The sequence below is a fragment of the Mustela nigripes genome, chromosome 6 (genome assembly GCF_022355385.1).
Source record: "Mustela nigripes isolate SB6536 chromosome 6, MUSNIG.SB6536, whole genome shotgun sequence".
In the NCBI taxonomy this organism is placed as follows: Eukaryota; Metazoa; Chordata; class Mammalia; order Carnivora; family Mustelidae; genus Mustela; species Mustela nigripes.
The window spans coordinates 49,358,013-49,429,703 of NC_081562.1; the positions used below are offsets into that span (position 1 = coordinate 49,358,013).

Here is a 71,691-nt window from a genome sequence, read left to right on the forward strand (position 1 = left end):
ACTCCCCCAACCCCAGCAAAGAGCCCGATGTGGGGCTCAACCCCAAGACCCCGAGATCACCACCTGTGAAGGCAGACACTTAATCACTGAGCCACTCAGGTGTCCCTAGAAATAAGGTTTAATGAATGGGAAATTGATTACTATATAACAGTAACTATAGACAGCATAGTTTAAAATTATATGTATTGCTTGTTGACGATTGTATAAAAAAAATCTACGCATAGGAAATTCTGGGAAAAAAATCACAATACTGTATTTTAAAGGAATGAATCATAATTTTTTTCTTTGTATTTCCAAAATTTTGATGACATTATTATATTGAGAATAAAACATTACTTTGGACATCATATGTAAGCTTGCTTCTAACCATTAAAAGACACTTCTGAAGGGTGGCTCGGTAACTCAGTTGGTTAAGTATCTGACTTTTGAGCTCAGCTCAGGTCTTAATTTCAGGGTCATGAGTTGGGTTCCATGCTGGGTGGTGGAGCCTACTTTAAAAAAAACAAAAGCAAGGAATGTGTGGGTGTCTCAGTTAGTTCATCATCTGCCTTCTGCTCTGGTCGTGATCCCAGGGTTTTGGGATCAAGTCCTGCATTGGGCTCCTTCCTCAGTGGAGCCTACTTCACCCTTTGCATGCCACTCCCCTTGCTTATGCTCACTCATTCTCCCCCTCTCTCTGACAAATAAATAAATAAAATCTTTTTAAAAATCTTTAAATAAATAAAATCTTATTTTATTTAAAAAATAAAGTATTTTTAAAAATAAAAATGAAATAAAAGGTGCTTCTGAGCATTGTGATAATAAAGATGTTTTGTTATAATAGAATATTTAACTTCATAGTGTTACCAATTGAAAATGAATTTTTATGCAACTTCTAATAAATTGTGGATGATAATTTCCAAACTCCATTTATACTTTTTAATGGAACAAACTAGGATATCACCTTCTATGGTTTCATTTCAGTTAGCTATTTTTAGCCCTATTTATCTTACAGAATCATGGAATTTTAAATCATTTCTTTTCTTGAAAGTATTTAAACGCCTTATAGTAAATATATACTTGAAGGAAAAAATTAACTTCAATAAGCAAAAACTATAGAGATCTATAAAATAAGTCTATAAGCATTCTGGAAAAGCCTTCAATTTTTCTAGATTTTGAAACATACTAATATCATGTTCTAAAATTTCTTAATCTAGAAAATACTTTATTTGACTTTTAAATATCATATATTAAATATTTTCCCATTTTTTATTACAGTATAAAAGTCCAACAGCTTAATATCACAATGGATGGCATAAACTATTTTGATATTTATTTTTAGAAAAAATTCCTTTTGATCCCCATTAATCACCTCAGTTCCTTCATAGTTAATTAGAAGTGGTTAGTGATATGTACTTATATTCCCACACCTAAGACTATTACAACAGTCATCAAAATAAAAAATGCTGACAAACTCATTTTTATAATTATTTGTCTGAAGCATTCAGAAATGTTACAGCCAATACTCAGTGAGCATCAAATACTGGTAATTCTTTTCTATCAGGGCATCAGATCTACAGAGACCAAAGAATCAAGAGGAAAATAATTTCCACCACCACCCCTCTCACCACCAAAGATATGTAATAACATTCAACTACCTCTAAAAAAAATTAATTTACTCAAAAATAGATCACAAGTCCTTTATCCTTGTTTTGGTTGTTAAGGATAGAAAAGTCACATAAAGAGCAAATCGGAGAAAGATACTGGGGAGTTGTGGTGAAGGACAGGGGGCCAGCTGGGCCAGGGGGGTGGCCCGGGGTATATTTTGGTTAGAAAGGAAAGAGCAAAATAAGAGAAAGGAAGACACAGAGGTAGTCTCCAAAAAAGAGAGCCAAAATGACAAGACAGGTCATTTGGGCACAGTATCAAAATCTCATAAACCTCTGAGGTTTTATGCTTTATTTCAAAAATAATAGGCAAAACAGATGTAACTGACTTTCACTGCATTTACTAACCTAATCCTGACTACAGGAGACTTTTTATTAAGTTCTATATTGTTTGGATATTTTTCCCATTGTAGGTGTTATTAAAATATATTTTAAAATATAAAATTATAAATATAAATTTATATTTATATAAATGTAAATATAAATAAATTATAAAATATGTATTATATATAAATTTTAAATATAAAATTATAAAATTTAAAATATTTTTAAATTATATATAATTTTTTGAAGCCCGTTACAACTGACTTAACCTGTAGGGCGATCCTAATCCTCTCTCCCAAAACACTGTCTTAAAGGAGTTTTTCAATCCCAGATATGAAACATGTTTATAACTTAGACAAATAAGGTATCTGTTAAGAATCCGAAGATTGCCTGTGCCATCTGGACTTGAGAATAAGGGGTCCTGTTTTGCTGCATATCCAGCCCCCACCTTCTCACCCTCAGGAAAGGTCAATGACAGCATAATCATGACTTAGAGGGTCTAGAGTGCAGTCTCGTGATTTTCAGATTGAAAACAATGTTTCTTTAAGCAATAACTTATTCGTAGAAATATACATTAATAATATTAAAAGAAACATAATTTACATAAAAAATTTTCTAGGCAAAAGGAAATGACAGGCAATGTGCCTTGAAACCTGGACAACAGTGCAGTAGCCTCCTGGATGTCCAGCTGGTCTGCAGCATGGCTCCCTCGTGAGGCGGCGCCCATGGGGCCAGACTGAGGATGAAGTTCATTAACAGGGAAACTGCAGAGACCACCTGACCCGTATTGATCCCCATTCACACCCTAGGAACAGTAGCTGATGATGCAGTAAGGCTAAATATATCGAACTTATAATAGGAACATTTTAATGTGGTCAAAACCAAAAAGGGAAGAAAAGAACAATTGGCTTACAAATTACTTAAAAATGTTTTTAATCACTTTATTTAAACTAAAAATAAAAAACAAGTCACCCATTTGCCTGCCTACCTATGGCAAGCACCAAGGTGTTCCCTGTATCTATCTGCTTGCCTTTTTTTCTTTTTCTTTCTTTTTAGATTCCACCTGTAATAGAGATCTCACAGTATATGTCTTTGTCTGGCTTATTTCACTGAGCATGATGCTCTTGAGAGTCATACATGGTGTTGCAAATGGCAAGATTTTATTTCTTTTTTAAGCTGAATAATATTTCAGAGTGTGTGTGTGTGTGTGTGTGTGTGTCTCGTGATTTCTTTATCCATTTATCCTTCCGTCCAACCTAAGTTACCCTATTTTGACTATTGTAAATAATGTTGCGGTGAACATGGGGTTCATATTCCCTTTTCTCTAGATAAATGCCCAGAAGTAAGAATTGATAGATCATAAGGGAGTTCTAGTTTTAATTCTTTTAGAAACTTCCAAACTGTTTTCTGTAGTGACTGTACCAATTTACATTCCCAGCAACAGTGCACAGAAGTTCCCTTTTCTCCACAGCCTCACTGACACTTGTTACTTCTAGTCTTTTGATAATAGTCATTCTAATGGGTATGAGGTTGTATCTTAATGTGGTTTGATCTGCATTTCCCTGATGACGAAAGATGTAGAGTCTTTTCATGTACCTGTTGGCCATCTGTATGTCTTCTTTGGAAAATGTCTATTCAGAGGTTCTGCCCATTTTTAAACTGGATTATTTTTCTTTTCTATTGAGTTGTACAAGTTCTTTATATAATTTGCATACTAACCCCTTATCAGATACATGATTCGAAAATATTTTCTCTCATTCAGCAAATGGCCTTTTCATTTGTTGATGCATTTCTTTGCTGTGCAAAAGTCTTTAATTTGATGTAGTCCCACTTTTGCTTATTTGCTTTTGTTGCTTTTGCTTTTGTTGTCAGATTAAAAAAAAATCACTGTCAAGATGATGTCAAGGAGCTTTCTGCCTGTTTCCTTCTAGAATGTTCTTTTTTAATTGGAGTATAGTTGACATATAATGTTGCTGGGGTTAATGTAGAACATGAACTCAGCATAATATCTGGCTTGCTAAAATGTAACACAGGGGCATTTGAGGGTAGGGAAGTTTTCCAAGAAGGGTGCAGGCCTTTGGAATGCTGCAGAGAGTTCCCCCAAAGCTTTCTTAGCCCAAACAGCCACCCTGTGATCTAAGCAAAGTATGCATTGTCCCGTAGGCTATGTTCAGCAGAACTCTTGGAACCCAGATTAGCATATCGTATCTTTCCCGTAAACAGATCCCCCCCAGTTCCCGTAAGACCCTGTGTCACACATCACGTGCTAGAGAAACAGTGATAAGGATTTGTGATTATCCTGAAGGACCCATAAAAGCAGGAGCAAAGGAGAGCAAAATGTCTTTGTCTCTGAGCATTGACCCCCTTGCCTTCTCTCTTTACAGCAAAGTTTGGAGTAATCTTTCATCCATCGGTATAGGGGTTGCTGGCCATTCCCAGCATTATGTTAGTTTCAGATGTACAGCATAGGAAGTCAACAAATACGCACATTATGAAATGTTCACCACAATTACCCAGTGTCATTGTACAAATTGATGTCAGTATTATTGGCTATATTCCCTGTGCTGTACTTTTATTTATTTTATAACTGGAAGTTTATCCTTCTTAATACCCTTTGCTTATTTCACCTGTGCCACCACACCCCTCTACTGTGAGAACCACCGTTTGCCCACTGTATTTATAAGTCTGGTTCTTCTGTGGTTCACTTGTTTGGTTTCTATTATTAAAGATTTAGTTGGGAGAGTGTGACCATGGGGGAGGGGCAGGGGAAGGGAGAGAATCTCAAGCAGACTCCCCACTGAACACAGAGCCAAATGCTTTGCTCCCATGGCCTTGTTCCCATGACCCCAATGGCGATCATGACCTAAGCCCAAATCAAGAGTCAGACACTCAATGGACTGAGGCACCCATGCGCCCCAGCTTTGCTTTTTAGATTCAAGATATAATTGAAATCATATGGCATTTGTCTTTGTCTGCCCAACTGATTTCACTTAGCCTAATACCCTCTAGGTTCATCCATGTGGTCCCAAATAACAAGATGTCCTACTTTTTTGAGGCTGAGTAATAGCCCATTTTATGTATAATGTACATGCGCATACTGTCTCTTCTTTACCCATTCATCCCTTGATAGATACTTCAGCAGCTACTTCAGTGTCTTGACTGTTGTAAATAATCCTGCAGTAAACAGGAGCGCATGTCTTTTTGAAATAGTGTTGTAATTGTCTTCTGAAAATACCCAGAGGAGGAATTACTGGGTCCTATAGTATTTCTATTTTTTTATTTTTTGAGGCACCTGCATAGCATTTTTCATAGCGGTTACACCAGCTTGCATTCCCATCAACAGTCCATAAGGGTTCCTTTTTCTCTACATCCTTGCCAACTCTTATTTCTGGAGTTTCTTATATTAGCTATTCTGATTGGTGTGAGGCGATATCTCATTGTGGTTTTTTATTTAGATTTGCATTTCGCTGATGATCAGTGACCTAGAACATCTTTCATGTGTGTGTTGACCATGTGGGTGTCATCTTTGGAAAAATTTCTATTCCAGTCCTCTGCTCATTTTTGTTTTCAGTTGAACTATTGACTATGGTGTTTATTGTGGGTTTATATGGCCTTACAGGAAAAACATTGCACTTTGCACTTTTGAGTGTGATGTAATCACTGGCATTGCCGTGGGTGGCCTTTAGTACACTGAAATACATTCCCTCTTCGCCCAATTTGTTGAGAGATTTGGTTATAACCAGATGTAGAGGTTTGCTTTCAGATGTTTTTTCTGAATCTGTTGAAAGGAACATATGATTTTTGTGCTTTGTTTTATTAATGTGGTGTATCACATATGCTGATTTATGGATGTTCAACAGTCTCTGCATCACAGGAAGAAATCCCCATGGATCATGATGTACAACTATTGTAATGTACTGTTGAATTTGCTTTGCCAGTATTTGGTTGTTTTGTTTGTTACAGCGCTGTTTGCTGGGCATATTGGTCTCTATTTTTCTCTCTAGGGGGTGCCTTGGTTTTGCTACCAGGGTGATGCTGGCCTTATAAGTTTGAAAGTTTCCTCACCTCTTCTCTGGGGACAAGTGTGAGAAGTTGTTTTCTTTGAGCACTAAGTAGAACCGCCCAGTGAAGCCACCTGTCCTGGATTTTTGTTGGGAGGCTTCTGATTACTGAGTCAGGCTGGTACTGGTACTCTGTCTATTCTAATTTTCTATTTCTAGAGGATTTGGTCTTGGGAGATTATAGGTTTCCAGGAATTCATCCATTTCCATGGTGTCCCATGTTTTCTGAAAACAATTGCTTGTAAAAGTCTCTTATGATTCCTTGCATTTCTGTGGTATCAGTTGGAATGTCTCCCCTTTCATTTCTGATGTTATTCGAGGCCCCTCTTTTTTTTTCTTGGTAAGTCTAGCTAAAGGTTGTGTCGATTTTATTTCTGTTTTCAAAGAACCAGCTTTTAGTTTCATTGATCTTTCCTCCTGCCTTGTTAAGACTCCGTTGCCTTTATTTCCATGGGGTTCTTCATTATTTCCTCCTTTGCCTGACTTTGGGGTTCATTTTTGTACTTCTCTTTCTAATTCTTTGAGGTGTTGTAAACTTTGGGTGTTTGGGATCTTCCTGGTTTCTTGTGGTAGGCACATACTGCTCAGAACTTCCTTCCTAGAACTGCCTCATCAGTACCCATCAGTTTTAGTATGATGCCAGTCCATTCTCACTTATGTCAGGGTTTGTATTGTTTTGTTTAGTTTTCCTCTTGATTTCTTCCTTGACCCATTGGTTGCTCAGGAGCACACAGTTTAATCACTACGTAGTTGTGAATTTCTTAGTTTCCTTCTTGTACTTCATTTTGAATGTCCCAGGTCCGTGGTTGGGAAACATGCTTGACATGATTTCAGTTTTCTTAAGTGTAGTGAGGATTGTGGTGTGAGCCAACATAGGGTCTGTCCTGGAGGATATTCATTGTGCTTATGAGCAAGTGTGTACTCTGCTGCTTTGGGATGAGGTGATCTACACATGTCCACGAAATCCATCTGGCCTATGTGTCATTTAAGGCTGATGTGTTTCCCTATTGATTGTCTGATGAATGACCTATCTCTTGATGTAAGTGGGGTATTAGTGTCCCCTGCTGCTGTTCTGTCATTCTGTTTCAACCTTTTGCCCTTTAAATTTGGCTTAAGATATGTAAGATATTGGGTACACAAATGTTTACAAATATCATATCTTCTTGTGGGATTGACCCCTTATTATTATATAATGCACTTTGTTGTCTCTTCTTAGAGCCTTCCCATTCAGATCTATTTTGTCTGATAGAAGTATATATCTTTCAGGTTTCTTTTGGTTTCCATTTGCATGGAATATATTTTTGCATCCATGCACATTCAGTCTGTGTCCTCACATCTGATGTGAGTCTCTCTTGGGCCACAGACAAATGAGTCTGGTTTTGCCAACCATTCAGCCACTCTGTCTTTTCATTGGAGCATTTAGTCCATTCACATTTCAAGGAATTATCAAGAGGTATGTGCGTATTGCCATTTTGTGATTAACTATTTTCTGGCTGTTTTTGTAATACCTCTCTGTTCTTTTTCTTCTGCCTTGCTCTGTTCCTTCGTGATCTGATGAATTTCTTTAGTGTTGTGCTGATACAATGAATCCTTAACACCAGTTTGAACTGTGTGGGTTTATTAATACTTGGATTTTTGTTTTTGGTAAATATGGTGCTCTGAGTGTATTTTCTCCTCCTGATGGTTTTTTTAAATTGAAGTACAATTAATGTAGAGTGTTCTAGTAGTTGCAGATGTGCAATGTGATAATCAAAAAGTCCTACGCATTTTGCTGTGCTCCTCAAGATAAGTGTACTCTTAATGTTTTTCATCTCTTTCACCCATTCGCTCTCCACCACCCTCTCCCCCTGCCATCTCCATCTGGCAACTATCAGTCCATTCTCTGTATTTAAGAATTTATGTTTTGTGTATTTGTCTCTTTTTTCTTTGTATGTTCCCATTTTGTCTTAAATGCCACATTTGAATGAAATATGGTATTTGTCTTTCTCTGGCTGACTTATTTCACTTAGCCTTATGCCCTCTAGGTCCATCCACATCATGCAGATGACAAGATTTCATTCCTTTTTGTGGCTGCACGCGATTCTATTGTCCGTAGATACCACATCTTCCCGATCCATTCATCTCTGATTGGATACTTGGGTTGCTGTCATATCTGGGCTATTGTAAATAATGCTGCAAAAAACATATAGGTGCATGTATCTCTTAGTTTTAGAATTTTCATCTCCTTTGGGTCGATACCTAGTAGTCGAATTATTGCAGCCTACAGTAATTCCACTTTTAAGTTTCTGAGAGACCTTCTGCGGTGGCTCCACAATTGAGATTGCCACCAACAGCACATGAAGGTTACTTTTTCTCCACATCCTTGCCCAACACTCATTTCCTGTGCTTTTTAAGTTTAGCCATTCTGACAGGTGTGAAGTTGACATGTCGTGGGTTTAATTGGCAGCTCCCTGATGATTAGTGATGTTCAGCATTTTCATATGTCTGTTGGCGGTTTGTATGTTGTCTTTGGAAAAATGCCTATTCAGGTCCCCTGCCCATTTTTGTTTTCACTTAAGCTATTAGGGTGTTTGGTGTTGAGTTGTATGCTTTTTTAAATCTATTTTGAATTTTAACCTCCCTGGCCTTCAGAATCAGCTAACAAATAGCATATTCTGGTCCTAGCCATAAAAACCAAGGCATCAGTTTTGTGGAAATCTTTCCCGACTCTGTTGATAGTGGCAGAACTGGACCATGAAGATGACACCACCTAAGATAAAAAAGAAACTGGCTCTTACTAGTTCCTTTGTTTTTCCTAGAGTATCTCAACAGGTCTCTGCTCCTACCAGTTATGCTTTAAGATTAGCCAATGAATCTCTTTCACATAATAATGTCTGGGGACCCTTCAAATGGCTGCTTTTGTGCTGAGCTTTAGGATGAGTAATTCATGTGTTAGCCTTTTAAAAGGCATTTCTATACTTTCTCCTTTGGATCTCATCAACATAATGTGCTATTGGTTTTTAAAGCCCGATATTGGTGGGGGGTTGGTCATCCCTCATGTGCAGGTGATAAAAGTTTGGGTGTCTGATGTTGGGTACAAATTCTTCACTCCTCAAGGAGATGCTCCTTATTTATGCTTTCCCTCCTAATTGTGGGTTGTTGCACCTGGGTTGGGGGTTATGGTGAGACCACGTGTCAGCCTCTAACACCCACCTGGATGTGGTCCCTTCTCCTTGTTGGCCACCGTGAATGAGCTGCTCAGCTAGCCTTAAGGCCTTATTCAGAGCAAATTTTTTCATATGTAGGTGTAAATCTGATGTGTGTATGGGAGGAGGTGGGTGTAGGACCTTCCTTCATTGCCATCTTGAACCACCCCCTTCTCTCTCTTTTCTAAATAGCAGCATTCGTTACCTTTTTTTGCTTTGTTTCATTTTTCTTGAACCTCTAAAACAATGATATATTATAATGCTGATGGTCTAGTACCTTGCTCTAGATCACATGTTTCATCATTTAGGATACTATTTGTTATCATTTCTGATAACTACCCATAGCGCAATAGTTTTATTATTTTAGTTTTCTAGTATCATAATTTATGCTTTAATAGTTTAAATATTGAATCATCCTAGAAATCTGAAAATCAGCTGTAAAATGTTCTCCTCAAAGTGCATCCCTCCCATCTCCTTGGGAAAAAGCTCAACTAGTTAGCAATGGGAGTAATATAAGGAAAATCTGTAAGTGGACTATTAAGCTTCTGTAAGCCATTCATTTATGAATAAATGTAATTTTCAAAATATATTTGAGTTCTAAATAGGTACTCTATGGTGTGGGTGGGCGTGTATGTGTGTGTGTTAAACCTTCTTACAATCTTTTGAGGCTGGTCTACACAATTCTATTTTACTGATGAAGAAACAGACCTAAGGACATTAGTAATTTGGCCAAAGTGTCACAACTAAGTAGTGGTAGAATCTGTAAACTCGGGTTTACAGGCTGAGCTTTCAACAACTGTTACAATGTTTCTCTTTAATGCATTAGAAAAGAACAAGAGAGAACAGTAGCTGCAAGATGGCAGACAAATGTCACATACTATTTAATCAGTTTCAAAATTCTACTGAGATGACAGCAAACATTTGTAAAATATAAATATATAAAGTATTTATTTTATAGATATTTTATATATTTATTTATATTTATAATTATATTAATATATAAGTATAATATATAAAATAAAAATATAAAATATAAAAGGAAATGTCCAAGTATTTCAGCAATTCTGGCAAATTTCTAGAAGACAATAAGCACAGGGCATCAGAATAAAAGAAGTCACAAACTAGACAAAACAGGAATCCTTTCAAGCCAGCCAACTCCAGAGAGGACTCTAGGCAGTGAGGCATTAAGTATAGAGTGGGCCTGGGATGCTGACAGTATTTGGTTTTACATAAGGTCCTAAATGCCAACAGTTGTTTCAGTCGGCTCTTCCCTTACCCTCCCCTATTCAGCAATCATAGGCACTGGCATGAAGAATAGCAATATTTTCAGTGTTAATAGGTGCTTTTTAAAGAAATTGGACGGTATTACAGGTATAATAATGGGAAGGCTCTAAACATGGGAGCTGGCCCCTAGATTATGCCCTCTTTGTCACTTGGCAGTAAGGAAAACATCCTGGAGGCCTTGACTCAGCCTACAAGACAGCATCCAGTCATATAGAGGGAAGGAAAAAAGCAAGATATTCCAGTCAAAGGCGTATTTTAAACTTGAGCAAAGCTGTGAAGGTCAGGAACAAAGTGGTTGCTCAGGAAGTATTTCTTGCCAGAGATAAAGGTGAGCCCTAGGTGTGACAGATGCTAAAGCTAGAAGGTCAGACGTAGCCAGATCTGGAGATTGGACTTGCCCTATAGGCAAAAAGGGACAACTGAAGGATGTACCCCAAGGTTGCAAAATGGTCAAGACCATTCTTTCGGCAATTGGGTAGAAAAAGGGAGTTGGGACTGAAGGCTCTCTGGGTATCTTAATATAGCTGTTTCCAAAGAAATGCAAATTACTGGGCCCCATACCTACCTGCTGGACCTGAACCTCTGGAGGTAAGGCCCAACAATCTCTTAAGAAGCCCTCCAAGTGATTGTGATGCATCCTTATTTGAAACCACTCTTCTAAGGAACACCTCTTATCTCAAGACATTCCATCTTGTACATGAACCTTTTCTGCCCCACCCACGTAGAATGGATTGTATCCTCCCTTGTCATCTCCTCTGTCTCCTACGGCTATTTATACACAGAATTTTATGGTGCTTCTTTATGTCAGTTTCGCCATGGCAACCAGCACACCCTCTACCAGCTTCTGTCTCTCACCTGCCCTTGCAGTTCAGCAGGACCTAACAAAGTACTTCGTAACTTAGCTTGCTGAGTGAATGAACACAAAAATACTTATTAGGAGGCCTTTGCAGTAATCTGGTCAGTAGATAAGGAGGAACCGGAGTCTTGAATCAGGAGCAGTTGGGATGAAACTGAGAAATATTTTGGAAATAAAATGGGCAGGATGCTAATAAGTGCTAACAATTATCTAGCACTTACTGGGTACCTAGCAGTTTTAAGGGCTTCACGAGTATTTCTAGTTAATCCTCACAATAATCCCATGAGGTAGCTACTATTTTTATCAATGAGGAAACTGAGGCTAAGTAATTTACCTGAATCAAACTAATAATCAGCTGACATTCAAACCCAGGCGACATTTGGCAGCAGAATCCTCATTCTTTGCATTATTCTGCCTCCCGACTTGTGCTGAGATGTCTCAGTGGTTGGGTAGAGGTAGTGCCTTCAGCGAAGACATAAAGACAGGAAAAGCCAGGGGAAGAAGCTGAGTCCAGCTTTAGATATGTGGTGTCTGAGATGCCTTTACAAGGTGTCTAGCAATGACTTGATGTAACAGTCTGAAATATAGGATTATGGACTGGGCTAGGTATACAGATTTTTTTTTTTAAGATTTTATTTATTTGAGAGAGAGCACAAGTGGGGGAAGGGGCAGAGGGAGGAGAACCAGACTCCCTGCTGAGCAGGGGGCTCAAATGGACACACTTGAGTCTGTGTGTGTCCCAGGACCCTGGAATCATGACCTGACCCGAAGGCAGACACTTAACCGAGCCACCATAGGGCCCCTAGGCGTGCAGATTCTAAAATCAACATGCAAACAATGAAGAATGGATGAGTTGACCTAGGACTTATTTATTGTAGGTATTCCTACTTTTTCAAAAGTTCATGTTACACAACTGTGCTTATCTGAAAGACCTACATTAGTACCTGTTCTCACTAACCAGAGAAACCCAAAGAGGACTTTTGCATTTGTGGAAAAGCGAATAATAGCCTTCAGTGGTAGTTTCACAGGAGCAGTTCTAGGGCAGTGCACACTGTCACCAACTCCCTCCCCGGTACCCATGCTCGGCACCTCTGGTCAGGCTGCCATAGCTTTGACCCATGTCCTGGGGTAACTGTGCTTTCTCTCCACTTCTTTTTTGTAACTGTTAGCAAGATGTGTCCTAAACTATTAGAAAAGCCCAAGAGGGGGCGCCTGGGTGGCTCAGTGGGTTAAAGCCTCTGCCTTCGGCTCAGGTCATGATCCCAGGGTCCTGGGATCGAGCCCTGCATCGGGCTGTCTGCTCCGTGGAGAGCCTGCTTCCTCCTCTCTCCCTCTCTGCCTACTTGTGATCTCTGTCTGTCAAATAAATAAATAAAATCTTAAAAAAAAAAGCCTAAGAGTTTATTTTTGGGTCTCGGGACACTCACAAATGTTTCCGTACAAGTTCACAAGAGTTGTGTCTTCATTTTACCCCATCGACTTAACAAAAGATTTCACATGAAGCTTGCTTTCAGATAGAATGGGAAACCGGTCTAGATGAGCCTGAGGACTGAAAGGGCAGGGGAACGGTTATTTGAGGAAACGGAGGATGCAGTGGCCTCACAGGTATAAGGAAATTCTAGGAGACCATGGAGTCCTAGAAGCCAAGGGAACAGGTAGTCTCGTGAAGGGAGTGATGAACAGTATTAGCATCAATGAATTCAAGTAAGGAAAAGACTGGAGGCCATTTTGGCATCTTAGACGTCACTAAAGTTGGTTGTTGTGATGATCACCAACAGATGGAAGAAAGCCAGATTAGAATGTTCAGTGAAAAGAAGGCAAGAAATTGGGAAAGCAAATCTCTGCCTCTACAGTTACAGGACATCTGTGGACAATGCAATAAAAACTTTTTAGATGAGACCTCAGTGTACATTGGAGTCGAGCAGATGGAACCACTGGAAGTGGCATTGAGAATAAAGGGAAGAAAAGAGGAACCAATTTAACAAAAACAAAACCTGGGAGAGGTTGGTCTTGAGCTAAGGGCAGCAACACAATCTCTGAGATAAGGACATGAGTGAAGACAAGGATGGATGTGAGTATTTTAGGTGGAGGGATGACCTTAATTTTACCGATAAAATGAGATTAATGGTAGTCCGCTGGGTATGGAGAAGAAAGCGAAGTGTAAAACTTAAAAAAGAAAGATTTAGGGAATGGAAGAGTAAGCATCCTTAAATGCCTTAAGATAAGGACAAGTAATTTTATAAACCAGGTCAATGCTAGGTGGAAAACAGAAGGCTAGGACGGACTCAGAAAAAAGTAGTGGAAAATCCTGACTGCAGGACTCCATCAAGTCAAAGATCAGTTTAGGGCCAGTGAGCACAGAATTTGAACAGGAAGTTGTAGTTAAGAGGTTACCAGAGGTTAAGTTTGAGTAGCTCTGAATCCAATTATCTTAGCCGTAGCCATCAGAGTGGTTGGTTGAAATAAAGAAGTTGATAAAAGTAAGAATCATAGGGTTGGAATATGGAATAAAAGTATCTATGTACATATGTTGGAAGACACCAACATAGCTGGCACTTTTAGAGTAGTTGTCTGGAAAAATACACTTGAAATGGCAGAGGTGGGGATAGGCACTTGAGGTAGGTGATCTATTTCTCATTGGCCTGAGTGCCAGTGTTAGAAGTGGCCAACAAAATTTGTTATTCTGGAAAGGTTGAGGGTAGCTATGGATGATAAAGAAGAGAGGAGTCAGTCACTGACACCAAGTGAAGGAAAAGCTTGAGAAAAACTTGGTGGCAGGGTGTTTGAAAACAACTTGTAATAGAGGTAGGAACATCTAATTTTGCGTTGTGGTGGACATGCAAAGTGACATACCTCCTCTACCTCCCTTGCCTCTTAAAAAAAAAAAAATCAGAACTCAGCTGAGCTTACTGTTTTCACAAATGTCTTGTGAGTGTTCAGTCGTTATATATGGCCATAACTTCATATCCACCAAAATGTGATCAGAAGTGATGTCATTGTCAGGCACAGGCAATAGGAGGGAGAGATTCATTCACTTTCCCTCTGCCACAGCAAGGGACAGCATTCCAAGTGGTATCCTGGTCCTACTGGGTCCCATTGAGATGGGAAGCCAGCCCCCCATGCTACCCACAACAGACATGTATAATAATAAACAAGTTGTCGTAAAACCTCTATTTTGGAGAACGTTCATATTGCAGTATTAATTGTATATACTTCCAATACCCAGGAAATGGCTCTCCTGTCAGTTTTTATTTCAAACATCCGGACTTCTCTCCAAACTGTACTTCTTCAGCAAAACCTTCCCTCACTGCATTACTCTGTCCCAATTCATCAACAAATGTCTTACCTCCCATTTAATCCATTCTCTAAACCACAGCTAATTTTTCAAAAATACAAATCTGATTATATGACTTCCTAGCTTTTAAGTCTTTCTATGGATTTAATTTCAGGGATGCTGGCAAGCCAAACTGTTTACAAAGCCCCCTATCATCTACCTTCCCTCGCCTCACTCTATTGCAAACCACAGCCACTCAGTTCTAAATACACCATGACCCCGTGTCTCTATGCTTTCACCAGATCTGTTCCCACTGGGGTACACAGCTTCTTTGGCTTAGGTTTGTTCTGAACCCCAGACGAAGAACCTCTCTGATACAAATCGTACAGAATGTTCTGTTTTCCCTATTACAACACTATTTCATAGTAATTATGCAGTGTGTCTTCCCCAGTATCAAGCACATAGTAGTAAAGAGTAGGAGGTACCAAGTGGAAGGAGAGGAAAAGGTAATTAGCTCTGCCTTGGATTCATTTACAGAAATGGAAGCATGGGATTAGATCAATCTTGACTGACGAACACGTGAGCAGGTACACAGATCGGCAGTGAGGCTTCTTATCTCACCAGCAGCATGTGGTCATCAGCTAAGACTTGACTACTTTAGAGGGTGATGGAGGCTGGAACTAATTTTGGAATCCTTTAAATGTAAATTTTAAGGGCTGAATGATTTTCAAAGTTATTCTGGATTTACACGGTGGGCCAATCAAGCTCATTAGTATTTCAATAACATGTAAAAGGAAAAGAAACCTTTTTTGGGTCTATGCCAGTTCTCCCAGTGGTACTGAGATGGTTAGGAAGCTTCACAGACTACTTGCTCCACTGTCTGCTTTTAAAGAAGAGGCAGTTTTGTGGTCATTCTTCAGTCACATGCCTACCATCATCAGTCTTTAAAATCCTATGTGTGGGTATCAAAATTCATACAGAAGCATTTTGTCTCCTTACATCAACTACTCCTAGAAAAACAGCAAAAATCTGCTATAGTCAGCTTGAGTTTAAGAGGGGATTTCAAAATTCAAAAGACCCCTGTTTGGCAGGACTTCACATATTGTAACTAAACAGGAAACTACCTGTACTGGAAACAAGTCGTTAGTTCAATCAAGTAAATTAATAGACTACACGCTTGAATGGAGTATGAACAATTTTGGAAATCTATGCATGAAGAACTCAGGGAAAATATACTAGTTGCACAAGGCTACTGTACCTAAACTTCATTTTACATAGCGCGTTGATCCCAAAGCACTCCCAACTGCTTCATACTCTCCTGTCCAGTAGCAGCCCCTTTATACTCCCGCCAAGTGTGCACAAAGTATTTGATAGCCAGAGAAAAACAGTGCCTCAAGGGATTTAAGACCATTCCATCAGAGGTTATAGAGCAGAAACCTATTTCCACTAAATCATATACTTAATGATTAGGAAGAAAATAGGTTCATTAGAAGTAGTATTTAAGAAAATGGACACAAGAAGGTCTGAGGTTTTACGTGTACAGTTCTGTTGGTTATAGCTGTAATAAAGAAATCTCTGAAACAGTGGTTTTTAATTGGGGGCTATTTTGCATTAACTCCCTCCCCACCAATGTCCACTGTGGGGGACATTTTGACAGTATCTAGACAATTCTGGTTGTTACACTACTACTGGTATCTAAGTGGGTAGAGATAAGGGAGTATCTTAACAATGCACAGGGCGGCCCTCCATGACACAGAATTATCTAGTCCAAAATATCAACTGTGCCAAGGGTAAGTAATCCTGATCTAAGAAGAACATGTATTTTTCCTCTGAAGTCTAAATTCCGGAGGAAAGCATGGGTTTTATATCTAGAATAAGGATCCAGGAGTTTTGTTTTTTTTCCCAGCCGTTTTAGGAAAGCCTTAGTTCATAGATCATAATGATTCCAAACAAAATACACATTTCCAAGTCTTCTAAAAATATGACACTAGGAATATAGTAAGCTACTACCATCATATTAAGGTAGTTAAGGAAGCAGTGGAGTTTATACTAAAAGCGGAGTATCTGCAGAACAAGTAAAACAGCTATGAATAAGGTAAGTACAGAGTATGTAACAGAGTAATAGGGTTAATACAGGCTATTAAAAACAGGAGGTTATTATGGTACCATACATTACCCAGTTCTGGAGTACAGTTCTTTAGATTTATGTGTGTGGGGGAGAGAGAGAGCATTCTGGAATACAATCAATGTGCATCAACCATTAGTTACTGGTAATGGCTAAATATACACTCATTTTCCTAATCTGGAAAATTTTTAGTTCACAGGATGTAAGCTTTTCCTCCAAGGCCTAAGTAAAACAATTTGCCAAAATCACGACTGATAATCATTTAAGATCAGAATAAAAAGGTATGAAGAGGTCATGGTATTAAGACTCCCTCTACTAAAAATTTTATTCTGAAACCTGACACACACTGACATCACAGGATCTAACAAAGTAAAATTACCTGCAATATTCCCTCCAGTAGTTTTAATTGAAGTTGGCTTTTATGATGTCCAATGAAAAATCACAATTTGTAAGCACACAAACACATTGCTGATAAATCTTGCTCTAACTTGCAGTAGGTATTAACGAAATCTTATTTTTCTAGTACTAAGCAGCAATTTCACTCTGTATCTCTTAAGAAAATGGCCTAATTTTTAAGCTTTTGGAAGCCTGCCACCAAATACTTCTGTGTTCCATTTTAACCAACCAAAGGTATCAAAGGAGTTTTGTATTTAATTAACTGGAATAGTCAGTTAAAACCAGAATATCCTTTTTCCAAACAGTAGTACGAAGTGGTCTTGTACTATCCATTTTTCCATTCTACAAAGGATTAAATAAGATTTTAAAAAAGACAGGACTCTGGGGTCACAGTAATTTGAAAAGTAAGATTCAATTTAAGAAGCTAGAACCCAAAATTTGCGGAAAACTTTTGAGCTCCTTAATATCAAAACATTTACTAAGCATAATATATGCAGAGAATGGCAGTTAAAATTAATTTATAATTTTTGGTAAAATTTAATGTGGGCAGAAAATGTTACTTCAAATTTTTAATTGTGAAGTATTGCCATCTTCTTTGTCATGTGGCTGAAGTTTACATGGCTCATTAACTGAATGTTTCAATGACCAGGGATTTTGAGTATTTATGAACTTCGATCATGCCTATGTATTTGCTGTCCAAGAGTGATCTATATATAAAGATACCAAAACATCCCTTAGAACTGGTTAAATTAGATATGCCCCTATTATTTACCATTTACCCAACAAAAGTGTTAGGAAAAAAACCAGATTTGGTTAATTATGGATTCATAAATTTTTTTGGTAAATATTCAAAAATTTCATGAAATCATACTCCTCTATCTTTTATTAAACATTCTAATTCCCAGTGGTTAGGAAGCTTCAGCCATCACTAATGTGAAGACCTGACCACCTTCTTAATAATTATCATTCACTGCTACTGATTTTATATGCAAATTTTTAGATATCGGCCTTGTCATACTAAATTTCCTTTCCACTTTAGTTTCATAAAATAACCTCAAAGTGCAAACTAACCTTAAAACAAAAAAAAAAAAAAAAAAAGTTCTGAATAGTTGATGTGTCCTCAAGAAAAATCAGCAAACAGCTTTTTTCTAGTAACCTGTAGCTCTCCTGAGAGACCTGCATATGGAAACCTAATCAGAAGGTCCTAATAATATGTGTATGACAGGTAATAGTGTGAGTGGCAGACTATGACCGGACTCCATACCTTGCAACCTCCATTCTAGTATTAACATGACCACTACAAGTACAGTGGTAATCAGCAGGACTCAGCATTTAAAATGAGTTTTCTTAATTTTGTCAAATTCTAATTTTGTCAAATATATATATGTAAATATATACATCTCTCTTAAAAACCACTAAAACCGTATCTACTACTAGTATTAAAAGATACTTTCAGCTATGTTAGAAAAATTTGCCAACTTCCAAGACTTAAAAACCACTCCATCTTGGAAGTTAAAAAAGAAAAAAAAAATCCAATACATGAAAAGTATCTGGATTTAACTTTAGACAATTAACTAAGACATTCACACAACATATGCATGTCAGTCTCCTATATGGTCCTAGAGCCTGCAGTATTGTAATTTATTGTGAAACCATGTAACCAAATACTTAAATATATCCACAACATCTATACCACGGTAATGCATAGTACATAATATACTGACATCTCAAAATAAATTTCTATTACAGTTTTATGCAAATTATGGTATAAGAGTATCACCTGCCACATTTTTGAAATGGCACCAACTTCATGTAACGTTCTATGTTAATGTACTAAAATCCTTACTGGTAATGATGTCTTATGCATTATCATCTGAACATTTGAAATCAAGCTGTTAATCTAATAACCACAGTATGTTATCAATTAAAATCACTGCATATTTGGATGTCAAAGCAGGAAGTTACACAGCAGGAAAGTATTTCTAATTCACAGTTTCAAAAATAAAGGGTGCAGTTTTCAAATATCTGATTGCTTAAATTGGTCAATTTAACAACTGCCTCCTTCAATACATGTAAACTATGTTTGCACAGCATTAGGAGATGTCTTTTATTTCAGAAATTAGTTCTTACTGTTACAGGAGCACCACAAATTTGAAGGAAGAGGCTACAGTGTGAAATGAGCTCACTGAAGGATATGTTAAATAAAATTTTAACTACAATATAAGGTACTGCAAAGCTTTGTTTCCCCCCAGCACAGACCCCTTAATCAGGAAAAGTAGTCAACACTTACTAAATACAATATGTAAATTAGCTCTACAAGAAGTGGGGGGGGGGGGGTCTAACTCAACTAAAAGAAAATACTATATTAGCTAACAAACCTGTGATAGTCAGCTTCAGAATTTTCCTAAAAATAAAATTCAAAAGCATACACAGTATTTGTATCCTTTGATAAGGAATGCAGGGATCCAAAGGGAATGAAAGAAAACATATGGTTTTAAAAATTTCTAAGTGGAAACACACACACACAAATGGGTAACTGAGAAAAACTGAGTACTTAAATATTCAAATTTTAAATGTGTAAGAAAATTTATAATAGAAAAAGTGGCAAATTGTTATTGTGACTTGATTTGCTGAAAACATCTGCAAATTCACACTGGCATTAAGAAAACCAAAGTTTCAAAAATTTACTCCCCCCTCTCTTTCTCTCTCCAGATATGTTTTCTGTGCAAAAATAAATATCTGAAAATTGCACTAATACAATAATACTTATTTTAACTTTTGATATTATGAATAATCTGCACATGCTGCTTTACAGACAATACATATTTGTAAACTTGTTCATGCAAAATTAGTGTGCGCAACAGGGATATCATTAATCCCCATACTTAAAAAATGATAAACCTTATTTTCTTTTTTAAACTGCCAAACCCTTTGAAATGTAACAAATCTTACACAGATATTCTTGTCTGCCAGCTAAAAATCAATTTATGTTGCCAAAACAAAAAATTATACAAGAAAAACATGGTTTTCATCTTGTAGAATTTTTGATTTTTAAAAGAAAATTTATAAAAGAAAGAAATTCATGGTCACAAAATTTTAACATTTTAATCCTAAACATTACAGGGCAAATAGATACTGGACCCTATCTCCATAAATCCTAACTTTTAGTTTCCATTTTTTAAATGTTGCCCTAACCACTAAGACATTAGTGGTTTTACAACCTCTGGAGATTGTGGAAATACATGTCTCTGAAAAAAATGCTACAAAAACAACAATGGAAGAGAGCCAAACTGTCTCCATGAAGGAAAAAAAAAAAAAAAAATGGAACATTTTGAAGCCTTAAATACTTCTTTCCATGTCTTATGATTAACCTGTCAATTCAGTGCATCATATGGTCAATATAATGGTCCCCATGTTGAACAAACATCTAACTAGTGTCCATTGATTCCAAGTTAGTAGATGATGAATCTTTTTGGATACTTTCAAAGATGGCCGCCAGCTCAGGGTTAGAACTGATCTGTGACTGGAATTCACTCATCAGTGGACTCTTCTCTGCTTCTGGAATGGTTAGCAGTGCCGCTACTGCTCTCATGGCAGATCGCTTTAGTTCATCTTGCTTTTCAAACTCCTGCTTTACTGAGTTTGCCTTCACCTGTAATATTGAGTAAATTTATACTGTGTGTTATAAAGACAACTCTTGAACAAAATTTAAGCATGTAGAAATTTCTGGTAAATAAAGCAAAACCATTGTTTTATAGGTCCAAAAGGTACATTCTTCTACTCTAAACACAGTTATTTTTTTAAACGTTTTAGCAGTAGCTGTTCTTCCTTTGAGGGAACATTTTACACCAAGCCCCTTAAAAAACAAAATCCAGAGCCATCAGGTTGAAACAAAGAGTGGGACACAGAGCCTTACCTGCTTATCAAGTCCTACTCTGGAGAAGAAAACTCTGGCTACCCTGTTTATTCATTATTCTTCATCATGTATTGACCAATCTTGTGTCTTAATATATATAATTATTTTTGTATGAAAAGTCCTGTTTTACCTTCTGAATCTAAAAATCCTGATTTTCATTTTCAAGGTCCACTTTAAATGTCATCATTCTCATAGGAAGCTTTCTATGACTCCCACCTCTACCCACCTCCACCAGAATTCACTATTTCCTCTTTCATGGTCCTATCACTCTTTATCCTGTATCAGTATTCCAACATATGTATCATACTGTTATAACATTACATAAAAGCTTTTAGAAACAGCATTTAACAGTGCTAAGTTTTCTCAAACATCCAACAGGTTAACTTTTAAAACCAACTGCTACATAGGGGGTTAGCATGGTTAAATTTGGAAAACTAGAGTACAGAATCAACTAGGAATTTTGAATATGCCCAGTCTGGCCGCAGGCGATGTCAATCAATGATTACCTTAGTTGTGCATGTGGCACGTAATGGCTCAACAAGTCGGTCCAACCTCTGCAGTACTGCACTTGGACAAAGAGTGGAGAGTCTCACCAACATTAAAAATGTTAGCATCTATTAGAAATTAAAACAAAAAGTTTAGACTTTGCACTGTTTTCTAAAGATAATATTCCAAACTCTGACAAAGTTTTTAAGAGGAATGACTAAAGTTTCAAATCTTATCTGAGGAATATTAGTTAAAAGCATTAGCCAGATCTAACCTATAATGTGGTCCTAGAGTACAGAACTAACAGTGGTTCTCAGGTTTGGCTGCACATCAGCACTGCAGAGCTTCAGAAATATGCCCAAGTCCTCAGTCCCTTTCCCAGAGATTTTTACCTGTCAGGATACGGTCATTTCTACATTATTTTTTAAGAAGCACGTGTATACCAGAATGGAAAATCATTGAACAAGACAATAACTGAATTAGGAGAAAAGCTTCAAAGTAAGTTTCTCGTGTCTTAGCAAATATCAAAAAATACTGGTTATTCAGTCAATCCAGTAACCCATAGTCTTTTTTTCTCTTTAGACTATAAACTGTAGAATGAAACAGGAGGATTCCATTACTTCTTTTGGAGATTTGTTCATTGAATTCTTAGAGGATCAGGTTATGCACATATGGAAACATAGCAGTTGGGATTCTGACAGTATGCTATTACTGTTCAGCTGCCCCCTTTGCCCGGCTTGACTAAAGGAAGGCCCCAAAGAGCAGAACAAACACAATGCACTTATTTTTAAAATCACCCTTTTATAGTTCATATTTAAAACCAACATGAACAAATAAAACAGTTATGAGCAAAGTTTATACTCTAAACCTAAGAAGCAGTGATTTCTCTCTAGTTGCTTCTACAGATTGCTTTCTGTATATGCAAACCGTCCTTCTGTGTTATCTTTTAAAAAACTCTTGATACTAAACCAACAGTATCATATTGGAAAATGAAAATCCTTCATTACAGTAAATAAAATGGTTCGTGTAGAACAGTGCTAAGAACAGTCTGAAGAATTAGCTAAGACCATGATGGAAGACTACTATCCAATATTAAGACAGGACAAAATCATCACACATTATACTCTAAAGAGCAAAACTTGTCTGGACTCTTGAGTAAGGGAAAGCTTTAGAAACTATGCACTAAAGCAAGCTGGCACAGAGTATTTCTTAGGCTTGACCTGCTCCTCCAATGAGGTTTCTGGATTTTTCCTGTATGGCAACTGGTATTACATTGCATCACTATTACGTTTGCATATTATAGTTTACAACAAACTTACTAAGTTCATGACAAGCAAACCGATTTTTTTTTAAATAAACAAGTAAATTACAAGGGTGAAAGTCATACAGCCTTCTTCTCCACTACAGAAAGTCACTATAGAAGTCTTCTTCTAAAACAATCTATAAATAGCCACAAACATCTTACCTTAATATCATAATGGTCCTTCAAACCATCTTCAACATGATTTAGAAATTCAAAGATATCTAGTCTATCAAGACAACTGTCTAAAAGTGTGTACATACACTCAAAAGCTGCCTTTCTAATATCCAGTCCATCATCAACTGTATGCTTAAATGGACCCATTTCTACCTGTTGAAACAAAAAAGAATGTGTGGGTATACTTAAAAGTAAAAGACAAGCTTAGATAAACAGTAATGTAACTAGCTTACCTCTCTTATAAGCTCCTTTCTAACTTTTGTTTCATTATAAAGATGTGGCAGAACAGTATCTAGAAGATCCCTTATTAATGATGGTTTATTATGTGCTGCTGAATTGAATGTGACCAAGGCTACTCTTCTTACATTCAAATCTGGGTCTTCCAACGTTTTTAGGAAATCACCTGAAAATCGTTAAGAAGCAATATACAGTCACTGTAGCCTTAAAACGAAATAGGTATGTTTTTTCTAAACGGATAAATTTATTGTTTATATTATTGTCATTTCTTCAATGCAGGTCACAGAAGAACGTGACGACAGAATAAGAACATGAAGATAGATTAGATTAAGTGAACCACAGAGCTGCCTTTGGCAACAGGTAAGCTACCAATTAAACACAATTACATTCAGACATGATAATCGACTCACAGCAGCATTCTATATTGCAGAGGATATGGCATGAGAGAGCCCCAAAAGTTCCCTAATTATTTCTATAGATATATGAAAAAAGATAGGTGACACAGAGAAGTGGTGGAGCCAGCAGCTATAAAAATAACATAAATGATTCTACTCAGAGTTCAAAATTAGTATTTTCACTGAAAGCAACAAAAACTGAATTAAAAACATTGAGTTCAAAAGAAGATAAACAGGATTAGGACTAGATCCATTGCTTGATAAACTGAATACAATTAACAAGTTTATAATTTATCAGATGATAAAGAGAAACGTGCCTTCAAAATTTATTTCTATCATTAATGAAGAATATATGAATTTGTAAGAGGGTTAAAAATACAAAAGGAGAAAACTGAAACCTAACACAGGACCAAAAAAAGCAGAAATAAGTCTGGTTTATCTTGCAAATGGGAACAAATTACAGTGCACAGATGTTTGGAGTCACACAGATGGTGATCCAAACTGCTTCACTCACCAACTATATGACTTTTGGCAAGTTATTTTAGGCAAGAGCCTCAGTTTCTCAGTTTACAAAATGAGAATTGTAAACCTGCTAGGCTACACGAGTAGACTAAATTGCATGTATACTACCAAATAGTATTTGGGACATCCCTAATATTCACATGGAGTTACTGTTCATCATTATAGAATCTCAACCCTACAGTCAGCAGTCCTTTGGAATACACAGGAAGAAAAGAGGTGTCAAGACTTGAATATATCAATCACAACAGCAATTTGAATGAATGGGAAGGAAATAATACTTTAGACACCATATACTGGTAAATTCAAGGCTGACCACCCAAGAAACTTCTGATTACAAGAAGTGTTCAGGAGATACCTTGTAATCAAAAAAATTTAAATATACCAGACTAAACCTTCTTACCCCTCTGTTTGCTTACAATTACTAAGACATAAATTAGAATAAAGTATTTGTTTTCAGAAAGCATCTATAATATTGCTACTATTATGGACAAATGGTGATATGCACTAGGATTACCTATCCCCAACTCTTTGGTTTAGTTATTATAATGTTTAAAAAGCCTCCTAGGTGATTCTGATGTTACTGTAGTCACAAATAATACAAAACAAGATCAGAATTCAATGAGAATGACCATCATTTGATCAAATAACTATATCAATGACTCACAAAGGTTGACCTGTCAACCTGGATCTGTCTCTGGAGATGTGGCACAGGACTCTTCACCTTTGTCCTATCTTGTACAACACAAAAAATGTCAAATACATCAAAGTGGGGCACCTGGGTGGCAGAGTTGGTTGAGAAGCTGATGCTTAGTTTTGGCTTGGGTTGTGATCTCAGGGTTGTGGGGTCAAGCCCTCTGTTGGGCTATACACTCAGGGAAGAGTCTGCTTGGGATTCATTCTCCTTCTGCCCCTCCTACTCATGATGCCTTATTCTCAAAATAAAGAAGTCAAACCAAAAACAGGTGAGGAGAATAGACGGCAAAAATCTTCCAATTCAGACCTTCTTTATTTCCAGGCCCCAACAATAGCATCCATTTATCCCTATGTGCCTCTTATTCTGAACTAATAACCCATTTCTGTAATTCTTTACAATTTTTTTTTTCCCTTTCTGGCCTACTGCAGAATGGCCCAAAACTACAAAGCCTCTTTGCCATATCCGTCTATCCACTTTGCTGGTATCTCTGTTGCTCTGTCTTTAGGAATACACCAAGGTTTTTAGTATTACCCACTCTAGGAAAACTGATTATGAAAACAACACAGTGAAGTATAAAATCATTAAAAATAACCCTAAAAACTAATTCTTGTCTTTGTAGATACAGAGACAGCTCTAGTCTCTTCTGGCTCTCTCTTAATTCTACTGTTTTTTATTCTTACATTGTCTCCACAGATCTCCTTGGGAGCTGGAGGGCTTATAGGTAAGAACAGAAAATTGGGGCTCTAACAGATCAAATCAAGATTGATTCATATCTGGCCAGACAGACCAAAAATGTAGTTCACTCTGAAGACATCCCAGTATATTTATTTGCAAAATTATCTGATAACTTCAAACTAAAGGTTGATAGAATTTAAGTATGTAAGATCAAACATTATCAATTATCGGGCCTTTACACACATTTTATTTTAGTTCCCTGGTAATATTTAGTTACTGAAATTATTACTCAGTATGTTTAACTTTGTTTCCACTTACCTATGCAGTTCTTTAACAGGGGGTCAATAGGTTGTGGATGATCAGAAATAGTAAACTTCACAGCTGTAACCACTGAGCTTCGGGCATATGATGAACCTAATTAAAAAGAAATTTTAAGTCTACTGGTATGTAAATTCACTAAAATCCATAGACAGCTTCAGCATTTTCAAACCACTTCAACTGACATCAGTGTCCTCAATTTCTTAAAATTCTCTCTGGTCGGGTGCCTGGGTGGCTCAGTGGGTTAAGCCGCTGCCTTCGGCTCGGGTCATGATCTCAGGGTCCTGGGATTGGGGCCCACATTGGGCGCTCTGCTCAGCGGGGAGCCTGCTTCCCTCTCTCTCTGCCTGCCTCTCTACTTATGATCTCTCTCTCTCTGTCAAATAAATAAATAAATTTTGAAAATCTTAAAAAAAAAAATTCTCTCTGGTCAAGAGGGGAGGTACTGGGGCACCTGGGTGGCTCAATCGGTTAGGCCTCTGCAGCTCAGGTCATGATCTCGGAGTCCTGGGATCCAGCCCGCATTGGGCTCTCTGCTCAGCAGGGAGCCTGCCTCCCCCTCCCCCTGCCTCTCCACTTATGATCCTTCCATCAAATAAATAAGTAAAACCTTTAAAAAAAAAAAGGGGGGGAGGTACTCACTGCTCTCAGGGGAGGTAAAATTTACCCATAAAATATAATCCCATTAGATTTCAAAAGAAATAATGTCTCCTGGGAAGGAAAAGACCTAGAAGAGCAACAGTGGAGATTCTAGCTCTCACAAAAGGGAAGTGTTTAAACCCATAAATAGCTTATAAGATCTTCAAATGTTTTCTTAAAAAGCAGTTTCTAAAGAAAGCACTCGCTTTTCTTACCCACTACTTGGTCTAAAGGAATTGACACTAGTAAATCCGAAGTCTTCTAGGATCCTTCATTTGAACTATGTTCACTAATTTTAGTATTAAAATTAGTACTACCAAGGCTCCTTGGTATGTATTAATTCAAGAGACATCTCTCTTTTCCACATTTCAAGATAAGAGTAACATTAAAATATAATGAACAAAAGGAACTACAACAGATTTAACCATGATCCTATTACTCTATCCTTTTTAAACAACAAAATGTCATTTGAATATGGCTCCACACTGCAACATAAGGCAAGAGGTTCTACATGTAACACAATACAAAAAGGGTTTACTTCTGCATTAGGCATCTTTCAAGGTTACCAACTGCCGATTAAATTTTAAGAAAATCTAGGTACCCACCTGATATCAAATACCCCTTAAGCCGTGGAAGGAGAGTTTCTGGATCAATTAGAGTGAGTTTCCCTAGACATTCAGCAACAACATTTCTGGTTCCTTCTTCTGCACACTCACAGTGCTTTAGCAGTAAGGCCCAGATGTTTTCAACATATGGTTTAAGGCCCACTACTGACGCAGAGCTAATAATTTCCTTCAAGGAATGAAGCAGAAGATACTGCCTTTTGGGCTGACTGGTTATTTCTTGTAAGACAAACGGTAAATACTCAGGAAGGTTGCCCACACTAATGCTGCCTAAAGCATAGGAGGCAGCTGATTTAACTTCTTCGCTAGGAGATGAGAAGGCTTCTAATATTACAGATTTTAGTTCCAGCTGCCCACTTAAGTCAATATGATGCCCAACTTCTCCGAGAGAAAGCAGAGCTAAGAGACGAATGGAATCTGTAGACCTTGAGTTTTTGACATCTTGAATAAATTGACCTACTACGGCTGGTCCTTCTTTAGGGCATGCTCGAGTAAGGGCAGCTACACATTTGGCAATAGAATAGTAAGACTGCTTGTGAGTAAGAGCAGTGCTCTGTGAATAAACTGGACCAGTTAGCATGCGCAACAAATCCATGTATCCTAGATTATTTGTTCCAGTGACAACCAGAGCTTGGAAAAAGTCTAGCATGGCGCTAAGAGCTCCCCCCTGTAACAAAGGTGATCTCACAAGTCCAATAAGTTCATTGAGAATGGATCCACTTATCTTTGAAAGGGAGGAGGGATACACTTTTGCCAGTGTGGTAAGGAAACTGATAGCCATCTGTGAAACATGCATATCACTTTCACTGATAAGAGGTGGGAGCTCATCTAGAACTGCATCAATCATGGCAGCTGTCAAGCTGTCACTATAGTTTTTAATTAGAATATCTAGGGCAGAAAGGGTACCCAGTTTCAAAGCTCTCTGGTTTTTCCTGAGAAACGATGCAAGGATAGGAACCCCTTCTCCCAGGACAGGCCTCAAATCTATCTTCAAAGGTGACCCAGCAATCAGTGTCAACGCCTTCACTGTAGTTAACCGGGTAATTTCATTCTTTAGTCTCTCCAAGAATATCTGAAGTGTATTAGGTAAATCAGAACCCAAATTGTCTCCAAGGTTGCAAATAATTTGTCCCATACAGGAAATAGCCCTTTCTTTGACCTCCTGATCAATGTCAGCTGCTTTTAACCTCTTAATAGTACAGGTAAATAGATCTTTGATATAAGGAGTTGCATCAAACGAGGAATGCTGATCTAAAGGACGAATTACTTTCACAAGTTGTTGGGTAACAAGAAGTGCTTCAGATGTAATCTTGTAAAATGGGTCTCCGACACAAGCCACGACTGGAGGGACCAAAGCCTGAACATGAGGATGGAAGACTTGAGGCGAGTGGTTACAGAGGATTACATAGAGACACGACAAAGCATCAATCTTCAAATTTGATGAGCTTGATTTATCATTCAGTGAGAAAATGATTCCTAAAAAGCCAACAGAAAAATAATTTTTATGTAGTCTTAAGAAAAATTAAAAACTAATCCCTAAAATATTAGTAAAGTTTCTACTTCATCATACTGTATCTCTAAAGTAGTAGAAATTCCACAATCTACGATAAACATTACAGGTAAGATTTTTAACTTGAAAATTTCTAACTTTATGCATTTGAAATGGGTCTATGTGTAAATTAAGTTGTCACAAATTACCTTTTGAAGGAAACAACGTTTAAACTTATTGAAGACTTAAGAAAATCTCTAATTAGTCCCCAAAGTGATTTGTTATTCTTTTATTCTTTTCATACCTGGTACGAGTACAGGAATGTGCTGTGTTAGGGCCCCAGGTAATACATTTACCAGTTCAGTTAACATGTTAAAACAACACTGTCGGGTCTTCACACTTTTTTCTTTCATCTGTTTGTGCAGAGCTTTAACAATGTTGGGAACCTGTAATTATTACACACTCATTAGCTGGTTTCAGCTAGTGGTATTTCCTCAGTACACTTAACACAAATTATCAGAGTTGGGGAGAGAGGGAAGAATTTAACAAGACTGTTTCATACAAATTTTGTTGTACCTATTACATATGGTCTCTTGGAACTATTTGTTTTATACTCGTAATAGAGAAAAGCTATCATTAGCTTTCTACAGAGCAAGAAAAGTCTTCCTTGATTATGAAATGCACAAAACTAGAAATCAAACCAAGTAATAAATTTTCAACCAAACTTTAAGGAATAAATTATAAATGGCTTTTGAACAAAAATAACACAGATACTGCATTAAAAGAAAAAGGACAAATCATGGAAAAGAAACCATTAAATGGGTCTTTGTCTTTGCTCTGACAATGAAACAGACCTCACTTCAAAATATAGCTCCAAGCAGCAAGGTTATGATTCAAAAACATCTGCTTCTAAACTTTGTAATATTTTCTTAGTTGGTAAAACCTAAACAGATTATTTACTAATCCTACAGGTAAGAGGATATATATAGACACATGCCAAATCGAACAGTGATCTGAGAGCTAGAGATAAAAGAAAACCACCTAATTCATTACATCATCAGGATTTCCCACATTTTCATCTGACTTCTATACACTTTTTCTCATTTCCTTCTGCAATTAACCTTCAGTGTTCACTTTTAGGTTCACCATGATTTTTTTGTTAATTTATACTCAGTCTCACAACTGTTTTTGTATGTTATAAAAATGAACAAATATGTATGCCATGGGGCTGCTGTAGGGATTAGATATAAGATAGGAAAATGCCTAGCATGCATTACTCAGTAAGTAGAATACAGCTCTAATCTTTAGAATCTTAGAGAAGAGGTCCTGAAGTAAAAAATATCTATACCAGTTGTTATTAGTAAATTAAGTCCTTACAATGTACTAGGCACTAGACCATTTACATAGGCCACGTCATTTCTCACTACCGTGGATAGTGCATTCTAAGTAAATAAACTTATTACAAATGAGAAAAATGAGGTTTAATAAACTGGACTAACTTGTCCAGGATCACACAGCTGAATCAGGAGCAAAGTGAGGTACGAACACAAGTAGTGTGACTCCATAACTCTAAGATTTCTCTGTTACAAGTACTTCTCAGTCACAAGTAGTATGACTCCATAACTCTAATATCATCAAAGATAATATTAAAATAATTTTAAGATTCAGTAAAATTATCTAGTAAAATCAAGAACACCTCAAATCAGAATAAACTATAAGTACCATAATATTAATGTATATAAACTACTACATAAACATATCCCAGAAGTCTGCTCACTCTTCTGAAAATGTTCTAGGACTCAGATTTCCGTATATTAAAAAAAATTTAATTTTGTATTTCCAAGGACGATTTTCAACCATACTTAAACTGACCTGACTCTGAAGCATTGTTAAAGGTGTTTCTCCCTGCTCCATTGCATCAGGGTCACAGAGCCAACTCTGAACAGGACGAGTTTGCTTTAAAAGAGAAAGGTATGCATGGAAAACATCTGCCTTTACATTCTCTTCACGCTCCTTAAATCTGGATATCAGTGCAGGAGAGACAGTCTTGTAGAATTCTGGAAGCATTTCATGCCTTGTGCTAACTACAGCATCCAAGCACTTGGCAGCTGCACGTCTCACTTTCCAACTCATGTCATCGTCATCACTATATTCATCATCGCTCCCTAAAAGAAGTTTTAATGTTAACAGGCTATTAATTATAAGAAAAGTTTATCATTTAATACAGAAAGTAAGCTGTTACTAAGTTTTATAACTTTTCACTGACATACAGCAACAGAGAAGTTTTATTTTTATTTTTTTTAAATAGAGAAGCTTTAAAAGAACAAGTACTTAACAAGATTACAAAAATTTACAAATAAATCAACCTTAAAGAATCCTGTTTTAAACTTGTTAATCATCTTCTTACTTATTGTGCGTAATGAGCAGCTTATCAATCTTTATGGTGATTCTAACATGTGAAACTTCTTTACAACATAAGTATTTGTAAAATCAGCCTTTAAAACAGTATGAAAAGAAGCTCAAAGGACTCACCTGACACTATAGGAAAATCAAACAATCAAAGAATTAATAAATAAACCAGGATATAAGATTGATGACTGTAGATGAGGTGTTAAAAAAAAAAAAAAAAAAGCATGGTTACCAATCCCAGGACATGCTGGGGAGAAAAGGAAATCTTGACATCCACTTTCTTTGTAGCTCTAAGGCTTTTCACTAAATTTGATGATGGGCTATTAGGAAAAAATATGTGTATTTCCAACGTTTCAACATATTCTTTTAAGGTAGTTTAAAGAAACTATACTTCCGCAACAAGAAAATTCTGCTAAGAACAAAGCACCATGTAAAAACTGAACACCATCTTCTCCAAATTCCTGTTAAACCTTAAAACAATGTTTCAATGCTATCAACTCCATTTCACTTATGTATACTTCATTAACTTTCATGTTGTGTGAAATCTCTGAAAATTATTTCCTTCTAACACTCTAAGGCTGAATCAATTGGATAACAAAGTCAGAAGGATGGTAAAAACACCAGCTGTTCTCAGGACAGTCTAAAATTAATCAAACAATAGCCCTGAAATGCTGATTCCTCACTGGGGGAAAAAGATGTTGCCTTTGCATTGGCTTATATTCCAATGAGCTTAGTGACAGTTAAATGTAGCCAGCTATGCCTTAGAAAACCCTAGGATTACATAACAAAATACTAACTAAACCCAAGGCATTTGACTTATTCACCAATACATATGTGAATAACAATTAGAAGGTACTGTATCAAAATGGACTATTTAAAAGCAAATTAATAAATGAAGTTTTTCCCACAACAACCCAACTATGGGAATTATTTTGCAGAAATATACTTTGTTGAAAAAAGGGTTATTAAAACATTAAATACCCAATTACTGAAATTATGTTGCTTTTATGTCACAATAACAGTATGGCAGAAAGGTAGTTATTAGGTATAATCCATGCAAACAGATAAAACAGCTGAAGGACTTGGTTAGTTATTCAACAAAAGTACTTGGCACACGAAAAACCAACAATCAAAAACAGGAAACCTATACTGCCTAATGGTGTTTCAAAGGATACTCTCTATTACAATCCCTTCAGTAATACAGCACATTTACTGAGTGTCTTCTGTGTGTCAAGCACTATCCTAAGCACTGGAATTAAGTAGTCAATAAAGGGGCTGAAAGTCTCTGACTTCAAGAAATTTACATCCTAGTGGGTAGAAAATAATTACAATATGTCAAAAGCAATTAGTTGTAAGAAAGAAAATAAAAATGTTGAGAAGGAAGAAAATAAGTAAGGGGAAAGCCCTGAGACGGGAGACTGAATGAAGAGGGTGTGAAAGTAATCACGTGTCACCCCAAAGCTTTTGGCATGAGAAACTAAAACAAGGGTACCATTCTGAGATAGAAAAGGCTAAATAAACAGGTTAGGCAGATTGGGGGGAGGAGGGGGATGTGGAGAAATTATTTTAGACACCTAACCAGTAAATCAATTAAGTAGATGTATATACAAACTTGAAATTCACAGGAAAGATCTGGAATAAAGAAAAATTTTAGTTTTCAGTATACTGATATGAAACGCAGGACACTAGTTGAGATTGACAAGAATATTAGAGTATCACAGAGAAGTCTAAGCCCTGGAACACTCCAAAGTTTGGTGATCAGGGTTATGAAGAGCAACCAGCACAAGGACTGAGAAAGAGTAATCACAAAAACAGGACTAACATCATTACAAAAATAGGACTAGTATCAGGAGAGTGTGGTATCCTGGAAATTAAATGAAATGCTGCTGGTATGAGAAATAGGCAAACATCTAAGGTCACTGGTGATCCTGTCCATCACTTAAAGACTGGATTCAAGAGAGAAGGACAAAAAGGAACTGAAGAGCATTCTTTTGAGTCCTGTTTTAAGAGAAACTAGGCAGCAGCCACCAGAGTGTAATACCAGGTTAGGAGGGATTTTTTTATAGCTGTTTCTGTTTTCTTTTTAAAAAACAAATTATTGACTTTGGAGGAATATAAATTTATTCAAAGAATCAAATTTAAAAATATGAAAAATTATCAGGAAATCCACCAACTCACATACCTCATCACTTACCCATTTAATCATCTCCACTATGATTCTTTTAATCCTAGTAGAAACAACTAAACATGAGCAACCCGTATGTCCTTGAAAGTGCTATTCCTTTCCAGAGTAAATACTACAAATCATAGCACAATGACATCAATCTCCGGAGCCTCAGAAATGTTTAGATGATTCATGAAAGTTAAATGGGGCCTCAAATAACATTTAGGAGTTTTCAAGAAAGTAACATATAAAACCAACCATAACTGCTGAATATGTGTATCTACAATACAGTTTTAAAATAACATTCATTTTCCTCCTCACAAATACCCCTTGTAGAAAATATGAATAAAGAACACAATTCTCTTGGCTAGCAATTATAAATGTACTAGTAAGGTTTTTTTCTGTGTATTTAAAAAAATAAAACTGGAACATAACTTCCATTACCCACCTTTTCACTCAACGTATTAGTAACTGCTTTAATATTCTTCTAGATTCTGAAAATACTGCACAGCAGTTAAGTACATGGATGCCCCATAATTTATTTAATCAATCTGCTCTTGTTGAATACTGAGGTCATTTTCCCTTTCACTAAGTAAGGATCATCTCCATCTATAACACTGGGTCTTAAATGAAAATTTAACAAATTCCTTCTATTTAATTTGAACTACCTTGGTCGTCATCGTCACCACCATCTGCATCCATAGCATTTTCATCTTCATCTTCATCATCATAATTATAATTTGGATCATAGGTAAGATATTTAAGACAAATATTTATAATGGTAGAAACATGAGGATATACTTCCTTAGGACATCTGAAGAAAAAAATAAAAGCTGCCTTGAATAACTGTACTCTTCTCCTTGATTCACTGACACCTTCTATTACCAGATTTTTTTCTTCCTTACAACACAGCATAGGAAAGTGGTTCCCAGTCTTTCAATACCAATGACTTTGCATATTTTAAAATATTTACTTTTCAAATTACACTTAATTTTAAGATGAACTTTTCCCATTCTAATATCTCTGAAATCAGGATGATTCTTACAAGTAACTGATATATATAATGGTTAATGTTAATGTGGTGAGTATAGAGAAAAATCTGTATATGCTCTATCTTCTCAACATAAGACTAGAAGACTAAGCCCAAGGGAATATGCTCTTCAGCAACTAGGACTGTTTGTGAAAATGCCAGTGCATATACTTCTAGGCTTGGTCTCCCAGCTATATGCTGAGAGACAGAATATAGACATGCCCCACAATAAAAGAAAAATTTATGTTTCTCAATTAAAACAACATAAACAAATCCGACAATTTCTGTCTTTAAAAATTTGGTATAACCATAAGCTACTTTTTTTAAAAAGATTTTATTTACTTGACACAGAGAGAGAGAGATCACAAGTAGGCGGAGAGGCTGGCAGAGATGGGAGAAGCAGGCTCCCTGCTCAGCAGAGAGCCCAATGCGGGGCTTGATCTCAGGACCCTGAGATCATGACCTGAGCTGAAGGCAGAGGCTTAACCCACTGAGCCACCCAGGCGCCCCCATAAGCTACTTCTTAAAAAACCATGAGTGGGCAAGGGATTACTGCAGATAACAACCAGTGAAGTCTCAAGACACTATGCTATATCCCAAACTGTCAATTCTAGCCAAAGGCAAAAAATTCTGCTCCTCAGCGAGTATGGTTTTCTAGCACATAACTGAAGATTTTAGTATTAGAACTAAAGTTTCCAAATGAAGACTCACTACCCTAGCAAAATGGATATGACAAACTTCAAAAAATGTTGGAAAGATAAAAAATTCACTACGCATTTTTGGACCGGTAATTTTTACCCTGCTGCTCTTTAAGACTACATTATTAAATTAAACCAAAAGACAACCATAAATACTTTTCCAAATTCTTTCAAGTACTAACAATAAAAAGGAAACATATCAAATATAAGGACCATATTTTGAAATATAAGATCACATCTACTTCAAATACTGCACTGGTTATCAGTTACTGTTTAATAAGAATTTATTCTAATCAAACATCTGAAACCAAAACTCATCCTGGCTGTCAGTAAAATAACCCATTTCTCCTCACCCACCTACTCTAGATCTTAATTACTCTATTCTCAATGGAAAATTTTACTTGAATATAGAGAGATCCTAAAAACTTACCTTCTCACAAATGACTCAAAGGCTTGAATGCAGTACTCTCTTAATTCATCATCATCTACATTACAAAATTTTACCACCAAAGGAATTATCTTCTCAAGGTATTCACCTAAGAAAAGCATATTCATTCTTAAAAACATTCTTTTTTTTTTTAAATTGAAGAAAATTTTGAAGTATTTAAACATTTCTTACCTATTCTATGACCAGCTTGTCTACTAATTGCAGCAATACATTGTATATAGGTTCTCGTTGTTGACATTGAATCATTTTTGGACAATTCTGACAACAGATGTTCAATAAGATCTACAAAAACTATATTTCCACAGCTCATAACCAGATGGCCAAGAGCAATAATGGTTCTTTTCCTCACTGCAAGTCTAGGGCTGGTCAACTGGGGGAGCAGACAGGTCAGAATTGAAGGATGGAAATTAACAAGAAGTCCTCCTTGCCTTAAAATAAAATAAAAAAGAAAGAAAACCATAAATAAATTCAAGAGGTCTGAGCACTACTGAAATGTCCGGCCTCTGACCTCAATGTATTCAAAGAGTAAAAACTTAGATGACGCTAATCCAAATTCAGAATTAGATTAAAACAATATTTTCTCTACCAACCCAACTGGGAAGCTGAGTTAATAAGTAAATGCAGTTTTGAAATCTGTATCCCAAAATTCAATTCCAGAATCCAGAACCATACCCCCTTCTATAAGATATCCAACCAACAAGCTTAAGAATTCACAAAAAAAATCAACAATCTTGGCACTTTTCCAAGATCTGTATAGTGTTTTCCCTATTAATAGCTTTTTCTCTAAAGCTATTCTGGGGGTTTATAATCAACATCTCAAATCTCAGAACCTCTTGACTACCCCCTCTTCCTATGGTCTTTCCTCAACGTATCTATGTACTAAGTTGCATTGATCCTACTGGTCCAACCCTCTTCCAAATCATTTCACATGTGCAGTTTAGGCAGTCAATTGTAGTTAAACACCTGTGTGCCAGGACCCTGCAACTGATCCAGTAACACACAAAACAAAAAGTCTGAGTATTTACTACCTACTACTTACGAAATTAAGTATAAATTCCTCACCTTCTTCAACATGACCACAACCTATGAAAATGATTTCCTACTACTTTTCTATTCATTCTATGTATTCTGGAAAACGAGAATACAATGTTTCCCAACTCCAAAATGACTTATGCTGATATATTCTAAACCTGAGCATGTATACACCTGTGCCCTACCCATTCTTCAAAACTAAATTCAAATGTCATTCTTGCCATAACAAACTTCTCATATTTTAAATCCTGAAACATACCAAGAGTCTCAGTATTTAGTTCCACTTTTGTTCTTCTCTCCTATAGCAAAATATAGTTCTTATGTGTACCAGGATGGTAGCGCTCACCTTCTACTGTAAATACGTACCATAGAAAGGCACTTAACTATTTCCAAGCTGCAGTGACTCGGGCACAAGTGAAGGCACAACAATGAAGACGTAATGATTTTGAGAATTAGGGATACACTATAACTGATAGGTCTTTTAAGGTATTTTCCCCCTTGGAATTGATTATATCTTCCTATCTTTCAGAGAGAAAGGAAAAGCAAACAGAGGACTTCCAGAAGAAAGCAAACAAGAAACAAATTATAAAGCCAAGCTCCATTCTCCCCAAACATACAATATCATGGTTGCTGAAATTTATGCCATTATTTTAACTGGAAAATTTGCTACTCCTAGCAGCACATCTCTTATTTAACAGAGAAATCCCTGTTATCAAGATCTAAAACATTAAATGTTTTATGTTTTATGTAAAACATAAAAACTATGCTGACATATTCAAATCACAAATTTTATTACTTTTCAAAACTACAAAAAATGCCTGCTATGCAATATGATGTGGTAAATATAATTAGCTTATTTCTCCCCTCCCACATATTTATGAACCACCACAATTTAAACATGGACAATTTCAGACCAAATTATATTTATCAAAAGGTGTTTTTAATAAATGCACATAGTTTTTGTATTACAAATAATACAAATAATAGGCATGTTTACCTGCTCAACATATCAGCCATAATATCCAAGGCTTCTAGCTGAACAGAAACATCTTCCTGCTTTGCTATTGCACTGGTAAGACGTCCAGTAATCTTTTTACATACATTAGCAGCTAATGCAGAGCCTGAATGAATAATAAACCAAGAATAATTTCAAGGCAAGTATAATGACTCTACCTTATATTCATGGTGCTTACTAGATAATCAACAACTTTAAATGATTATAATTGAGACGGACTTAAGAGATCCATGTCAGAAAAGTAAGTATTTCAAAACGGGTTGTTTTTAGCCAAGTAATTTATTAGATATAAGCAGAAATAAGAGATAATAACTGCAGAAGGAGTATATGACACAGGCAAAACAGTAACAATTCAACAGACTCTACTGGACAAGTATTCTATATACTGACATGACTGCCGACGATGGAGCCAATAGGAGCTGTAGTGTTTGCACCTCTAGACTGGAGAACAGAAATGAATTTTCTTCTATTTGAATACTCTTTACTAGCAACCTAGACTTTTTAAAATTTCAGTAAATTAAAAACCAAATATATTCGGAGCTCTAACAACATGATCTCTTAAAAAAGAGAGAGAGCTGTAAACCTGTAAGATCCTTCCTATTCCAATCCAAAGACTCCAAAACTTCATTATGATGAACTAGAAATGCTGTTCCAGAGAACTCATAAATCAAGGTTATTCTATTTTGAAGCAGATTTGTCTTATTACTGGCAGGTGGGAGAAAAAAAGAACAAGAAATTAATCTAAACGGTTAACAGAATTCGTTAGAACCAGAAATCAGCTAAAAACAAACATGTTTCAATGAAAAGAAATGAGGAAAACATCAATATAACTAATATAAGAAATATTTTACAGAAATAAGAGTAAAGTCACACTGATAAGAAACAGCTGAAAAAGCATCATCTTTCGATTAAAAGATAATGGAGGATTTGAATCTTCACCCAAATAGGTAATCACAACTTTGGGTGCATTAACCTCATCTCTCTGTGTTTCAGTTCCCTCGTCAATAAACTAGGAATATTATGACCCATATGGCTGATGTTTAGACTTACTGAAATAATACAAACCAATCTAGCATGATGGCTAGCACAGCAAAAGATTAAATATTTGTTAAGTAAATGAGTAAAAACTACATACTTAGACTACACTATTACCAGTCTACATCTCTCCATGAAGTAGATAATAATTTTACTTAACCTGTAGATAAGACCATCAACAACTTCAGCCTGATTTTAGCCAACAGCTTGGTAGTCAAGATCAATTCTAAAATTTGCATTACCTAAATATTTGTGTCAGAGGCCAAAGTCTAATTAATTAACAAATTCATTGTCATTTTAAATTTTTTAAATTACCAAAGTAGCTACAGAGTCAGCCCTAATAAAGATACTAGTAAACTGTACTATTTCACAACTGTCTTAAAACAGTATTATGTTTCACACATCACAAATTCTGATGCAAAGCAATATTAATATTGAAAATAGATAGCTAACCTTTTCCCTTAATGCACAGGTTAGCATTAACTCTGTTCTGTAGCCATGGTAAATACAACAATAAAAAATCTTGCTATTCCTACAAAATACTTAAATTCAGTCAAAATATTATTCATTTAAAAGTGAAAATTGATTTTAAGCAAAAATAAGACTCTGGACATTTTTCCTCTTACTTGTTCAAAGAGATCCTTACAAAAATCCTCTGATAGACATTACTCCCCTTCCCTGGCCAGGAGGAAAAAACAAATGAAAGGAAGAACAGCTCCAGGTAAAAAGGAACTAGGAAGAAAAAAGTGCTCTTGCTTACCACTGGAAGCTGGAGGAAGTTCTCCAATTACTGTTTTAAGGCCAATACTTGAAATATCTCGAAGTTGTTCCTTATCAGAAAGCATGTTAGTGCAGAGGGTATCTACAATTGTCTCTACTTGGTATTCTTTCACTTTACTCACTAAGGGACCAAGACTGTAATATAAAATAGAAAAAAAATTAATTTACATTAAATACAAAAACAAAAATAGACAAAAGCATTAATTTTTTCTGCCTAGCAACTATTAACACAAAGTAAAGACACTATGCCTGTATCATCCCATTGTATATGAATAAGGGTGTAAAACAAATTTGGACTGATAAGTTCCTTGCAGTTGGTTTCCAGTTTTCCCACTGATATCCACCATGGTTTCATGAAACTTAAAGATGCTTTTACCTCTCCCAATCCTTCATATATACAAAACATTTTTTACTACTAAAAAAGCTAATTAGGAGTCTGCTCCTAACAAAGATCCTATGGTTTACCGGAAACAGCAATTTCATCCAATACATCACTTTGCCAACTCTGATCCTGCCTTCCTCCTCTCATCTATCACCAACTCCACCTTGTGAACCAAAAGAATTCACATTCCTTCTATTTTCCTGTTTAAATTTTTAAAAGCATCAAACCACTGGTTACAAAAAGCGAACAAGTTAGTACTACTCTGTGTTCCCAAAGAACCTTGGATATTCTGTTCATATTAGTGTTTTATATTATTATTATTATAGGTTTGCGTGAAGGTCCACTGATTGTCGACGGAGAAAAGTTCTTCCTTAGTGCCCTTCCCAAAGAATTTAGCACACAGATGCTTGGTACATCAATTTTCATTGAAGAGCCCTTATATTTAAGACTATACTGAATAAGAAAAGTAATGTCCCTATCTCCAAATATTTACCACTGGTTGATAAGGTTAAGAAATTCACAAAGCTATTTTAGAAATGAAATGAAGACAGACACCACGCTGCACAATTTCTTTTTAAAAACTCTTAAATTCTATATTAGTATTTACAGGACAGAAGACTGCACCTAAGGACATATTTTTAGGTACTTAGTTTATAGGATATTGTTAGAAAAGAGCATTTTAAATGGAAAGATCAGGGACCAGAATGAATGGAATTCATATTAAAAAAACGAGGAGTGGGAAGCAACAGCAAAAATGAATTACTGGGTCTTCATGAAGATAAAAAGGTTTTGCACAACAAAGGAAGCAGTCGACAAAACCAAAAGACAACTCAAGGAATGGGAGAAGGTAAAAGAACTTAACATACTCAACACCCCAAAAGCCAAATAATCCTGTCAAGAACTGGGCAGAAGACATGAACAGACATTTCTGCAAAGAAGACCTACAAATGCCCAACAGACACATGAAAAAATGCTCAACATCACTTGACATCAGGGAAATACAAATCAAAACCACAATCAGATGCCATATCACACCAGTCAGAATGGCTAAAATTAACAAGTCAGGAAACAACAAATGTTGGCAAGGATGTGGAGAAAGGGGAACCCTCCTACACTGTTGGTGGGAATGCAAGCTGGTACAGCCACTATGGAAAACAGTATGGGGGTTCTTCAAGAAGTTAAAAATAGAGCTACACTACAATCCCATAATTGAACTACTAGGTATTTACCCAAAGGATACAAACATTGTGATCCAAAGGGAGACATGCACCCCAATATTTATAGCAGCAATGTCCACAACAGCCAAACTATATAAAGAGCCCAAATGTCCACCAACAGATGACTGGATAAAGATGTGTGTGTGTGTGTGTGTGTGCACGCACACACACGAATATTACTCAGCCATCAAAAAGCATGAAATGGCACCATTTACACTAATGTGAATGGAAACAGAGGGTATCATGGTAAGTGAAATAAGTCAATCAGAAACAATTATCATGGTTTTACTCATATGTGGAACTTAAGAAACAAAACAGAGGATCATAGGGGAAGGGAGGCAAAAATTAAATAAGACAAAATCAGAGAGGGAGACAAACCATAAGAGACTCTTAACTATAAGAAACAAACAGCGTTGCTAGAGGGGAAGTGGGTGGGGGAATGTTAATGAGCACTGGGTGTTATATGCAACTGATGAATTACTGAACTCTATATCTCAAACTAATGATACACTGTATGTTAACTGAATTTAAATAAAATAAGTTTAAAAAATGAGGATGAAAAGAACTGTCTGACACAAAAGGCATATAAAGGACAATAGGAAAGGTAGGCCCCTGGGACATTATGGAGAACCTTTAAAGTTAGGATGGCAAATTTAAATGTGATGTGGTAAAACTGGGAGCCAATGCATTTTGTCAAGCATAAGTGACATGATAAAAATAGTTTAACTGGATAAATGTCAGATCAATATTTATCAAATACAGATGTTCAATAAACTAACTGCTTGACTGGAGAAGCCATAGGGAGTGCAATTTGGGAAATTAAGAGAAGAAAGAAAAATAAAAAGGTTGGAGAAATCCAAGAACAATTCAATCCAAAATACAGCAGTGACAAAAGACATGGCATATGTGTAAAAACCTAACATGAAACAATGAAGAAATTGGAGTGAAAATAAAGGGGATTCTAAAAATGAATGTGAAGAGTTCTAGCTTCTGGTAATGGCAAAACAGCTCTGTTGGACCAACCCTTCTGCAGATAAAGACTGTAAACTCTCTAAAACTGTATTTTAGAAAAACAACAATTTGAATGCCAAATAATGATGTTAACTATAAACAGAAAAAGGTCTACCTAGAATTCCAAATCCAGTGAAATTATCCCTAGAAAATGAAAATAAAGGGCACCTGGGTGGTTAAACAACTGCCTTTGGCTCATGTCGTGATCCTGGAGTCCCGGGATCGAGTCCTGCATCAGGCTCCCTGCTCAGCAGGGAGTTTACTCCCCCCTCTGACTCTCCCCCTTCTCATGCTCTCTCTCTCTCTCTCTCTCTCTCAAACAAATGAATAAAATCTTAAAAAAAAAAAATAAAGACAATTCATGATAAAAACTGAAACTGTATCACTACTAAATCTATACTGCAAGAATTGCCAAAGAAAGTTCTTTCGGCTAAAGAAAAAGTAAACTAGATGGTTATTCGGATTTACAAAGATCACCAGAAACATAAATATGTGTACATAAAAGGCTTTATTTAAGAGACTACAAGGAGTGCCTGGCTGATTCAATGGCAGGGCATGCGACTCTTGATCTCACGGTTGTTAAGTTTAAGCCCCACACTGGATTTAGAGATTACTAATAAGTAAATAAGTACATTTAAAAAAATAAAAGACTATATGGGGCGCCTGGGTGGCTCAGTGGGTTAGGCCACTGCCTTCGGCTCAGGTCATGATCTCAGGGTCCTAGGATCGAGTCCCGCATCGGGTTCTCTGCTCAGCAGAGAGCCTGCTTCCCTCTCTCTCTCTGCCTGCCTCTCTGCCTACTTGTGATTTCTCTCTGTCAAATAAATAAATAAAATCTTTAAAATAAATAAATAAATAAATATACACACAAATATACAAAAAAAATGGTGCAAGGTTTATATAACTTGTATCAAGTGGTACAGTATTAGCCTTCAGTAATTTTAAGATGCAATTTATAATCCCGCCTAGAATGACAATTCAAAAAAGACTAGAAGATAGTATCTAAAAAGTCAACAGAGGATATCAAAATTAAATATAAACAGATGCACAACCTTTTGGTTTCAGGAACCCTTTTAACACTTTAAAAATCAATGAAGACCCCAAAAACTTTTCTTTGTGGGTTCTGTCACTACTTACCATATTAAAAATTAAAAGTGACAAAAATAAACCTATCACATGTTAACATAAACATTTTTTTAAAAATTAACCTTGTGAGAAAATTAAAAATTTTTTAAAAAATTAACCTAAGTGAGAAAAATAGCACCAATATCTATATGTTTGCACTTCAAAAAAAAAAAAAACTAGATTCTCATATTTGACTTTGTATTCGATCTGTTGTGATGATCACATCATGCGGCCTCTGGAAAATTTCACTGTGCACTTAGAAGAAAACGAGAGTCAAAGGGAAAATAATTATTCACATGATAAACTTTGACACTTTCAGGGTCACATGATGTTCCAGGGTCCCCCGAATCAAACTTTGAGAACTGTTGCTACAAGAGTTGATTAACCCAAAAGAAGGCAGGTGGGGGTGGGGAACACATCAAGAGCAACAGAAGCAAAATGAAAATAAGAATGACACACCTAAATCCAACCGTGCCAAATATTTGTAATAAATGCCAATGAACTATATAAGCACTCTTATTAAAGGGCAAAAATTATGAGACTGAATCAAAGCAAGAATTAACTATTCACTGTCTCTAAGAAACATCATTTAAAAATAAACACACAGACTAAACTGAAAAATAAAAAAATGTACACTATGCGAACACTAATCTTAAAAAAGTTGGGGTGACTTTTCCATATTAACAAAGAAGAAAATACATTTGAAGATAAGGTATATTTAAAGAGAAACATTTTATACTCCTAAAAAGGTCAAACATCAGGAAGACATAAATGTGTATGCATTTAGTCATTAGGTTTTAAAATACATGGAACAAAATCTGACATCATCAAAGAGAAAAACAGATAATTTGACAATCATAGTTGGAAAACTTAAACACTCCACTCTTCTGGGTATTTAATGCCAAAAACAAAAAAATCACGAAGAATATAAAATCTAAACTTTATCAACTACCTTGACTTGACATTTCTAAAATATTACGCCCCTCTACCACAGAATATACTTTCTTCCAAGTATACATGGGGCATTCATTCACCAAGATGTATCACAATGCTAAACCATAAAAAAAATCCAAGTAGACAAAACAAACCAAAACAAACATCCTGAAATTTTAAAGAATATGGTTCTCTGAACAAAATGGAATTAGATTAGACAGCAATAAAAAAAAAAACATCTAGATAACTTCCAAATATTTGAAAATTACTTCTAAATAACCCAAGGATCAAAGGAAAATCACAACAGAATTAGAACTATTTCAATCCAGGGGCACCTGGCTGGCTCACTCAGTGGGTGGAGCATGCAAATCCTGATATTGGGGTTCTAAATTCAAGCCCACACTGGGTGTAGAGATTACCTGAATGATACCAGCAGAATTTGTAGAATGTAGCTCAAGAAGCAGTTAGAAAAAAATACATACCTTTAATTGTTTAAGAATTAGAAAGGAAGAAAGTGAGCATTACAATAAAAGAGAAATCAATGAAATAAGGCAACAAACAACAGAGAAAAAACAGTTCTTTGATAAACTGGTAAATCCCTAATTAGATGACTTGAGGGGAAAAGGAAAGAAAACAGAAATTACCAAAATCAGGACTGAAAGAGGGGGATATTCACTGATGACCCCTATTTAGGTAGAAAATCCCAAGGAATCTACAAAAACTACTGTGACTAAGAAGTAAGTATGAGATACTACGGTTCACTGTTAAAAGACAATATTGTTAAGATGTTCTCTTCAAAAATCTCTATAGCTTCAACACAATCCCAATCAAAATTTGAGCAAGATTAAAAAAAAAATGAAATTGACAAACCGATTCTGAAATTTACAATGGAAATTAAAAAAACAAAAAACCCTAAAAAAACAAAATTCTCTTGGGAAAGGAAGAAGGAAGCTAGAGAACTTACAACACCTTACAACAGACTTGTATACATCTATACCAGGGGTTTTCAACAAAGGGCAATTATTAACCTCCAGTAGATAGCTGGCAATGTCTGGAAACATTCTGGGTCGACACTCCCAGGGAAAGAAGGAATGCTTCTAGCAAATAGTAGCTAAAGGCAAGATCCTACTAAATATCCTACAATACACAAAATACACAGGTAAGCTCCTCACAAGGAATTATCACCCCAAAAAGTCAACAGTGGCAAGGTTGTCTAATACACTACACTAATATAACAGTTTTGTACTGGTATAATAATACACAAAAACACCAATGAAACACGAGAGAGTGAAGAAATAAATCCACACTTTCAGTCTACTGATCTCTGGTATCAGTGCAATTCAATGGGAAAAGCAGTGCTTCAACAATGAGATGTCCCCATGAAAAAACTGAACTCAATTCCTATTTCACAAAAATTAATTCAAGACAGATCACAAGACTAAAAGTAAAAGCTGAAACTGTACGGCTTTTAGAAAAAAAAAAAAAGGGAGGAAATTGTTCCAATGTAAGATAAACAAAGGCTTCTTAGGACATGAAAGCAATTACCATAAAAGAAAAGCTGAAATTAATTTATAAGATAATCAAATGAAACTAAATTTAAAACTAAATTTAAAAACTTAAGCTCATCAAATTGGGAGAAAATATTTATAAAATGTATGTATCAAAGAGCCTATCTGGACTGTATGAAGAACTCCTACAATTTGATAATAAGAAAACCACCTCTGGGGCGCCTGGTGGCTCAATGGGTTAAAGTCTCTGCCTTCAACTTGGATCATGATCCCGGGGTCCAACTTTCTATCACATACTTCCTATTTTACTCCACTTGTCCATTAATGCCTCACTACTGCACTGCTTTGATTAGAGAAACATAATAGCCTATTTTCATACCTAGTAGGGCTAAGCAACAACTCCTAATTCCGCAACTGTTACACTTCTTCAATTTTCTTGACTATCTTGAGCAAACAAACACCTGCCCTTCTCCCTCCCACCAAAATGTACCTTAAAATCAACTTGTCTAGCTTGTGAAATAATTTTTTACAATTAAGTTAGCATTGAATTTGCTTGAAGAGAATCAATAACTTTGTTGATTTATCCAATCTAAGGACATGGAATGTATTTCCATTTGTTCCAAGTACATTTTTTTAGGGGTCAAGAATATTTTAAAGTTCTTCTTAAGTTTTGAAAAAGATAAAATTGTAACCTTACCTACACTATTCAATACCCTCACTCAAGGTCACCATTGTAACATTTCTTGTTACATTTAATTCCTAGGCATTGCTGTAACAGATGGACACTTGATTCCATGAGATCTTCCAATTGGTTATTGTTTATATGAGAACTACACGTTTTTCTTCATTACCTTCCCTGACTTCCCATTACTTCACTGACTTCTTACTGTCCACATGAAACTTTTTTCTTGACTTACTTTCATGTACCTTTTCCAATTCTTATGCATATCATTTTATTCTCCCTTGTCCTATAATGACTAAGACCTTCAAAAAGAAAGTAGTGGAGGGGCGCCTGGGTGGTTCCGTCATTAAGCATCTGCCTTCAGCTCAGGCCATAGTCCCAAGGTCCTGGGATCGAGCCCAGCATTGTTCTCCCCTGCTCGGCAGGAACCCTGCTTCTCCCTCTCCCATTCCCCCTGCTTGTGTTCCCCCTCTCGCTGTCTCAGTCTCTCTCTCTAATAAATAAAAAAATAAAATCTTAAAAAAAAAAATAAAGAATGTAGTGGAGACAGAAAACCAACTTTGATTTGTTCCTGACATTAGTGTAAAGGTATCTGGCTTTTGGGTTAAGGTATGTGTATGTATGTGTGCGCCTGATGTTAAAAAAAATCTTTTCAACTCCGTTATTAAATGTTTCCCTAGAAACAGGTAGTGAATTCTCCCAAGTGAGATAAAGCATTCCGTTCCTGATAAAGTATTCCCTGATCCGTTCTTCACTCCAGTGACATACTGAATATGATGATGGTCTTTGGAAGGTGTTTCACTCCTAATTACACTAAGTAGCCTAAGTAAGTGCTGTGTCTTGGTGTCTTTGTTTTAATCAAGCATCAATGTTGAATCTTAACAGTGCCTGGACAACTGTTTTTTCTTCCTCTTATCTACTAACATATTGAAATATATTAACAAAGCACATAATACTGAACCGCCCTCATTCCTGGAATTAATCTCACTTGGTCATGGTGTATCACACTTTCTGTATTGCTGGATTATATCTGAACATTTAAACGGTCTGTAGTTTTCTTTTTCAGTGTTATCCTCAGTCAGAATAGGTTATCAGTTTAAATAAAAGTTTGGGAAGTTTTATGTACTGGAATAGTACTAGAACTCTCTGTACTGGAACTATCTGTTCTTTGAGGTTTCAAAGACGTGTGTTAAAGACGTCTGGGCCTGAGTTTCTTTTGGGTGATGAGTTCTTTGACAATTTTCCCTATTTCCTGATAAGGCTAGTTAGTAATTTTATCTATTGTGATTTTCCCTCCTCTAAAAATCAGTTCTTGGGTTTTTATCTCCTCCTATATTACTTTTGTTTTTTACCTTCATTCTTTTTTTTTTCTTGAATATATGCCATTTCTTCCCCCCAATCTGTTACGTTTTAAGAATAAAAGGTCTTCGAAAGACCCAAAAGCTCAGGTTCCTAATGAGAAGATTCCTATGTAAGCGAGTTAAGAGCTATGTATCTCTCAACTCTCAATTTCGGACAAAGACTACCTTATATCAACCACTTTTAAAAGCTGGTATATGTTCATCATATATTTTGAACAATATTTTATTTTATTAAGCACAGGCAACAAAATTTAAAAATGAAAAATAACTAAAGTAAAATTATATTCACTGCATTATTCTCCAACTTACCTTTTTAAGACTTATTTTAAACTTGCAAATGTCCCAAGTTAAAGAAAATTGTACTGCATGTCTAGAAACTCTATGCTGACCAATGATTTCTCACATTTTTATAGCAGGTATGTAAAACGTAAGCCTAAAACAAACTTAAAACCTTTGTAATAAAATGCAATGTTGGGTGTCTGGGTGGCTCAGTCAGTTGAGTATCTGCCTTCTGCTCAGGTCAGGATCCCAGAAAACTCTCTGCTCAGTGGGGAATCTGATTCTCCCTCTCCCTCCACCCTTCCCCACTCCTCCTGGTGTGTGTGCATGCACATGCGTGCTCTCTCTCTCATAAATAAAATCTTTAAAAAAAAATTTTTGTAAGTGCAATAAAGGAGTCATAATGAGGCAATGTTTTACTTAAATTGTTGCCTAATTTTATAGGACAAACAAAATGATATAAAATTCCAGTGTGTGTTATATGAAACTAAAGGCTATACTTTCTAATAACTTACTATGTAAATTGTTAAGGTTTTCTAGTATTTGATACATATAAATGAAATAATCCATTAACATAATTTATTGAGAGCTCAAATTCTGTACCCTATTACTAAAAATAGTCTGTCAATACCATGTCTAATAATATGCTCCTACTGCACTGTACACAAAGACAACTGAATTCCCACCATTTTTAGGAAAAATTCTTTGTAACTGCTGTATCATCAGTCTGAATTTGTGCTAACTATGATCTTAAATGCTGCTGTTCTTTATAAATTCTTATTATTTCTTACTTCCCTTGATCACTGGTTCTTAAATTCTCATACAGAAATGGACAGAGGCAGGTAGGCCTTCTAAACTGGGCTAAAAAAAACCAGGTCAAACAAGTGAGATAATCACTCTGTCTGCAGTTTTCATTATGTATTTCGTATGAATCAAAACACCATAAAAGACTTGAAGAAATGTATGGGACATCTGGGTGGCTCAGATGGTGAAAGCATCTGCCTTTGGCTTAGGTCATGATCCCAGCATCCTGAGAAGTCTTGCATCAGGCTCCTTCCTCAGTGGGGAGCCTGCTTCTCCCTCTCCCTCTACTGTTCCCTTTCTCCCTCTACTATTTCACCTGCTGTGCTCTCTCGCTCCATCAGATAAATAAATAAAATCTTTAAAGAAAAAAAAAGAAACTTTAAGAAGTGCATCATATGTACCATATACAAACATTAAACATTCACCACTCATCCATAAATTGTAAAGAAAATTCCGGAAAGACATAGTACAAGACTAAAATAAGTTAGCAACTATTACATTGAGTCTTTTATGGTAGGGGTAGGAAGCAAGTAAAAAACACTTACCATTTGACAGCTAAATTCTGTACCTCTCCATTTTTATCTTCCAGTAACTTCAAAATCATTTTCACTACTTTCCTTTCACTGTCATCATCCAACTTGATGGAATCTTTCTGCAGTTCTGTCATCAAATCATTTGTAGCCATAAACCTATCAAAAAATTAAATTTGTTGATAATTTAAATTTTTTAAGCACAAAAGATCATCTCTTTCAAATCTAATGCTATCATCCTTACCTAACTATCTTAAGTCCTAACAAACTTTTTTAAATAAGGTACCATCACTTTAAATTATCTTCCCCAGTTCAGTTCTATTTTAAGTTACTGATAGGATCTACCATGAGTGCTCTTTCATTTTCATAATTTTCATTTTCATAATTAATTGTATCACTGCTTTTAAGAGGAGAAAAACTCCTCTTTACCTTTTCCTTTGCATGTGATTTGAATTTTATCTAGGAAGTCTTTAACTACAAACATAATACCTTCCTATATAGTATTCTCTATTGGATTGAAGGGCGGGGATCACATATTAAAAAATTACTGGGAAATTTCCAAAATACAAATTCTCACTTCCACTCCAACTCCCATCACAAGGTTTATCAGGTCTATTTTCAAAATGGTGAGGAGGCAATTCTAGAATGTTGTTCCATCTGACATTCAGCCCCCTCCCCTTAAGAACTACTGCCAAAGACAAGTTTCATACTGAATAAATAGCCTAACAAAAAACCCCAGAGTGAACAACTGTCTAATCTCAGCTTTAAATGAAAGGGTTGAATAGGAAACAAAAATAAAGTAAGTAGACTCTCATTTTTTTCTCATAAACCTCACTAGCTGATTCATTGTTTTAAAAGTAATTTCTCAAGAGTAACAGATAATCACACTGAAATAAAGCCCCCCAATCTGTCTGAAGGCCGACTGAATTTTTCCCCTAATTCTGGCTCTTCTCTACCTATTGAAATAACCTAACTGCAGTAACAAATACTTAAATGCCTTTTTCATGTATCTGAACCAGATCAAAGTTTGAGTAAAAGTATACTATTTATAATGTCAAAATCCATGTCTTCAATTAAATCAATCAATTAAAAATCACTAACTATTGGAACTGAAATGATAAACAGCTATGCAGATAGTCTGGCAATACAGGCAATAAACTATGTGGTAAGGATTGGCAAAACAATTTATTAACTTAGCAATTCACTATTTGTTATTTAAAGAGTTAGTATGTTCATTTAAGGTTAATTTAAAGAAGTTTTAAACTACAACGCAGGCACAATTCCTACCAAGTTTTGTGAAACAGCTTAAAAAGTCTGTGTTCAAATTGGGATTATACAAGGTAAAGTAAGCATGTACTTTTTTTAAAATGAACACAGTTGTAATTGATAGCCCCTCCCCATTTTATATGACAAATGAAATTAAAACCACACAATATTCTAGAAAAAACACAAAAAACTGAGTAATAGCATACTAATGCAGGAATTCTACATACAAAGCATTAAAAATAGCCATTTTACTTCCATAAAATCATGAAATAAAACCAGAGTAGTTAGGACCTCTAAACACCCCTGAAATGCTCATCATCTGGTTGAAGAGAACATGGCCATTAATTTAGGTAAAAAGGCAAAGAATCCCAATGCAAAAAGTTGTTTTAAGGTTCTGAAGGGAGTCTACTGGTAAACAGATTCTTTCCTTTATTTGCCACTTACTTATTCATTGCCTATTATGCTACAAAGGCTGGACTATGAGTGAGCAAAGGATAGATATAAAGTAAATAAACCGTGGCTGCTGACCTCAGAGAAGTCTACTGATTTTCAAAAATCTAGGATTAATACAAAACCACAGGATATCACCTCACACCAGTCAGATTGGCTAGTATCAAAAATACAAGAAATAACAAGCACTGGCAAGGATGCGGACAAAGGGGAAACCCTGTTCTCTGTGGGTAGGATGCAAAATGGTGCAGCCACTGTGGAAAATGGCATGGATGTTCCTCAAAAAATTAAAAATAGGAATACCATACGATGTAGTAATTCCACTGCTAAGTATCTACCAAAACCAAAACACTAATTTAAAAAGATACATGCACCCCTATGTTTACAACAGCCAACATATGGAAGCAACCCAAGTGTCCTCTAACAGATAAATGGATTAAAGAACAATGGAATATTTTATGAAATAGCCACCAAAACAAGATGAAATATTGCCACTCTCAATAACATGTATGTATGGGCCTAGAGGGTATTCAAGGGGATTAAGAGGCACAAACTTCCAGCTATAAAATAAATGGCAGGGATGAAAAGTAAAGCACAGGAATATAGCCACTAATACTGTAATAATTTTGTATGGGGACTATACTTAGCTTGGTGAGGACTGTGTAATGTAGAGAATTAGAACTGTCAAATTACTTTGTGGTACACCTGAAACTAATAGAACATTGTATATCAACTATACTTCCATGTTTTTAATTTAACAAATTGGATGACTAACAGTTAAACATTTTTGAAAGTTGAAATGAATCCCAGTAATGTCAGCAATAGGAAGTTATACTAAGAGTTAATTTTTAACGGTGACCCCCAACCAGAAAGTTCTAAGAATTTCTTCCTTCTTTAATTTGATATAAAAATTTGCATTATAAATCATCCTGTTAAGAAGTTGTTTAACCAGGGGCGCCTGAAGCCGCTGCCTTCAGCTCAGGTCATGATCTCAGAGTCCTGGGATCGAGTCCCGCATCGGGCTCTCTGCTCAGCAGAGAGCCTGCTTCCCTCTCTCTCTCTCTGCCTGCCTCCCCATCTACTTGTGATTTCTCTCTGTCAAATAAATAAATAAAATCTTAAAAAAAAAAAAAAAAAAGAAGTTGTTTAACCAGATAAAAAGCTGTTCATGGCAGATTCAAAAGCCAATTTGTAAAATGTCTCTTAAGCATGTAATAATGGTCTAGGCATGGTGTAAGACCTAAGATGATAAGGCAGACGCAGCCCCTTCCTCCTCATCTTTTCTCTAGGCATGGTGTAAGACCTAAGATGATAAGGCAGACCCAGCCCCTTCCTCCTCATCTTTTCCCTTACTGTGGCAGACAGGCAGGTACATGGACAAATCTCAACCTTACAGATTTTTAAAAATACTCAAGGACATTTGACACTGATCACACCAAAGAACTGACAGTTAGTCTGGATTTCAAAAGATTAACAGGGGTGTGCCTGGGGAAAGCTGGTTTGGAATTTTAAATTTTTATTTTTGTCTGTGTTGGGGTGGGGGTGGTGGCAGCAGCAACAGTACTGAGGGACTAACACTTTCGAGTGAAAGGCTAAGAAGCAAGTGTGGCTGCGACAGAGGCAGGTACAAAGAAATCTAACAAGAAGATGGAAATGGAGGCTGACGTCAAGATAAGAAAGATCTGATATACTCACTGACTATGTAATGAGAACCTATTATCTATGTATCAGGTACTATGCTCAACCCTGTATGAACAAGAGATGGCAAAAGCAAACAGTTCCTATTGTCTTGGAGCTTACAATACAATCACAGAGACATACTGGTTTTAAAAACTACATATATGGGTTAATGATATATGTAATTATGAACAGAGACAAATGCTAGGAAGGGAAGGAAAGGAATAGGGCACAAAGAATACTCAAAGGTTTAATAAAGTAACCTGATGTAGGTTGCACTAAGTGTCGTGCATCAGGAAAGACTGAACTCTGAAGCATAGGCAGGAATTTGCGGGAAGGGGGGGGACGACAGACATGTAAGCAGGGGCCAAGAGACTGAAGAGAGCTGGGGGTCTTATTAGGATTTGTTTTATTCTAAGAGCTATGGGAGGCTACTGAAAGGCATCTAGGTCAGAGATGGGCAGGATACTGAAATGATCAAATGTGTATTTCAGAAACATTACTCCAGCTACACGATCCTCAGAATGTAGAAGGAACCAATCCTCATTTACTCAAAATGAATGGAGAAAGTTAAGAGAATTACTGTAGCAGTCTAAGTGAGAAATGATGGCAGCTACAATTAGGATTATGACAATCTATGGAGGGAGAAATATGGACATACAATCAATTCTTACATTACTAGCAGAGTAAATGCCTTCTTGTTTCAGCTCATATACCATAAAAAGTACCCTCTACCTAGTGCCACATCTTTCGCCTTTGTGCTTTTTTGTTGCTGGTTAATTTTGCTGTTTAAAATGAGCCCCAAGCATAGTGTAGTGCTGTCTAGTATTCCTAGGTACAAGAAAGCTGTGTCTTCCAGAAAAAAAAATACATGTATTAGATAAGCTTTTCTCAGGCATGAAGTGACAGCACTACTGGCTGTGAGCACAATGTGAATGAATCAACAACATATATTAAATAAGGTTGTCTTTAAACAGAAATAAACATAAAACAAGGTTATGAACTGATCAACTGTGACTAGAGGCTCACAGGAACCTACCACTATATTTCCCCTAGAAGTAATGGCTCAGTATCACTAATTCAATGTTCATGGTAACTTGATAGTACTATCTACAGACAATAATAAGAACCAACTATTTGAGTTTTAAAAGGTTAAAATAAGTCTTTGAAATGGATTAGATATGGGGATGGAATGGGATGAGCTAGAAAATGGACAAATAAGTAGGAGGAAAACCACGGGACTTGGGTGTTATAGTCAGGTATGTATATATCCCTTCCAGAGTCTTACTGTTACCGAGCTGCCATTGTCATATCAGATGGTTCAACCACTCACAAGAGAAAGGATTAATAAAGCTGGCTCAACTACAGACTACACGGAATGGCCATTCCTCTGATCCTATTCAACAAAGTCTCAGCAACAGTGAAGATACAGACATCATAAATCAATCATGACCTGCAGCCTAACTCTATCGGCTGCTGGTCAAAAGGGAGGACTAAGAAAAGGGAAAAAACAAAAACAAAAACAAAAGAAAGTAGCCCTACAGTCCAGGAACTGATATGAGGCTCATACCTATATCTGAATGTTATTCCAAACAGATCTGATGCTTACAAAGAAAGTGTATTGTTTTCCTAGACATCAACAACCTCACAGAACAGCCATTTCAGACAAGTTCACTTAACACAAAATACCAAACACATCTTCCTCTCTAACTCATTAAGTGACTGCTACTTCTTCACCAATTACAGCTTCTCCTCTGCTTTAGTCTTGCCCTCCTCATATTAAGATATCAAACGATGGAATTGTCCCAACATTCCAACAATCCAGTTTAGAACTCTACTTCCTTAGAACCTTCCCAAAATTACCCAAATGAATGGGGCCTTACACTCTTTAACTGAGACTGCCCACAGTGTGTGTTCTCTCTCCCTCTATGGTAATAAACCCGATCTGTGACAAGGATGCCTATTTTAGAGAATTTCAAGAAGGAAAGAGTGATAAACAATGCTTGTCTATCAAATAGGTACGCAAAGAAAATATCTATTAAATTATTTACACAGAGCTTGTTAGAAACTTGGGGAAGAGTAATTTCAATGATCTTAGTGGGCACCAGCTAAGAAGTTTAGAGTTTATCTCGTAGTCAACGGGAATTAGTGAGGAGGGCAATCATCAGCTGAGGTATTTAGAAAGAAAATTCTAACGGAAGAGTTACCAAAAGACTGGATTAGAAAGAAGCCTGAGACAGGAAGACTCATTTTGAGAAATACTCATCAGGAAATTAAATGAGAGAGAAAAAGGTAGAAAGGTGACATCGAGATTTTTCCAACTGGGACATCTGGTACCTGGTAATACAATGGGACAAAATAGGGGGAAAAAAAAAAAAAGGCTTAAGGTGGGAGAGCGGAAAGTTAAAATGCTAACTTTCAAGCTTCTAAGGCAGTCCCAGGTGGGCATAACCTATAGACAATGCCATCTCACGTATTCAATAAATAGTCCAGGAGTACCATCATAAGGAACTATGCTAGGCTCTGCACACACAGTTATGAACAAGATAGTCACAGGATAGAATCTATACACCTGGCTTATTCCACTGGACTGAAAGTTCCTTGAGGGGAGAACTTATTCATCTTTAGTAAATCCAATGCAGAGATGTGCAGAAACAATGGCAGAAATAGATACCTTGTATTGCACAATGAGCAGTCTCACAACCCTTCCCCTCATACATATACAAGAACAATTTCACCCGTTACTAACAGAAATCTATGTGATTAAGAGTCAACTGCACCATCCAGTGAGTTCATGATCTTTCAAGGAACTCATACACACACCACTACTATCTCATTTTTTCTAATTTATTCCCTTGGAGTATTAATTTAGGAGGGTCTTAATATTGTTCATGTAAGTAAAATTTTTAGTCCTCTTCCTTCCAGTTTCCTCAATGAAGTCTATTTTTCAGTGGTGAGCTTTCGTCATTGCTGATAATCCGTGTCAGCAGTACAGCTTTATCAAGAAAAATCACGTAAGTGAAATCCAGTAACTTACAGCCATCAACCTGCAAAGTACCTAAAGGGTGCCCAGAAATCACCTTCTTAAAAACTCTACAAATCAATTTCCTCTGATTAAAACTTACTTTTCTTCAAGCACAGGTAGTACAGAGAACTTCGCTAGTATTTATTGTTACATTATTATAAATACCCATACATTATTTTCAGCTATGTTATAGGATCCTGAAGTCCCTTCCAGCTCTGAAAGTGAGGTCCATATGAGGCCTGAGTTTTTTTTTATTAGCATTTACAGTTTCCAAGAAGAAAATACCTGCTAATATCCAAAAGACACACATACATAAATTTGGTAACATAAACCATTATCAAGCTAGGAAATTCTGCAATGTAGTAATTATTTTAAGATTGTATCAAATGATATTTTAAAAAATTGACTGACAGATTTTTACAATGGTTTCTGGAAGAAATTTCTCAAAATCGTTACATGTTTTTCTCTTTAACTCTGTAATTAAAATCCAACTAAAACTATCACCTGAGAACCCACAAATCCAAAACAGTGGAGACTCAGTTTGGTAAAACAAGTTCCCTACCCTTACAACCAGCTCCAGTCAAGATTATCTACTTGTATAGTGACCTTTCACACTTCACACTTGTGCTCATTTTCTCTACCTACAATTTCAAGACCTAACTCACATGATTCCACCAACAGGAATCTCCTTGCTATTATCTTCTCTACCACTTAAGGCTGAGAACTACATATTGCTCTGGGTTATCTTTTTGTAAAAGTGTCTTAAACCATTCAACAAGTATGTAAATATTACTGAGGGCAAGCACTAGATCTTAAAACATTTTGCAGTCCCTCTCAGGGAATTACTTAAAGTGTCTTCTAGCACAAAATACTCCATAAGCCTGAGAGGGATATGAAATTTAAGTTTAGTCTTAATGTCCCCTAGTCAAAACCCTGGAGAAGTAACATAACATAGTAGCTAAGAGTTCAAGCTCTGGGGGCACCTATGTGGCTCAGTGGGTTAAGCCTTTGCCTTTGGCTCAGGTCATGATCTCAGGGCCCTGGGATCCAGCCCCACATATGGCTCCCTGATCAGTGAGGAGCCTGCTTCCCCCTTTTTCTCTCTGCCTGCCTCTGCCTACGATCTCTGTCAAATAAATAAATAAAATCTTAAAAAAAAAAAGGAGTTCATGCTCTGGGAGTTGGGGTTGGAGTTGGGGGTGGTCTGGAAACCCCAGATCTAATGTCTAACTCACCCTGGACAAGTATTTAATGAACACCATCACACCTGAGTTTCCTGGACTGGAATAGAGATTGTTAGTATCCACTTTACTAGAGTTATAAGGATAAACAGGATCCAGTATATAAAGCTGACAGTAAGCATTAATGTTAACTACTATGTAGATAAAGATAGAACAGTGATAAATTTTCTTCAGCTCCTTAGTCCTTGGAATACTTAAATTCAATTGGTGGTGAAACATATGAGTAAAACTTAAGTTATCGCAACCCAATTTTCAATATTAATATTCATAAACAGAGCATTCACATGGTTTATGCACATTTAAGTTTTCATTCTGGTATCTACAGAATGACCTACCTACTAGTAGTAAACCTTAAAATACTGCCTTCAAAGAGTACAGAATACTAAAACATGAAAGAAAAAGGACATCAGATGTCCCTCACCAATAAATTGAACCCATGATTTAAACCCTACAAAATGATTCTTTTAAAAATGCTAACATCTGAAAAATTTTTAGCCTGTACCCATTTCTTTACTTTCTTCATGTGAATGGACTATTTAGTTATTCAGACACCTAAAATTTCAGGTCTCTAAGGGACCTTTTGTAATCACCCAAGAACAAGTTTCTCAAAGTAAAAATTTAGTCCCAGATTAAGTAGTCTCCCCAAGATCTCATAGACAGTTCCCAAGAAAAAATCCTACTAGGCTAGAACATATGACTAGAGCCCATATTTTGTGACCGGTAGGTCATAGTCTCTTTGGAGTCTAGCATGAGGGGAGTAATTTTTTTTTTCCTTTTAGATATATTACTGTTTTTGTCTCCCCTTAGCATAAGTAGAGTGGTTTGCACTAGATATCCTATAATATTAACTCTGTCCTCAAGATCTTTGTTACTAGCTATTTTAAAACACCTAGCAACTAACTGATATTTACACCAAAATAAACAAATTCCAAATGAGAAAGTAGAAGGGATAATTTTAAAATAGAACACATATATACAAATAAATGCCTATACTAAAATTATACAGAAAAATATTCAAAATACTTGATTTTAAATGCTCACTATTTTAGTTACTCTCTATCTGTAACTTAATATACAGAGTACTTTAGTTTGAAAGACTTGTCTGTAACTGGATGGCTTCAGGATATTTTACAAGTCTTTAAAACATAGTTAATAAACATACCTTAAAAATGCCAAATAGCTGGAAGTCACAGTTCATACAATTAACTTCTTTATCAACTATTAGAAATATATCAATATTACACTTTTATAACAACCTTCCCAGCAATGTTTTGATTTACTCTAGCTGAACTTGGTAGATAATTCTTATCAAGTTCAACACTGACTACAGCTTAACATAAAAGCATTATTTCTTTCATATAATTTATTTAAAAAAGAAAACAAAATCATATATAGATCATCTTTACAAGAAATTAAGTAGCTTGAGTCAAAAATCACATATGCAGTATAAACAGGGCTTAATTTGTTTATTCTAAGCATATTACCCATACACAAGTCTACCCAGTTGAACAAAATCATGCGATTACAGTATTACAGCAAAGTGGTATCTTTAGTATGAAATTGAATACAATCAGAACGATATTTAGTACTTTTACAGAATGAGCCAAATTGACAGAAATGGTGGGGGTGGGGGAGACGGGGAATCACACCACACATTCTACATAGCTGAAAGTTCATATATATGTGTATATATATTCCACTCAAATGTGTATTTAAATTTCAGTGTCTTGCACTGGGAGCAAGCGAAGCTCCAAAATAAATGGCATTCTAATCCTTAAAAAACACACAAACAAAAATAAAAGCAAAACTTTTATTTCCTCCAATAAGCCATGATTTTGATCTACAGAAATCTAAAATACCAAAATAACCAAAGAGAGACATGTCTCTTCCAAAAAGTCACAACACTAAAATTTTTCATATTAGCAAATTGGATTTTAAAATTTTCAAATGCAATAATTAATAACCTCCTAGGTAGCAAAACTTTTTAAAAATCATTTCTGGCTTTGAGGTCACAGAACCAAAACTGTGTTTCACTGACCATGTGAATACACTGACACATCAATTTAGTTGGGAATATGATCATTACAGTTTTCACGCTTCTCCTTTCACAAATAGAAAATCCCTTCCTGGCAGATGTGGTCTGGGCATTTTCAGGTATTCAGATATTAAAGGGTACTGTGCATATATACACAAATAAAACAAAATAGGCTTCAGCTTCAATTTTAATTGAAGACATCTGTTCTTTCCTTTAAAATGCTCACAAAATACAACCACCAAGCCTTAGAGAACAAAACGAATATCAAAGAAATAAAAAAGCTTTTTTAGACTGGGAGCTTATTTATTTTGTGATGGGACAGGAGGTTGGAAAGAAATGTAACCACCACTGTAGCACCAAAAAAAAAAAAGGGGGGGGGGAGAGGCCAAGATAATCCGTAAAAATATAACAATTGTTCAGTATACATATTACCAAGGTTTGGAACAGTCAGTACTCGTCTCCTAGAACAGAACTGCCATAATAAAGCCTCATATTCACACACACACACACACACACACACACACACAAACTTCCATCAGGAAGACCCATTTGCTTGCTTTACGTTTAAGGTCCAGGAATTCACCTTTCTGGCCGTAGTTTTGGATATAAGGAAATGAGAATGAAACCCCGAATTTCTGCTTAGTTTTCACCTGACAAGGAAAAATGACAAGAGATGCTGGCGGGAAAACCCTGCGAGTCAAGTTCCCTCATCCTGGCTCCCTCCCCACCCCACCCCCTTCTTCCCACCTTCACGAAAGGAATTGTCCAAAGAAAAAGTTTAGAACACAATCCGTGGACAGCTCAAATAAAGCAGATCATTCAAGCTGAATGCACCTAGGCCCACTCCCTCTGCGGGAAAAGAGGCGGCCGCTGGGGCCCGGAGAGGGCAGCAAGCCTCAGCCCTAGCCAGGAGGGCGGCCTAGCGCTCAAGGCGGGCTGGCCGGTAGGCCCGGGCCTCCCGGTCTCCGAGCCCAGAGCAACTCCCTTCCCCACAAGGGTGGGGGATTCTGCCCCTTCACACACCTGGGACGCGAAAACCACGTCTCGGGACTGGGGGTGGGGAGCAGGGAATGCAGTGGAGGCGTCTGGGGACGCAGAAGGCGCCTCGGACCCGCAGCGGGCAACGGCCTAGAGGAACGAATGGGGGGGAGGGGGTTGGAAGGTGGGAGAAAAAGGAACCTGCGGGATCAGGGAACGGGGGGGTGGGCCGGAGAGCTCGGGAAGGCGCACACACCGGCCAAGGCCAAAGGGGTGGGGCAAGGCCCGTGTGAGGGCCAGGGCCGCGGAGAGGGGACCCCAAGGTGGGTTTACGGTCGGATTTCGGCCTCACCTGAAGTCCTTGTCGCTGGATGTCATTTTTTCCAGCAAATTGGAAATGTGGTACGAGGCGCTCGCCATGTTGACGGCCTCGATCCCGCCCGCTGGCGTTGCTGGTGCTGCTGCCCGCTGCCGCCGCCGCTGTTGCTGGCGCTCCTCCTCTCGCTCGCGGCGGCTCCCGCTTCCAGGGTCGCAGCGCGACGCCGACGCTGACTAGGGAGGCGCCTGGACGGGCTGCCCCCTCCTCGGAGAGGCGTGGGCCTGTCCTGGAGGAAGCAGAGGCTACGGGGTCGGCCTAACGACGGCGCCGCTCGCCGGGAACCGAGCTCATGGGCAGCGAGGAGTACAGCAGGGCCTCTCCGGGGAGCCAGACACCTCCACTCGGGTCGGTCTCGCTGCCACTCTCACCGCACTCGCTCCCTCGGGCAAGAGGCCAAAACCCGCCTCCTTAGCTCCGGGGGCGGGGGCGACAAACGCGGGACGCCACGGAGAGCCGAGGTCAGGGTTCATGGAGGTCTCCCCACGCACGCGATTGAGACGCTAGTTAAAAGGTAATGCTGTTGGCTGAGGCCTCCGTCAGTCTTCGCGTGAACCGCCTTTCAGGAGGCATGACAACGACCAAAAGGATTTGTTCTCGCGAGACTTGAAAGCGACGGTTAAAGGACGGGGGGGTGGGGGAAACAAGCGTGCTGTAATCTGAGAATAACTTGCTTTTTTTCCCGTATGACAGTCAAGGAAAGGTTTACGATTTTTAAGGGGTAGAGCGCCAGGAGTAATGCTAGTTAAGGGGTAGCGTGGGGACCAACATAAGAATTATCAAAAAGAGCTTTCATTCGAATCGGACGCGTGGCCTACTTTGCCTTCACCACGGTGAAATAATGTTGCCACGTGAAAACCACAAATCCCAGAATTCAGTCGGGGCATGTCCCTGGGTCAGGATGTGATTGGCCGAAGGAACTTGGAGCTTCCTCATTGGCTCCGCGCGAGAAGTGAATGCTGGGATTTGTAGTCCAGACCGTGAGTTGTGGTGGATAAAATCTTTGGCTCCCCGCGCAATTGGTTTCGGCCGCGTATTCGGATTTCCTCTTAGAACCCCTTTTGCAGTTGTGGGATGTCTGCAGAGCTAGGCTGCTGCGGGTTGGGCAAGCGCAATGCGGATCAGTTAGTGTTCTTGGCAGAGATATAGTAGAGACTTCTAGCGCCGATCCTGGAGAATGATGGTAGCTTCATCCTCAAGGCAGATGAGTCTCTGCTAGGGACAGACCCTCTTTGCATTTAAGAGCTCCCTAAAGCAAGAAAGGCCATGACTGTTGATGGTGTTCAGACCTTTTCGTTTTATTCAGAGTAGCTAAAGGACTACCCTCTGTAGTTAGCTCCTGTGGATCTGTTAATCCTGCACCTGTGTTTGTTCCCAGAGACATACACACACAGCAGTGGGAAATCAGATACCACATCATTTGTTTCAGTGCCCACGTTTTTGTGTTTAATTGGAATTGGAGCTAGCTCAAAAGCCTTTCTAAAAGAAAGAGAAAGCCCAGTCAAGAGTCAAGGAAAATTGTGTCTCAATCTGTTACTGCTCCTTTAAACAAAACACCTAAATAGCTACTTTCTTCCAGTTATTAAATCTGACGTTTCTCCACTGTTCTTTCCCATAGTTCGCAAATGTTATTGTGTGTCTTCTAAAAGCCAGACACTGTTATAATCAATAAGAGTTTAAACGGATAAAATGTGATCTGACCTCATGATTCATACCTGAATTTCCCCCCTCATTACCCTTACCCCAATGTATCCTTTTACTTAATGCTATTTCTCCCCAGTAGTACCATAGTTCTTTACTCATTTTACCCAAATCAGCCATTGTTAGGTTCCCAGCGCACTTCATCCACAATTAACTCCCTTCTGCTCAGAACAACCTTTCCGCAATATTTAATAAGAACTACGCACATACACGTCACACACAAGCCGGTCATTTATCTTGTGTGGACCGTAAGGCTTAAAGTCTCAGTCATCTGGTGATAACTTTTTTTTTTTTTTTTTTTTTTTTGCCTGAATCCAGTCAGACACCCAAGTCATGTTTTTTCCATTTGTGTGTAAATCCTTCCATTTATCAGTTTTCAGCTGAACTAGAATATTTGTAGTCAGACAGCTTAATATAAATCCTATTTACTGCCACTTATTAGCTGTCTTAGGCAATTCACTTCAAGGTCTCTGCGCTTCGGTTTCTTTATGGATAACACTATGATCATCAGAGTACAGTATTACCCCATCTGGCTGTTTTAAGAGTCAAATGAGCTATTGCCTGAGTCTGCCAGTAGTGCTATAACTAAACTCCTTTGATTGGGTGGCTGAAACAACAAGAATTTGATTTCTCATAGTTCTGGAGGCTGAAAATCCAAAATCAATGTAATAGCAAGGCTGATTTATCCTAAGACCTTAGCTTACAGATGGTGGCCTTCTCATTATGTCTTTGTGTAGTCTTTCCTGTGTGCATACACACTAGTATTTCTTATTCTTCTAAGGATACCAGTCCGATTGGATTAGGACGCCCTTCTCTTAACTTCATTCGACCTTAATTGTGTCCTCATTTCACCTCATATATCTCTTTAAAGGACCTCTCTTCAAGTATTGTCATATTGGAGGTTATGTCTTCAACATGTGAATTTGGGGGGAGATACAGTTCATTCTATAACAACATCCCATATGAAGTGTTCAGCATATTACCTGGAATGTAATAATCTTTATAAATAACCATATTTCTGGTAGTTACAGAGGTCATGGGAAACATCTAACAAAAGTCAGCTATTGGTGGTAGTATATTCCCTCAGTCTTTCTCTTGTCCCTATCCCAGACCTTTCTGTTTAGAGTTTTTTAAAACATTGTTTTTATAGTGCTCCTCAGCAATTTAAAAAGTTCAATGGCTCTCTAGTACTGAATGAAGTAGTCCTCCCTTTTGGCAATCAGTGTGCACCTTCATCTGTCCCTAGCCCTTTTTTTCTGACCTTTCTCCCACTATTCTAATATAGAAATTGCTCCCATCAATTTTTTTGAGTCTCTCAAAGACCCCAACTCCAAATTTTTGTGTATTCACTATTATAATAATAAGCCCTTACTTCTAGGTCAGGTGTTACGCTGATTCATTTAATCCACATTTTAAGTATGAGAGGCACAGAAGACCTAAGTAACTTGCTAAAGGGGCAGTCAGGATGAAAACCCAGGCAATGTGGTTTCAGAGCCTATGCTCCAAATCTCTGTACTAAAGTGCTTGTCCCCACCTGCGGTGCTGGTCACGTCCCCTATCTCTTTCTAGGATCTTGAACCAACAATAGTATTTATATTCTAGCTTCCAATTAGACTGTAAATTCCTTAAGAGCATAAACCAACTTTAAACCACTTCTGCTTCTTTCAAGTACTTAGCCCATGCCAAATTCATAATAGGCACTCAAAAGTACTTAATTTTATTCTGTATTCTTGACCTCTTAGAGATTTGATCTATGTATCACTGAATATAGCTGGTTACCAAACAGTGCGGAAATGCTTTCCTTTAAGGGTCTGTAAATGCTAAATTAATTTTAAGTACAAAAGAAAATAAGCCTACATAAGGCCGCCCACCCAATAGTTTTCTTTAGTCAATGGTCATAATGGAAAACTGAGACAAGAAAAGAAGAAAAATGGAGTCCTTCAGCTCTTGGAAGTTTCTTCAGATACCAACCAGTAACTTAGCTGAAGTCACCAACATTGATTGAGTGATTGCACTGTTCCAGGCAGTGTACTAGTTACTGGGGAGGCAAAGATGGGCAAGACATTGTCCTTAATTTGAGGGGACATTCATATTAACCAAATCTTAAATTTCACATGATTTTTTTGTATGTTTTTGCCTAATGGAGCAGATCCTGAAATTGTCTTTAATATGTTAATATGGTAAGACTGAGGTGAATTGCTTGTTGCTTTTCCCTCTTCCACTCCCCCACGTGTGTTCCCTCTCTTGTTGTGTCTCTTTCTGTCAAATAAATAAAATCTTTTTAAAATTTTAAAAAATAAAATAAATAAAAATAGGGTATTTTATGCCTAATGTTTTCAACTCGAGGGCTTCTAAGACAATAGAAACGTCTCATTTTATACATGTGTGGAGGGAATGTGTGGAAGGGGACCTCTAAGAATGTGGAACGGCAACAAAGACAAGTTTAAAATGACAATGACTCTTGTATAGAGAAGTGAAAGGTCTGGAGGGATATGACAAAAAATAGCTATTGAAACCTAAATAAGAAACGTGCAATTTCCCAGTGATTTGAGAGGAATGCTATTTAGTTCAGATTATTTTCCTAAAAGATGCTTGAGGGCTTGATCTCAGTTTCCACCCTTCGCCCCATTATTACAAGAAGGCTTTTACCATAGCATTTCCCAAACTGCATACTGGTCCCAAACGCTAACAAACACTTTCCATAAGATATCAATAGAAGCAGATACTATTGGGGTTTATGTGATGGAGAGTAGAGTTTTAGTTTAAAAAACATTTAGAAAACAGTTTTTCTTAAACTCCAGAAAAATCTCAGGACATTTCACATGCTGATGTGCTGTGAATACCCAAGAGGAATATTTAGAAGCCCTCTGGACTGACCCTGTGTGTTTCATTCCCTCTCCTCCTTTACAAAGATAGATTCATATGTTGAAAAGCCAAATTCCAATGGTATGTATTCGGAGATAGGGCCTTTGGGAAGTATTTTGGTTTAGACAAAGGTCATAAGGATGAGGCCTTCTGATGGAATTAGTGCCCTTATGAAAAGAAACACCAAAGAGTTCTTTCTCTCTTTATTTCTGGGCCATGTGAGGACATGGAAAGAATGCAGCCATCTGCAAGCCAAGAAGAGCGCTCTCACCAGCACCCAATCATGCTGGCTCCCTAATCTGGGACTTCCAGCATCCCGAATTGGGGAAATAACTTTCTGTTGTTTTAAGCCAGCCCAGTCCATGGCATTTTGTTGTGGTAACCTGAGCTAACTAATACAAGTGTGTAGGTACCTGACACATTCAAGTGTACAGGTTTTTAAAGTCCTACCCATTACCCTCTCAAAGAATGAGAGTACGATGAAACATTGGAAATCATTGTTCCATGGGGGACTTTTTCTTCTCCTGCGTTGAATGCTGAATGGGTGACAGGGAGGAAGAGAGTCTTGGCAGAAAATAAGTTCATTCAACATTCATTTTAAAACAACCTTCTGCCAAGTAAATGTGGATCGTGCTTAAGTCATAGATTTGCCATGAACTGAGTTAAAGGACATAAAGAAAATAGAGCTGCACTTATTCAACCAGTTACTAATTTCTGAAATAGAATTCTCTGTCGAATGTCAAAGCTGCTATGTTAATAGTGGAGGAAAAGGGCAGCTGTGATTCGTGTTTCAGCAGAGACAGCTTTGCACACAAATAAAATGTGCCTGTTAGAGAACATTCGTTAATAATGAATTCATCTTAGATGCAAAAGGAAGTAAAGGCTGTATAAGATTGATCTTAAGAAGATTTATTTCTGATTGTTCGGAAACGATTCAACAGCTAGAGTTTTTCCAATGATCTACTCTCTTCTAAACAACTGCTGGAAGCTCTTGGTTAATTTTTAGTGGCATTCTAAATCAAACCTAATTGTTATTCCATGAAGGGATTATTCTTTAAGAGTTAGAAATACATTTGCAGCATATTAGAGAAAATTACAAAGATTATTTATATCACAAAGGTGCTTCTTTTGGAACATCTACCATTTCATTCATACTTTTGACTTTTATAATAATATTAACCATTGTGTGTCATTTTAATATAACACCTTCTGATATATATTTTTAAGAGGACTAGCCAGGATTTTCAGAAAACTGAAAATATAACTTTATAAATATAAAACTGGTTATCCGTTTTTATAGAAGAAAATTCTAGCATTAAGCAAATGCTACTTTTTGCTTTAAATATAGATGCTCTGCCAATGGGGTCTTATCCCATTGCTTAAAAAAATGTATTCTGCTCACTACCAGGTACAAGTTTTGACTTTTGAGAAATGGTGTGAAAGGGTAATTAAAGGGAAATCATGAGCCAACAACTTCAGAGATTAAAAAAGAAAGTACAGTAAAATGAAGCTGGAAAAATAATTTTAATGAAAATAAACTGAATGAAATAGTCCTGGGATTCTTTCAGCCGTGGATATTTATGCAATGAAATCAGTCCATTATTATTTATATTAATAGGTGAAGTGGTAGAATTATTGCATTCTAGAAAAAGCAACTGCTGGTTTTATAAAATACCTGCTTTTTATTAGGGTCCAAGTAAGGAAACTCACACTCTCTTTGCATTTCATGGAAACCTCCATAAAAAATTTGCATAATTTCCTAACAAGTGTGAGAGTTTTGTTATAATAGATGTAGTTGTTAACACTTAAAATGTGTCACAATCTAGAATTGGTTTAAAGGAAAATGTTTATTGATTGGGGCTAACTCTTGCTTTTAACAGTACGATAAAGGCTTAAAAATGGGAGAAACAGGAGAAAATACTCGCGGAAGATATATATACAAAGGATTTGTATTCTGAACTCATACAGCTCAAGAAGAAAACAGAAATTCCCATTTTAAAATGGACAAAGATTTGACCATCACAAAAGAAGCTACAGGATGACAAACACATGAGTTTGTGCTCAATATCATTAGCATCAAAGGACAAATTAAAGCGACAAAGAGACACCGCTACAGAGTTTTTAGAATATTAAAATCAAAGAGGTTGATCATACTAAGTATTGGTAAGGATATGGCACACTCATATACTGCTGCTGGAAATCAATTTGGCAGTTTCTCAAAATCTAAGCCTACATCTTCCATACATCCCAGCCACTCCATTCCTAGTTTCTACACAAAAGACAAATGATGTTAGTGTTCTCACCAGATCAATTCCTAGTAGAGCCAAACTGGAAACGACCCAAATGTCTGCCAACAGGTCAACAGATACACACTTTGTAATATATGTACATAATGAGATACTTCTTAGCAAAAGTGGGATGAGCTATTGATAAGCACACCAGCATGGATGAATTTCAAAAGCATCATCATGAGTGAAAGAAGTCAGAGGAAAAAAGAGTACAGATTCTGAGTCTATTTATATATAATTTTAGAAATTGCAAACTAATCTGTAAAGACACAAAGCAGATCAGTGGTTGCCAAGGGATGAGGGTGGAGGACAGATCGAGGCTCCAAGATAGGTTTGGAATTGATGGAAATGTTTATTTTCATTGTGTAATGACTTCAGGAGTGTATACATATGTCAACATTCATTAACCTGTACTCTTTAAATGCATGCTGTTTATTGGATGTCAATTATACCTCAATAAAGATGCCAAAATGATGATAAAAATAGAAGCCAAGTTACCTAAAAATAGACCACTTTTTAGAAATATAGTCAGAATAGAGTTAGTTTCTTTCATGGATTTTCCCCCAAAGAGAGCATTTGCTCTGAGGTAAAAGAATCAGGATGCCTGTGTGGCTCAGTCAGTTAAGTATTTGCCGTTGGTTCAGGTCATGATCCCAGAGCCCTGCATCAGGCTCCCTGCTGAGCCCAGGCTTCTCCCTCTGCCTGCTGGTCCACCTACTTGTGCTCAAAAGTTCTCTCTGTCTCTGACAAATAAATAAAATCTTTAAAGAAAGAAAGAACGAACGAACAAACTCAGTCACCACTGGAGAGCAAGAGATATTTACTACAAAGGATTTGTATAAAAAAGAGTATGTAATGACCATATACATGTTTACAGACTTGATAAGAATTTTTAGAAAGTAGTGATACTATGTTTATGACACTTAAAAATGTTGATGTGCTAATGCCTCATTTGAAATAACTTAGCATATATATTTATGAACTGTTAACGACAAACATAAATCCAATCATTTTGCCTGTGCTCTAGTCCTATATGTCCAACTGTTCTGGTACATTTCTGCTGAGATACTGCACAGCCACCTTAAACCCAATTTGCCATATCATATAGTGGGGTGATTCAGAATACAGGCTCTAACTCAGAGACCTGGGTTCAAACTCTGGCTATAACCCCTTATTCTGTGATCTTGGGCAACTTAGTATCCAGGGTCATACAAAGCTTAAACAAGATGAATATAAAATGCCTGTTACAGGGTGCCTGGATGGCTCAGTTGGTTAAGCAACTGCCTTTGGCTCAGGTCATGATCTTGAAGTCCCAGGATTGAGTCCCATATTGGGTTCCCTGCTCAGCAGGGAGTCTTCTTCTCCCGCTGATCTTCCTCCTTTGCATGCTCTCTCTCTCTCTCTCAAATAAATTAATTTAAAAAAATGAAAAATAAGATGCCAACTATAGCTACTTTATAAATATTAACTATTACTATTTAAAAACAAAATTTATTTTCTCCAAAAATTTAACCCTCTTCCCTATCACCATTTTTTAATTAATTTGAGAGAGAGAGAGAGAGAGAGCATGAGTGGGAAGGGTAGAGTGAGGGAGAAAGAATCTCAAGCAGACTCTGCACCAAGCACAGAGCCTAACATGGGGCTCAATCCTATGACCCTGAGACTGGGATGTGAGCTGAAACCAAGAGTTGGATGCTTAACCGACTATACCCAGGTGCCCCACCATATTTCTTTTTATTCTTTTTTTTTTTTTCTTATGTTATGTTAGTTACCATACCGTACATTGTTAGTTTTTGATGTAGTGTTCCATAATTCATTGTTTGCATATAATAAGCAGTGCTCCATGCAAACTGCCCTCCTTAATGCCCATCACTGGGATCACTCCCTCCCATCCCCTCCCCTCTAAAACCCTCAATTTGCTTCCCATAGTCTATAGTCTCTCATGGTTTTTCTCCCTCTCTGACTCCCCCCCCACCCTTCATTTTTCCCTTCCTTCTCCTAATGTCCTCCATACCATTCCTTATGTTCCACATATCTTCCTGGCTTATTTCACTTAGCATAATCCCCTCCAGTTCCATCTGTGTCAATGCAAATGGTTAGTATTCATTCTTTATGATGGCTGAGTAATAGTCCATTGCATATATATGGATCACATCTTCTTTATCCATTCATCTGTTCAAGGGCATCTCAGCTCCTTCCACAGTTTGGCTGTTGTGGACATTACTGTATTGAACATTGGGGTGCATGTGCCCCTTCTTTTCACTACATTTGTATCTTTGGGGTAAATACCCAGTAGTGTAGTTGCTGGGTCATAGGGTAGCTCCATTTTTAACTTTTTGAGGAAACTCCATACTGTTTTCCAAAGTGGCTGTACCAACTTGTATTCCCATCAATAGTGTAAGATGGTTCCCCTTTCTCCACATCCTCTCCAACACTTTTTGTTTCCTGCCTTGTCAATTTTGGCCATTCTAACTGGTTTAAGGTGGTATCTCAATGTCATTTTGATTTAAATTTCCCTGATGCTAATAATGTTGACCGTTTTTCATATGTCTGTTAGCCACTTGTAAGTCTTTTTTGGAGAAGTGTCTGTTCATATCGTCTGCCCATTTTTTGACTTATTATTTGTTTTTTAGGTGTTGAGTTTGAGAGGTTGTTTATAGATCTTGGATACTAGTCCTTTGTCTCTGATGACATTCACAAATATCTTCTCCCATTCCGAGAGTTGCCTCTTCGTTTTGTTGACTGTTTCCTTTGCTGTGCAGAAGATTTTTACCTTGAAGAAGTCCTAAAATTTCATTTTCACTATTGTTTCCCTTGACTTTGGAGACATGTCTTGAAAGAAGTTGCCATGGCTGATGTCAAAGAGGTTACTGCCTATGTTCTCCTCTAGGATTTTGATGGATTCCTGCCTCACGCTGAGGTCTTTCATCCACTTAGAGTTTATTTTTGTGTATGGTGTAAGAGAATGGTGAGGTTTCATTCTTCTCTGTGTGTGTGTGTGTGTGTGTGTGTGTGTGTGTATACACATACAGCTTTTCATAGCTCCCACAAATATCCATTAGCCTGAAAATCTTGGGAAAATATTTGAATTTTTTATTTCCTTCATTATCTATATCCACTTTAACACCAACTCTTCAAGAAAATATCACTTAGGTCTTTCCTTTCTAATAAGCTCTCAGTACACTTGGTCTCTCCAGGAATTCTTCAGCTCATTACTGTCTCATCTTTCAGTAAACCCTGGCCACACTAAATATTAGCTGGGTGATTTAGGCAAGTTGCTTAGCTTCAGTAAGCTTCAGTGTTCTCCACCGCACACTGGGGGTGGTAATATCGACCTCATAGAGTTAATGTGAGGATTAAACTATATAATGCACTAAAAATCCTTTTTACTGTGCCTGATGTAAGAGTAAATGCCTGCCAAAGGGGGTTACTTTTACCATTTCCTAGTTCTTTGATATTTATAACTTAAGAGCATTTTAGCTTTTTAAACTGTCACATCTCACTGTTCACTGTTCGCTGATCTTGCATCCACAAAGCCTCCAAACCCTTCCACACGTGTGCCGGGCTCTGGTTATTCCACGTACCTCCCTCCTCTACTGCCTAGAACCACTATTCTCAGCTGGCTCAACTTAGAATCAACCGAAATGCCCCTTAAAAAAATACCAATGCGCAGGCCACTCTAAGACCCGTTAAATCAAACTCTCCCCAGGTAATTCTAACCTGCAACTGCTGTTGAGGAGCACAACTTTGTTTTCCTGGTTTAGGTTTGGTTTTGTTGTTCACATTTTGCTTTGTTTTGTTTGGGATCTGTACAATTTTGCTTCTGTTTCTGAAGATGTTTTTGGGTCTTGATTTTACCTCTCGTTGCTCCTGAGTTTCTGCAAATTTAGGCATCGTGTCAGCCAGATCCTTAACCAAATCACTTGTAAAAATTAGAGAATAAGACAGTAACATTTTCCTGGAGAATTCACCATAACATGGCATCAATTCATTAGTCAGCACTTTGGGGAATATCATCAATCGAGTACCCCAGTTATGAACTTGCATAACTTCACTGATAATATTTCTTGATCTGCAAACATCACTCCTTCCAAATGTTTTACTTCTAAGGATACTATAAGAGAGCCTGTCAAAGGACTCTCTAAAATACAGATGTGTATTATGATCCTATCTAAAAATGATATGCGGTTTTTATCAGGCCTGATTTTTCTAGTAAACCTGTTCTCTTCCTGATCACAAGTCCTTTCTCAGTTCTTTTTTTTTTTTTTTAAGATTTTATTTATTGATTTGACAGAGATCACAAGTAGGCAGAGAGGCAGGAGGAAGCAGGCTGCCCACAGGGCAGAGAGCCCAATGTGGGGCTTGATCTGAGGACCCCAGGATCATGACTTGAGCCAAAGGCAGAGGCTTTAACCCACTGAGCCACCCAGGTGCCCCTCCTTTCTCGGTTCTTAAAGATTCAATAATTCATCCTAGAGTCTCATTGGAAGTCCTAGCAAGTTCTCAGTCTGATAGTTGGCAGCATCTTTTTTTTTTCTTTTTTCTTTTTTTTTAAAGATTTTATTTATTTATTTGACAGAGATCACAAGTAGGCAGAGAGGCAGGCAGAGAGAGAGAGAGAGGGAAGCAGGCTTCCTGCGGAGCAGAGAGCCCGATGCGGGGCTCGATCCCAGGACCCTGAGATCATGACCCGAGCCGAAGGCAGCAGCCCAAACCACTGAGCC

The 71,691-nt window shown here is 37.1% G+C and overlaps 1 protein-coding gene across 1 annotated transcript; it reads right to left on the reverse strand.

The window, feature by feature from the left end:
• Positions 1 to 18,752: 18,752 nt before the first annotated feature.
• On the reverse strand, positions 18,753 to 60,607 carry CAND1 (cullin associated and neddylation dissociated 1). The gene is made up of 15 exons (XM_059402521.1): positions 60,090 to 60,607; positions 49,081 to 49,224; positions 39,214 to 39,368; positions 37,401 to 37,524; positions 35,543 to 35,799; positions 35,354 to 35,459; positions 33,864 to 34,009; positions 30,495 to 30,787; positions 28,927 to 29,068; positions 27,116 to 28,609; positions 25,872 to 25,967; positions 23,264 to 23,433; positions 23,019 to 23,183; positions 21,574 to 21,681; positions 18,753 to 20,803 (listed from the first exon to the last, which is right to left on the reverse strand). The coding sequence occupies exons 1-15, from the start codon at positions 60,155 to 60,157 to the stop codon at positions 20,579 to 20,581; spliced, it is 3,693 nt and encodes a 1,230-aa protein (XP_059258504.1). The 5' UTR covers positions 60,158 to 60,607; the 3' UTR covers positions 18,753 to 20,578.
• Positions 60,608 to 71,691: the final 11,084 nt, after the last annotated feature.

Bases quoted from the DNA above. Each gene is read 5' to 3' on its own strand.
- CAND1 (XM_059402521.1), bottom strand. From the start codon at position 60,157: ATGGCGAGCGCCTCGTACCACATTTCCAATTTGCTGGAAAAAATGACA. The intron at 34,010-35,353 runs GTAAGTTTTTAG...TTTTTTCTTCAG, and splicing joins TTTGAGTCATTTGTGAGAAG to ATGTCCTAAGGAAGTATATC. The intron at 23,184-23,263 runs GTAAGCTAGTTA...TTGTTTCAACAG, and splicing joins GAAAGGAGCTTATAAGAGAG to GTAGAAATGGGTCCATTTAA.